This window comes from Vipera berus (genome assembly GCF_964194415.1).
Source record: "Vipera berus genome assembly, chromosome: 3".
NCBI lineage: Eukaryota > Metazoa > Chordata > Lepidosauria > Squamata > Viperidae > Vipera > Vipera berus.
In genome coordinates, this window is record NC_138204.1 from 51490460 (window position 1) to 51562548 (window position 72089).

General features: G+C 40.5%; 2 protein-coding genes across 3 annotated transcripts in view; both read left to right on the plus strand.

Moving 5' to 3' along the window:
• Positions 1 to 4506: 4506 nt before the first annotated feature.
• On the plus strand, positions 4507 to 32419 carry LOC308666084 (bombesin receptor-activated protein C6orf89 homolog). Of its 2 annotated transcripts, none has more exons than XM_081324590.1 (8): positions 4507 to 4557; positions 9094 to 9300; positions 10659 to 10824; positions 22241 to 22392; positions 22491 to 22630; positions 26043 to 26169; positions 27100 to 27223; positions 29021 to 32419. In XM_081324590.1, exons 2-8 carry the CDS (start codon positions 9112 to 9114, stop codon positions 29104 to 29106), a joined length of 984 nt encoding a protein of 327 aa, XP_081180716.1. In that variant the 5' UTR covers positions 4507 to 4557; positions 9094 to 9111; the 3' UTR covers positions 29107 to 32419. The 2 variants fall into 2 exon arrangements, with proteins under 2 accessions (XP_081180716.1, XP_081180717.1); XM_081324591.1 differs by lacking the exon at positions 4507 to 4557 and adding an exon at positions 4567 to 4627.
• Positions 32420 to 48903: 16484 nt separating this feature from the next.
• Positions 48904 to 72089, plus strand: part of PI16 (peptidase inhibitor 16) — a gene marked incomplete at its 5' end in the record, with an annotated part of 25707 nt that continues 2521 nt past the window's right edge. The window contains 5 exons of the mRNA XM_081325463.1: positions 48904 to 49071; positions 62809 to 63027; positions 64329 to 64438; positions 66922 to 67010; positions 70264 to 72089. The exon at positions 70264 to 72089 is cut by the window's right edge and continues 872 nt beyond it. Coding sequence (XP_081181589.1) covers positions 48904 to 49071; positions 62809 to 63027; positions 64329 to 64438; positions 66922 to 67010; positions 70264 to 71423 — 1746 coding nt within the window. The 3' untranslated portion in view covers positions 71424 to 72089. The remainder of the gene's footprint in view (positions 49072 to 62808; positions 63028 to 64328; positions 64439 to 66921; positions 67011 to 70263) is intronic.

Below are 72089 nucleotides of genomic sequence, written 5' to 3' on the forward strand. Positions count from 1 at the left end.
AACATGTTTGTTAAGTAAACCTGGCTTCCCCCTTAACTTTGCTTGTCAGAAGCTGATCTCATGATTCCGGGACACTACAACTGTCATAAATGTGAACCAGTTCTCAAGCATCCATTTTGATCATGTGACCATAGGGATGTTGCAAGGGTTGTAAATGTGGAAAACAGTCATAAGTCACTTTTTTCAGTGACATAACTTCAAAGTCACTAAATGAATTGTTGTAAATTAAGCACTTTTTGATTTTTTGACTTTTTGACTGTCCCTTAGGTTCCAGATTTATTTTGACATTACAACATTCTGTTTTGTTTATTATTAATCTTTTTACTCATAGTTTTAAGACAATCTGAGGCCTATGGGATTGGACTGGCACACACAAAGGGAACAAATAAACTACCCAAAAGGTAGTTTGCCCACATAATGGCCCACTTATTTTGGACAAGACTTGCTCTGTTGACCTCTAGATGTGTTTGGCTACACATCTTTGTGCAAGGCCTTGCTAAAAGGCAAACTGGGGGCTGTTGGCCAAAACATCCCATGGGTAGCTATGGGGAAGTCTGAAGGCAAGATGATGTGATAGATATTGGCAAGTCTCCAATTTCTAGACAAAAAGGGATTTAACATTAATTTGTTTAGATAATATTGAATAGGCATAATTGAATAGAATTATGTTTACTGAGACACAAGCAGAACATTAAACTGTTGTTTTAATTTTGGGTGAGTCATCCATTAGGCAAAGATACCCTTTGCTCATTTCTTTTGTGTTTTCTCTACCATCTGTAAATAATCCTGAATGCATGGAAGAAGGATTTCAAGAAAACTGCCAGTTGTGTACAAAAGTACCTTTCTTACTTCAGATATCAAATCAGTACAACAGAAACACATTTTTATTATCAACCCTGTTTGAAATGTCTCCACCAGATGGCAGCAACACAATTTAAAATTCATCCCTTGTGTTAAGTTTGGGCCAATTTGAATTTGTTCCAGAATTTAAATCTTTACAGTAATTTGAAAATCAACAATAAAATGAGATCCTAATTAAAACAGCTATTTTAAAAGCAAGATGGACTAATAACAAGAAAAATGTATGAATCATCTCACAAATGAGTGAAATGACAGTGACAAAACTCAGATAAGTATGGTAATTGAAACAATAAATTGTTTCTCATACATTGCATTTTGAGTTTCATTTCAAGTGAATCTATGGCCAAGAGTTAAAGTTTCATGCAACCCAGAAAAAAAAAACTTAAGAAAAAATACTGAGTACCAGGTCTCTAAACTATTGTATTACTGATTTATATACATGCTATAGTATCTATATGTTGCAAATTTCCTTCAGAAGATCCAGACAGCATACACGAGGCTGGTTCCAGGCAGTAATAACTGCTTCTTTGAGAGAGGGTACCTTCCCTACCACCTTGAAGGAGGCGGTGGTGAGGCCCCTCCTCAAGAAGCCTGCTCTGGACCCGGCTATTTTGAACAACTATCGTCCGGTCTCCAACCTTCGCTTTTTAGCGAAGGTTGTCGAGAGCGTGGTGGCGCATCAGCTTCCTTTGTGCCTGGAAGAAACTGATTATCTAGACCCGTACCAATCGGGCTTTAGGCCCGGGTACAGCATGGAGATGGCATTGGTCGCGCTGGTGAATGATCTCTGGCGGGCTCGGGACAGGGGTTGTTCCTCTGTCCTAGTCCTGTTAGATCTCTCAGCGGCTTTTGATACCATCGACCATGGTATCCTACTGCGGCGTCTCAGGGGGTTGGGAGTGGGGGGCACTGTTTTACAGTGGTTCTCCTCCTACCTCCTGGGCCGCTCGCAGTCGGTGTTGATGGGAGGGCAGAGATCCACCCCGAGGCCTCTCGTTTGTGGAGTTCCTCAGGGGTCGGTCCTCTCTCCCCTCTTGTTCAACATCTACATGAAGCCGCTGGGTGAGCTCATTCGTGGTTTCGGGGTGGGGTATCATCAGTATGCTGATGATACCCAGCTCTTTCTTTCCATCCCGAACCAACCCAGTGATGCCCTCAACGTGATGTCCCGTTGCCTAGAGGCGGTCCAGGTTTGGATGGGGAAAAACAGGCTTCGACTCAATCCCGCCAAGATTGAGTGGCTGTGCATACCGGCATCTCGGGAGAACCAGCTTTGTCCATCGTTAACTATGGGGGGTGAGGTGTTACCCCCTGTTGATAGGGCTCGCAACTTGGGCGTCCTCCTGGATTCACGGCTCAGTTTGGAAGATCATATAGGAGCCGTGACCAGGGGGGGCTTTTGCCCAGGTTCGCCTGGTGCGCCAGTTGCGGCCCTATCTGGACTGAGATGCCCTACGCACAGTCACTCATGCACTCGTGACCTCCCGGTTAGACTACTGCAACGCTCTCTACATGGGGCTGCCCTTGAAGACCACTCGGAGGCCTCACCTGGTGCAGAATGCAGCCGCGCGAGTTGTGATGGGAGTCTCCCGATACTCCCGTGTAACGCCTCTTCTCCGCGAGCTGCATTGGCTTCCAGTTGCCCTCTGGGTGAGATTCAAGGTGCTGGTGATGAACTATAAAGCCCTAAATGGCATGGGCCTGGATTATCTTAGGGAGCACCTGCTGCCAGCATCAACTTCCCATCGTCCTGTGCGGTCCCATAGGGAGGGCCTCCTTAGGGTGCCACCGGTCAGGGAGTGCCGGCGGGTGATCCCCAGAGGGAGGGCGTTCTCTGTGGGCGTGCCTGCCCTATGGAATGATCTGCCTGTGGAACTCCGGACCGCCCCCCGACCTTCATTCGTTTCGCCGGGACCTGAAAACCTGGTTCTTTGATCTATCTGGCCTGGACTGAGGGGTTTTAAGTTTTTAAACTTTGTTTTAATTTGTTGGGCTATTAATTAATTTAATTCATTTTAATTCTATTTCTATTTCAGCTTTTATATTGTATTTTAAATTTTGCCCGGTAAACTGCCCTGAGTCCTTCGGGAATAGGGCGGTATATAAAACTAAATAAATAAATAAATAAATAAATAATGCTCCCTCGTTTTTTCCTATAACTAGGGTAGGTGGCTGACCCAAAGTGACCTAGTGGGTTTCTGTAGGTAAGGATGAACTTAGGCCTAATTTTGTTGAACGTTTAATTCTTATCCAACCAACCACTTTAACCTGCATGCCATATTGACTTGCTATTCTAGGCTGTTAAGGCTTTCAATGGAAGGTTTACAATGAAGAAATTCAAGACCACCAAACTAGAATGAAAACAAATGAAAGATTAAGGCTTTAAAAGAAGGGGAGGGACAAAACTGGAAAGTGGCTAAATGTAAATATATTATCCATGAAGCAGTGTACAGAATTAGAATAAATTTTAGGATAAAGCAGTTGGTAGCATTGTCATATTGTCTATTAGTATATTTCAATTTATTTATTTTTTTAAAAAATATGCTGGGGAATATTAAAATTATTTGTAAAATGTTCCAAAGAATGGAAAGAAAAATGGTGCATTTTTATATTTTATTTAACCCTATACAGTACAAGAGGGAAGGATTTGGGATCCCTTCAACCTTAACCACCTTGTCCAGCAGATGTTAGAATCTTTCACACAGTCACCACTTATATTCCCCACCCTCTGAAAAGCAGCTAGCAGCTAACACTCATTATTTGGATTTCTTTCAAAATACTGAGAGAGCAAAAGCCACTTAATTCAGCCTTTTCTGATATTGGATGAACAAAGATGCATTACCTTGGCACTACATTAAAAAAAGTCAGGAGATGTGGGAACTATTGTACATACTCCCAAGGCTTCAACTCTATGTCATTTTAAAAAAATATTCATTGGTGTTTGCACTCATGATCTTAAATGAATTTGGCTTTCTTAGCTTTCCTCTGTGCATTGGGAAGCAGTTAAGTTCTGGAATTCTGGATATTTTGAGTTCTGCCACCCAATCTGAAAAAGCATTTGCCTCTCGAAGCTACTTTGCCTTTGATACTTCCACATGCCTTCCATCCTATCACCCTCGCTGGGTACTACGGTAGCAACTTACGCTTAGTTAAGCGGGTGGACACCAATACAAATTGTGTGCACGGAACGCACCGACTTAAGAGTTTACCTAACCCCATTTTCGGGAGACAGGAAGCTAAAATGTCGGTTGGCGTTCAATGGGTGGTGGCAGAAAGAGGCTGCCAGTTTAGAGGCTCATTACTGTAAGGCAGGGGTCTTCAAACTTGGCCCTTTTATGACTTGTGGACTTCAACTCCCAGAATTCCTCAGCCAGCTTTGCTGGCTGAGGAATTCTGGGAGTTGAAGTCCACAAGTCATAAAAGGGCCAAGTTTGAAGACCCCTGCGGTAAGGAATGGATCTCCCCAGAGCGCGGTCTGCGAAACCGGCAAATGAAAAGTCCCAGTGGCGCTTTGAGAAAAAGGGCTGAACGGCAGATTCTTAATCCCGAAGAGGAGCCGCTGCGGCGAATGTGCTGCTACGAATTTGAGGCCAGGCTTCGCCTAGACTCCGGAAGCAGGAAGCCCGGAGTACCGCTGCTGGACTCTCGGGTCCATGTTGGATCCACGCGACTCGACCCGCCCGGGCGGTTCATGGGGTGAGACGGCGTTCGCGCACTCGACAAGCGGGAGTGTCACCGCCAAGCATGGACCGAGGCTGTGGCTGGTGTGGGGAAGGATATTGGCAGACTGTATCTCTTGGGGGATGCAGGGAGGGGACGGGTGGGAGATCCGCGCCGAAGTGTGGGCGGGGGGGGGGCGAGAATCAAGAGTCCAGGAGGGTAGGCGTGTTTGAGAGGGCAGCTCGAATGGCTTTTCGAGGACTCCTGGCTCCTTGCTTTGTGGCCAAGTGAATTATATATAGGGCAGCCTGCAAGGCCGTATGCGCGCTTCCTGGGAATGAGCCCCTCTTTGAGGTTATAGGGATGGACTTCCCAGGAGACATGTTTCAAGATTGGTCTGTTAAGCAAAAGGGAACCAGGTGGAATGGAAAAACACGAGCCCCTTTACCATTGACTGCCGGTAGGGTGACGGTAATTCTCAGAAACGAAGGCTCTAAATTCAGGTCAGAGGCTTCTGACATGGTGTATTCTTTGCTAGAGACCTGAAACGGGCTTTTGAGAGATGAGGATGTTTTTTTGTATTGAGATCTGAACAGTGTCATGTAATTGAGGAAAGTTCTAAATCTAAATTCTGTATCATGTAATTGAGGAAAGTTCTAAAGCCAATCTCAGTGTATACATGGTTGTACTTCGACAATAAAGGTTCATTCAGAAAGTTCTAAAGTTCTAGTGGAAATCGTGCAGTTGGATTTTGCAAGGCTTTCCGCTTAAGTGATGTTACTTAGCGCTAGGCAGGCTGGCTGGCTGGACGGATATGCACAGAGAGTTTTTTTTAATAAAGTACTGCCTTTACTATCTACCATAATTTAAATTCTTGATCCTGATATTCAGTTAGTGCATTCAGACAGTACAGTACCATAGTATGTTCCAGGACTCCAGCAAAGAACGTAACATGGATTTATATGGATTATACCTCAGTGTCATTCTGTCCTATAACGTTTTGTATTCCAGTTGGTCCTTTTGACAGTGTCTTGTAATGTATGAAATAGCATTGAATAACTTGTTGACATTTTGAATATATTTAACATAATCAAAAACTCTTATGAGCATCAATAGCAGCTGGCATCAGAAAAAATTCTGGTAGTGAGAACCCTTTGCTTTCCAATGACACTGGCTTTTAGTTACCATCATTCCTAACTTTGGTAAGGGGTCAATGTAGCCCAAAAATGTCTCTCTCTGTGTTTGTGTTCCCCCCAAAATAAGACTTACCCTGAAAATAAGCCCTAGCTTGATTTTTGGCCATGGGCCTAATATAAGCCCTATCCCAAAAATAAGTTCTAGGCGCACTCCTAAAAATCAAGCTAGGGCAGGGGTGGAGGGGGTGGAGCTGCGCCATGTGCTCACCCATTTATATTTGGACCGCTGCAGCTAGGCCTCCCATGGCCCAATATGTGTCGTGCTGTTACCTGAGTTCTTCTTTGGCCACATGCCATGTGGCGTATCGCACCGCTGCTGCCACTTGCAACACAAGGCTCATCACATCAGTGATGCCGTTGCTGCTGATTGTGCTGCTGCCGCCGTTCACACCACAAGGCTCATTGCGCTGATCACGCCACGAGGCTTGTTGCACTGCGAGGCTCATTGCATTGATCGCGATGCTGCCGCTGCTCATGCAGGAGACTGCGCAGCTTGTCTCACCAATTGTGGTGCGAACAGCAGGATGAACCTTACGCTGCAAGCGGGAGCAGCAGCGGCACAATGCATCACGTGGCATGCGGCTGCAAAAGAACTTGGACAGGGGTTGGCGTGGGAAGCCTGGCTGCAGCAGTCCTAAGGTAAGACATCCCTTGAAAATCAGACCTGGTGCTTCTTTTGCAGGCAAAAAAAAATAAGACCGGGTCTTATTTTCGGGGAAACACTGGGTACCTATTCTGTACTATTTTCCACAAGAAGCAGTCAAGTGCCTGAGTTTTATTGTGAAGTAAACACACAGTGTAATATTAAACACTCTAAGTATGTCTTCTGAGATCTATATCTGTCAGAGGGAGTTGGCATCTAAAACATTTCAGTTCTCACTGCTGAATTTTAGGAACAGTAGACATGTGTGTGGGTGTTTTTGTTTGGTTTGGGCTGGTTTTAGAACACAGGTGAGTGGCCTGGAATTACAAGATGTCAATTCAACAAATAGTGGATAGAATCTAAAACTGCATGCCTTATAGCAGGGCTGAATAACCCACAAACAACCTGAGATGTGCCTGCCATCTCCAGCACTCTGTTTTCAGCTGTAGGATATCTGACTATCGTGACACTGAAATTCAGTTGCACAGTGGCTGATTTTACAGCCATGTAGCTTTCATTCATCTTTGGGTTTTAAGTGTGAGAATAGGAACACAAGCCTCAGTGAGGCAAAGCATTCCCATGCCCTCTGTGGGACCTGTGATAGCTTAGCACACTGAGTTGTATCCCCAGTCCAAAAGAAATTGTCCCCTCCTGCTTCATAGTCTTTTCATTTTTCTATTCTAGCACTTGCTGTGGTGCTCAGAGCTGTTACAGAAGCTGAATAAACTGAAGCTCTTTTTTTTCTTTCATCATTTTTCAATGTTTTAATCAAGGAACATTGCAACAAAAGTCTACTTATTTATTTTATTAATCTCCTATCTTTTCTTCAAAAGCTTAAGATACACATAGTAGCCTCTCCTATTTTCCCCACAACAACCACTCATTGTGCATTTTGCAGAAATGATTGTTATTAACTATTTAGAAAACCATTTTGTTTCATTAGACATTTGCATAGGAAAGAAGGTTAGAGGAAGTATATAGTCTTGTGGACCAATATCATGTGAAGCGGTGTATACGTACACTTATTTTTCATTCCCCTGCCATATCTGAAATCCCTTTCAGAGTTCAAGATAAGCATAAGTGATGGTTCAATATATATCCACATATGTGGATATTCACATATCCTCATTACGTTGCTCCTGACGTAATGTTTTTCCATTAGAGAACAATCCTACTTGCAGAAGTCACATGAGTCATGACCATGTTATTTGATACCCATAAATAGCATATTTCTTAAATGAAGAAAATATTGTATTAATGCATTTTGTAAAAGTAAATATAACTTAACAAAAGCATGTGGAATTTTACTCCTCTGTGCATTTCCCTTTCTTTGGGAATTAATGCTGGTGCTGATTTGTATAAATGCTTAGTGTTTTGTGGGGGTAGATGCCTGTCTCTTATCTTCTCTGCATCATATGAGGAATGGAAAGTTAGAAGATTAAAACAATGAGGAAAACATTATTTTCAAATAACACTGCATATATTAGCATATCGTTCCATCTTGTTGATATCCAGACTATTTTGGTCTTTTTCCATTCATAGAAATAGTGTTATTTTACTCCATTACATGACTGCATGGTGTTATCAGACACCAGGACCTTGAAGATTCATTTAAGAAGGATTCAATGTTCTAAATATTTTCTCTTCTCGGAAAACATGTTATCAGATTTTCTGTTGTGCAAGTATGGGCCGCTCTTGGTATTATATTGCTAAGTGCCATAAATAGAGCAGTATCTCGTGGTAAAAGAAATGACTGAGTTTTAGTAAATAGCACTTTTTTGAAATATTTTATGTATAATATTAAGGAATACTCTTCATTTGCATGGTTTGAGTATTCATTGACTAGAGATAGTGTGGATCATATCTGTGTCTGTTAAGTTGCAAGCATATAAACCTTTGCATTTGCCATAGTGAAATTACTTTGCATTCTGAAGTTCTGACTCCTACGTTTCACTATTTCTTTATTAATTTAATTTAATTTAATTAATTCAATTTATATACCGCCCTTTTCCCGAAGGACTCAGGGCGCTTTACAGGGCAAAATTAAAACAATACAATATAAAAATTACAATAAAATTAAATAGATAGATTAAATAGATAGATAGATAGATAGATAGGTCGGCAGTTTGGCGGGTCGAATCCCAAGTGCTGCGTAACAGAGTGAGCGCCTGTTACTCGTCCCAGCTTCTGCCAACCTAGCAGTTCGAAAGCATGTAAAAATGTAAGTAGAAAAATAGGGACCACTACGGTGGGAAGGTAACAGCGTTCCGTGCGCCTTTGGTGTCTAGTCATGCCGGCCACATGACCACGGAGACGTCCTCGGACAAGCGCTGGCTCTTCGGCTTTGTGTTTGATAAAGTAGAATAACACCATTTTTGTTCTTTGTCAACTATTATTCATAGGCAAGAAATAGCTGCAGTATATCTCCAGAAACTTTAGAGTTACAGTAATTCTTGATCTGCCATTTGTGTTTAGCATAAACAAAAGAGAACACACAATTGTTGCTTGATAGTATCTGTTTGTGGTTTACTGAGATTAATAAAATGGCTTTATTTCAAGAATCTAAATGCTGATGCCTTGATTCCATTAATTACATATTTGAATGAAGTAGACTTGCTACTTGCACAGCCAGATTGGCAGGCTTACTAGAAAGAACGTACTGTCTAATTTTGTCACCTTCCTTGAGGCACTGGAATAGATTCTTTCTTAACTGTGGTAAATTTTCCCTAATAGGATTTTTCATCAGAGGACATGGAGCTTTCGGCCAGTGAACTCAGCATTTATGATAAACTTTCAGAGACTATTGACTTGGTGAGACAGACTGGTTACCAGTGTGGCATGTCTGAAAAGGCCATTGAGAAATTCATCAAACAGCTCTTAGAAAAAAATGAACCACAAAGGGGACCCCCACGCTTTCCTCTATTAATGCTTCTCTATAAGGTAACACAATTTTGGATTCTCCATGTTCTTGTAGAAAGTGTACAGATAGTCCTCGACTTACGACCACAATTGAGCCCAAAATTTATGTTGCTAAGTGAGAAATTTGCTAAGGGAATTTTGTTCCATTTTATGACTTTTGCCATATTTGTTAAGTGAATCACTGCAGTTGTTAACAGTGTTGTTAAGTGAATCTAGCTTCCCCATTGACTTTGCTTGTCAGAAGATTGCAAAAGATGGTCACATGACCCTGGACACTGCAACCGTCATAAATATGAGCCAGTTGCCAAGCATCCAAATGTAAATCACATGACCATGGAGATGCTACAACAGTCATAAATGTAAAAAATGGTCATAAGTCATTTTTTTCGGTAACGAGTGGTCACTAAATGAACTGTTGTAAGTTGAGGATTACCTGTACTGGAATTAGAAATCTACATAGAATGAAATACGTGTGAATATGATTAGATCCATGGTTCTCAGATTTTAGGGTATATTGATGTTAATTTGTGCAACCTCTCTTTTTCCTGTGATAAAAACTAATGATTTCATTCTTGTTAGGATTGGATAGGAAATAAATATTTATTACTTATTTTTATTAGTGACTTGTTAATATATAGTATTATATATTAATATATAGTATTATATATCCCTTGGACTGCAAGGCGATCAAACCAGTCAGTCCTAGAGGAGATCAATCCTGACTGCTCTTTAGAAGGCCAGATCCTGAAACTAAAACTCAGATACTTTGGCCACCTAATGAGAAGGAAGGACTCACTGGAGAAGAGCCTAATGCTGGGAAAGATTGAGGGCAATAGAAGAAGGGGACGACAGAGAATGAGGTGGCTGGATGGAGTCACTGAAGCAGTAGGCGTGAGCTTAAATGGACTCCAGAAGATGGTAGAGGACAGGAAGGCCTGGAGGAACATTGTCCATAGGGTCGCGATGGGTCGGACACGACTTCGCAACTAACAACAACAACAATGTATAGTATCACACAGTATCTCAAAAGTTGCAAAACTACTATGGATTTCACAGGTAAAATGAAGCAAAGTTGTCTTTTGATAGTGCTCCTGCCATTGAAGTTTGCCAGGACAAATCTGGGTGGTAAGCCAAGGTGAGCTTTTGGCAGCGGCCCCTTTTTGCTTGCAAAGCCCCTGATCAGATTTGAAAATATACAAGGGAACAAACCAAACTGACCCCCCCATAATGTCCCCCTAGTGATCCCTGACCCACACTTTGAGACTCTCTCATATAAAAATTTACAATAACAGTCATTTATGCTATCATGTTTATTGTATTGGAGAAATGTTAGACGGAATTAGTAATACTAATGATCTTATTCTTATCTTCTCTTGCAGGGATTGGTTACCCTGGGAGTAGTTTTACTAACAGCATACTTCATGATCCAGCCATATACACTTTCACCATCTGAAAACACACTCACCAAAGCCCATCCATGGGGTTCCCTCTTTCATCATATCCGGTTGCTGCCATTACCCATTACCAAGAAATACATGATGGAGAGTAAGGAAATTATCTAAGCATTTATTTCATCATTAAACTAAAACAGCTGGATGCTTTACATATGATAAATGCAGATGACATAAATAAAAATCACTATTTAGTTCTTTATTTTTAAAATAACACTGCATTCTGCTTTTTGTGAAAAGAAAAAGAATAACTGTTAAAAGTCAAATCTGCTTGCAGTAAACATCTCCTAATTCCACTACACTCTTATTTTTGTAACAAAACTTAGCAAATTAGCTATAATGATTGTGTTCTGATGCTTTATGCACTAAATAGTGTGGCAATCTAATCAGGTATTTTTCCTTAAGCTAAAACTATTTCCTGATTGATCTTAAAAGCCTCATTTTGAAGATTTATACATTTAAGTGCATTGAGTCATTGATCAGTAACTAGATTACTTCAGTTCTGCATTTTTGAAGAGTGAAACTTAACCTATTATCACTGAAATCTTGTATAATAAATTTGTATCTCTCAAAACGTATGCAGAATTACCTATGCCATTTCTAGTCCTGTTTGTACAATATGTTTTAGAAAAGAAATAATTTTAAAAAGATTAAATTTCTAACATTTTGTACTCAGCCTTTATTTATTTATAGACTTGAAAGACTTAATTTGGTAGTTACTTTATTTCCCACTTTTCCTGTAATCTTCTGCTTCTTTCTAGCCTACTTCAAAGTACAATTCCTATTTTTTTTCCTGATGGGTGTCACTATGATTGACAGGCTAGCAATAGCAGCTTTTCCTGAATTGTGTTACTCATTACATTTAAAAAAATTACTTTTGCATGTCTGCTCACAGCTTTCAGGATCAGAAGAAAAATACATTAATTTTTCCAGCAATTTTATGAAGTTTTCATGTTCTGGAAAACTTGGTTTTGTTTATGCATATGGGTAAATTATATGATCACTGTTGTAACTTCATTGTACTACTGTTTATCAACACGTACAAGAAGGCTAATCTTAGAGAGCTGATATGATATTTGCCACTTGGCAAAATTTTGTTTGTACTTGGACTGTGACAACTCAAAGGATCCAGAAAGAGAATGTGTCTAAAAAGCAATTATTTGCCCAGGGGAATAGGTGGTTTGCTTTTCATTAATTGAAATGTAAAAAGAACACACTTTTTTAAAAAATGGGAATAAATTAGTCAACAGTTTTCCTTTCTTACCAGAAAGTCATAACACTGATATAACAAGTAACCAAGGTGTAATACACACGAGTAAAGCTGTCTGAATTGAACATAGTTGAAAAGTCATTACCACTGAAGTGCCTTCTCAATTAGGATAAATAGAAACATCATTTTAGAATAGTGCATTCAAACATAATCAGGGGAAAAAATATTCCTAGGAATATTGGCTACTTAAGTAATGATAAAATGATAAAAAATAAACAGCTAATAAAAAAATAAACAGCTAATTAAAAAATAAACAGAAGATTCTGGCTCTTAGTGATTCATTTAATAGGATTGTTTTCTATGTATTATAGTGGCATTTCTATGGACTGGTGGATGTTCGTAGTAATAAAAAATAAACACCAGATTCTGATTTATATCTTTTGCTTCAGAAAACATCTTAAATGGTTTCATAGTTTCTATTTCTGGAGCCACTCTCTAAAGATATTGAATATGAATGTGTCCAAATCTCCTGTCTTTAAAGGGGAGATTATTTGGTACATGAAAACAAAAGAAGAATTCAGGCTGTACGGTACAGTTCCAGCTGTCTACTTAGAAAGGTAGGTTGTATCTGAAATTTCACAGAAGGAAGCAGCTAAAAGGACAACTGTGCCATATCATGTTTTATTCTGTTTTGTCTGATGTTGATTTGTTGTATTGTGGCCAGTGATTGTAATAAAGAATTGAACTGAAGTAAAAGAGCAATTTTGAAGGGAAAAAGGATAGTTGGAAAAATTGTAAGTTATTTTTCTGCCTCAGGGGACAGGACCTGCCTTTCGCTTTTCATTCAAGCAGCTTATAACACTCAGGTTCTGTTACCCATATTATATGTAACATATGCCATTTAAAATCTAATTATATTTATCATGTCTTGGAAGGAAGTCCTTTTTTGTTCATTGGGACATAACATTAGTAGCATATGAAGAATTGCAGCCCAAATTGACTATTCTTTCAAATTAGAATTAGAAATGATTTCTCCCCCTCATATTGTTACGTGAGGTGAGATCAGGGATGATGTGTAATTCTGCGTATTAAAGACATTTTTCAGTTTGTCTCAAGGGTTAACTCACTCCTTATTGAACAGCATTCTTACCATAGGCGTAAGCAGCTGTTTTTCTTACATGTTATCTGAATAATCTCTTAGAGTGTGATAGAATACATAGTGATACAAATAAATGAAGAGGGTAATAGAGAAAAACCTGTTCCCTCAGCTTTTCATATATGTTTTCTCAGTTACCTGCTACAAATCATTTTATTTATAAAATTTATTGGTCACCCATCTTACCATAGGGTAATTCTGTGCGGCTTGCAGTTACATCTAAGTGAAAAAAAATTTAAATCAAACATTAAAACCAAAGACAAATGGGGGAACGGAATGGGGGGGTGAGGTGGGGTCTGTTATAACTGTACCAATCACCTCCATTGTGCACTCCATTATGGATGCATAATCTTAAACTGACAGGAGGGAAATTCAAAAATAAGAGCATTATTTCACAGAAAGAGTCGTAGAAGCTTGGAACCAACTTCCAGCAGAGATAGTGGGTCAGTCATCAGTAACTGAGTTAAAATATGCTTAGGATAAACACATGTCCATCATCTGTCAAAAATTTTAAAAAATAAAAATAGAAATAATTAAAAACAATAAAGCAAAAAAAAAAACCCTCAAGGGGCAGGCTTGATGTATCACTAGGTCTTTTACTGCCTTCAGTTATCTATGCTGTGAACTGGAGGTTAAATTATTGTTTGCCATTTTCATTCTGTGAGCTCAGAAGAAGCTTTATAAATTAGCATTATGTGGAGATATTGGAACCATCTTTGAAAGAAACAGCATGTGCGAAGTCATTTCACATCTACCGCAAATTGATATTTTCTTGCCATTAGTACTTGGGTTGTGATCAAGCTAGAAAAAAGGCAAGATTGTATAATGCCTGAAATGGGAGCTCCCTTTGCCCTAATTTTAATTTGCTATATTTTCATTATCTTTGAACAACCGTCAAAAGTGTTGAAAGCTTAGTGGTCTGGAATCAAAAATGTATGTCGTCATCCAAAACTGCTTACAAAAAGTGTGGTTGGTCTAATTCATTCAAGGTGTCAGAATCAGGACTACAACTTGCACTTCAGTTCTCTCTTTGTTTATGGGGGAAATGCCCATCCTTCCATCACATTTAAATATATTTCAGTTATATTTAAGTAATGTATATATTAATTTTATAATTTTATAAAAATTTTATAATTTTATACATCCCAAAGAGAAGTAGATTTAATTTAAACTTTAAAATATGAAGACTGACACTGGAGTTGGAACGTGTCCCTTAAGAACATATGTCAGCAATGTCTTTGAATTGCTCTGATACAGCAAATACAACTGAGAATTAATTATGTATTTTGACATGTAGGCACTTACCTCAATGAAATTGTTTGGAAAATGGGGAACAGGAATTGTCAGGTGAAAAATAACTTTGGCTCCTAACAAAAGAGGTTCAGATATTTTTAGAGGTATCTGATTTAAGAGGACGATTTAAGAGGACATGGGAAAGTGCCAATGAAGTATTTAGGCTGGCTCAGGAGCAGAGTTCCTTGTGGGCAGTGAGCTGTAACTGAAATCTAAAGGATTGTGGTTTGAGAGGAGTTAAGAGTGATTTTTGTTTTTGTTTGTTTTTGCTTTTTTTTGTTTTGCATTTCAAAACCTTTAAACAATACTTACAAATCCTAATTTATGAGCAAGGGTGGGGTCAGTATCCATTTAGCTGGAAAAGTTTGCAGCAACAATCCCTTTCTTTGGCAGCTGCCTTTAGCCTTAGGTGTTTGACTCTCAGCCAGTTTCCAGGGCCTTTTCTTAAATCCATTTGGATGATCTCAATTAGGTCTGCTCTAGAGCATGTACAGATTCCCATTGCAAATGAATATGTTCTTTTTAAGACCCACCAAGAAATTGCCCCAAGAGGATGTTGTCTTCTTGCATAACCCAGCTGCAGCATCCTTCCACCACTATAGTGTGAACTATAGCCTGATGCCTCAGAGCTATCACCAGGGTTTAAAATGCTGCCAAGCTTGCTGAATGTTATTGCGAACAGCCCTTATTATTATTATAATCTGGAACCTAATAACAGACACATGTGTTGGGACATAGTTTTTTCATGGACAGCCTGCCCTTTTAAAGATGGGTGGTGCAAGTTCTTTTTAACATATTTTGGCAGTTGGTCAGCAGGAGAATTGTTTGCTTGTAATTTTTTGACAGCAGACACATTATTGTGGGAATCTGGAAAGCTGAAAGCTCTTCTTTTGCATTTAGGATCATTTACTGTTTGTATCAGGTTTATAGATAGCTCTACATGAGTGATTCTTTGGAATATTGTCCGCCTTATTCTAAAATAAGGATTGCTGTGCAGTGTTTAGTTGAGATGAGACTTACTCTAAAATTTGTTGCAGTTTTGCAATCACCATTTGAACGTTTTGTAATAGTTTATTATTAAGCTGTGAAGAACCACTTCACTACATACTAAAGAACTTACTGAAAAACAAACTATACAAGTTTTATTTTGTAGTTGAGATTTGAAAAGATATTTGCTACATTTCTAGATCCCTATGTATTCTTTTCTTTGTTGCCCTTTGCTGACCTACCTGTTCCAGATTAGGGATTAAAATAACTATTCTGACTATAAAAGAAAGAATTTTTTTAGTTATGAATTCATGGAGTGTGGTTGCTAATTTTGGCAGGCTTGCTAGCCTAAGAGGAAGTTTTCCTTCGTTTCATTGCTTCAGAATTGTAAGCATCAAAAGCATATTATAGACATCTGTGTGACAAAAAAATATGCCATTTTGAATCTAGTTTGCAGTGAACCATGACTGCTGTTCTTACCAACTGAGGTGATTTGAGGCTAACAGTACTAAACTTGTGTGACTTTCGAAACTGAGGTTTAAGAATGTTGTGGTTTTAATTAAGTCCTCATGTCTGGCTTTATGTATTGAATTTCTAGCCTTTGTCTAAAATTTTAAGTGTTTAGAGCAAGAATGGAGCCTAAGAGAGTTTGTAGAAATTACTAAACCTAATAATGTATTTTAATTGTGTTATTAAATAACACAAAGGTTAGTCTCTGCTATGGCTACTAAATGACTTTAACACCCTGTTCATCTGAGAGGGCAATGTCAGGAGAATCAGATTCAACTCTTTGTGCTAATATTTTTGTTTACATTCTGCCCTTAACAGTGGCAATGAATATGTTGTTGGAAAACCTGAATAACTGGGTTAGCGATAGATTGTCATTAAGAAAATTTATTGTGGTCACTAAGAGTTGACTAATGCAACTCAAAATTTGCATTAGTTATGTTTAATGAAGGCAAGAACTGTGTTCTACTTTGCAATGAATCTGAATCATTTAATTTTTCTAATTGAAAGATAATTTTTGAACACTCTTCACACCATTTCTTTTGGCAGAATAATTACTCCATTTATTATAATAATGTTTAAATTTTATGACCAAAGTATATCTATTGATATATATTAAATGCAGAGCAATGACTGAATTGAAGACAGCAATTAAAAGCACAGCGTGGCTAATAGAGCTTGTTTGCAAAATTTCTTTGGCACTTTTTGAGCAGTTCAGATTGTTGCAGTCTATATTAATTTTTTCTTGTTAATCTCTGTAGGTTCTGTGCTTATAATCCTTGTAGCATCCAGTAGACCTTGGCTGCTCTCAGAAAGCTAAGCTTGGTAGGTAGGACCTCGCTGCCCAGGAGTTGAGCTTAGCTAGAGAGTCTCTCCTTTTTATACTGTCTTAGTGTATCCTTGTGCTGTATTTGTTCAACAACATGCATGGGGAATATTGGTTCCATTTTCTAGCAGCAAATGTTTCTTCTTTGGAAGTAAGAAAACAATTTGGCATGGAAAGGCCCTCTGCAGCATAACATTTGCACCTAGTCATGCCAAGAAAAAGTGTGGACTGTTACTGGAGCTATGCAGGGTGGAATACATATTACAGTTTCTGCTGCTTGAGTTATTGAACTATGAGCCAATCTTTGGAAAACATGTGTAATCATGGAATTATTGGGCTTACTCAATTCCTAATGTTACAGAAAAATTCTAAAGTTGAGGTTACTTGAGCAAATGTGTAGCAAGATGTAAGCCATATGGAATTATATTGGTTTAGAATGAATTTTATTGCTGTGATGAGAGCATTTGCCTAGGAGTTGTAGAGGATTACCATTCTGGCTTGTTTGTCCAGTATATATGATTCTGAGCAATATTTTTATCTGGTCTAAGGCAGGGGTCTTCAAACTTGGCAACTTTAAGACTTGTGGACTTCTGGACATGCTAGCTGGGAAATTCTGGACTATGAAGTCCACATGTCTTAAAGTTGCCAAGTTTGGAGCCCCCTGGTCTAGGGCAAAACCGGCCACATTTAGACACACCTCAGTCAGTGGCCTGAGTAGTGGGATCTTTCAGTAGTTCCTGTTAAAGTGCAAGTGTCTCACATTATTTTTGAATTTCCCTCAGTTTCGAAAACAATTTTTATTGTGATACAGTAAAATGTGAGAAATGTCAGAACAAAATCCATTGAAGGCGAATATGTTTAATATATAATAAAGTCATACAATTGTAGAATAGGACAGGGCTATTTAAAACAACATCCAACTTCCTGCTTAGTACAGGAATCCAAATTAAAATATCCCTAACAAATGGCTGATTACTACCCACTTGAACACATGCTAGAAGTTTATCACTTCTTTGATACAATAATTAGTTCCATTGTTAAGCTGTTAATATTCAGAAATTTTAGTATTCAGTTGAAAGTTGCATCCTGTAGCTTAAATCTATTCTTTTCTGTCTGACACACTGGATATTTTCTATGTGAACAAAAAGAAGAGAAGCATTAACTACATATATAAAATAAAACAAAATAGAAATTAAAAAGGGTAGAAGAGAAAAATTAAATGGTAAAATGACAAGGTAAAAAATGAAATCGATGAATATGAAACAAAAAGTTCACTTCAGCAGATTAAACCATTTAACATGCGGAGTAGTTTTGATCAAACTTTGCATATTGTTGATTAAAAAACCAGTTCATATATAGAAACACATGAACATATATCTTCAGTCCCAGTTCAAATCTGGTATAGCAGGATCAGGAGAAAAAAAACTTTTTGTTTTTTCAGTCCCAGACCATACAAAATCGAGTTCTTCATTCTTTGATATATTGCATTTATATAATTTAAGAACATATTTACATTTTTACCTCTGAATTCTCCTGGTACCATGTTGGCAATTTTATGTATGGTAAATCAAAGTCCCAAGATAGGAGTCAATATGTCCTTCATAATATTACACTTTGAACATTCAGAATTGAAAGCCAATTTTTCTTAAATATGTTTAGGTAATTGCGCCATAAGATGACAGGATACAAATTTAATATTTAAAATTAATCATCCAATCTTTAAAATGGTATTCCAGTTCATTATGCAATGCACATTGCAAGTTTTCCATTTTCTATTTCTATCTTGTTCATACATTTCCGTTGTCATAAAAAATTAATTGTGACTTTGGAAAACCTCAAATCTTTTCTAAGTATATTGTTAATTTCATGTTAAGAATTTAGAATATTTGCTTGTTGTTAATGTACCAAGTTGACACTGGACGCTTGGGGAAAAAAAAATAAATTTGAAACATTGCCATTCAGCAGTTATTTAAAAAAATCTCAAAAATTCATATGTATTTTTAGATTCCTATTAACTCTCTCTGTTCCTTCACATCCTGGAATCTAAGTGCCTTACATACCTCTTATACTCTCAGATTCTTCAGCAGGAAGCTGTCACCTAATCAGCCATAGGCATATGAGCTTATTACACTTCATGCTGCAGCACACGGTCTCTTGGAACACATTTTTCTGCTCTTTTATCCTTAGTGAACTGCTCTCACAAACTTTTCATTTTTCCCATTTTGCTTCAGATATAATTATATGAAATGTTATTTAATTAATCACTATATGTATACCCTACCTTTCTGCCTTGTTCAGTGAGAGTCCTGTGGTCACACATAAACATGTTTCAAGCAAAATTAATTAAAAAACTTAAATCCCTGTTAGCACAGTCCCTACCGCTACTCCAGTCTCCAATCAACAGGATTAGCTAGAAAGTAATACAGGGGAGTAGAAAATTTTTAATTATTTGTGTCAAATGGAAAATTGAAATAAAACAAGATTTACTAGCATTGAAATATCGTGGAGAAAACCAATAATGTTCTGGAAATTGAGGGTGAAGTTTGGGTATGACGGTAAGCAGTTAGGTATAAATTTTACTTTGGTAAACTTCAGGAGTATATAAAAATGAACTGTATGCTTTGTAGAAATACAGTCAAGGTAATATAGAATAGAGGATTAGAGGATTAATAGAGTATTTAATTTTTAAATATTCTAGAACAAAGGTCCCCAACCCCTGGGCTGCGGCCCACTACCAGGCCTTGAGCCCTTGGGAACTGGGCCACAGAAGTGACGGGCTCATGCGTGCATATCCATTAGTGAAAGCGGTGGGTGCATGTGCCCACCATTTGTGCGGAACCATCCCCTCTCCCTCCCCACTGGTCCGGGAAGGTTGGGGAACTTTGCTATAGTCTAGAGGGTACTTAAACAGCCATGCTGGCGCAGTGGTTAGAATGCAGTATTGCAAACTAATTCTGCTGGCTGCCAGGAGTTCGATTCTGACCAGCTTAAGGTTGACTCTGCCTTCCATCCTTCTGAGGTTGGTAAAATGAAGACCCAGATTTTGGGGGGCAATGTGCTGACTCTGTAAACCACTTAGGACTGTAAAACTCTACGAAGTGGTATATAAGTCTAAGCACTATTGTTATTGTTATTTTATCAGATTTGTATTTTTAATCTAGATGGTTCTCTGAAGGATCAAGCAGGTTTGTTATCCATCCTTTGTAGTGTACATAAACAAGATCAGCTATAACAGAGAGGATAAGGAAGGAAGATGCTTTGGTAATTACAGGTGTTGTACAAGATGAAAAATGCTATGATGACAAATCAAAATTGTACCTTAATCACAAAGAGGGATGCTAAATACTCAAAACACTAGAGTGATGTTAAAGTCAGTAATGTCTAGACTGGAAAAGGGGGAGGGAAGGCTGTCTTTATCTATGCAGAATGTGCTTCTCTCACTTCTTGTCCCTCAAAGTCTAGACAAGGGTGGGGAACCTGTGACCCTCCAGATGTTGCTGAACTGCAACTTTTAGCTTCCCTTCTGTTGGCCAAGTTGACTGAGTCTATTGGAAATTAGACATCTGGAAGCTAAAGATACCCCACCCAGGCAAAGTTTGAGACTCATACACTTAATCTAGAATGGTGGAGAGAAAAGCCACAGTTCTAAAAGCCCTGCCATGATCTTCAGCTCTAATTGCTGGATGGAAAATATATGTATGTGCTGATATTTGTGCAGGTATATGTTACAGAACCAACATTTCAGAATAATGAAAATCCATAGTTAATACAACAATTGAGAATGATTGATCTTTACACAAAGCCATGATTAATAGAATGAGGGAAAAATTCTTCATTGGTGGTCCTTTATCATCCCATGACACTAGCCAAGAATAATTATTTTTTCAACTATACATTTTAATGCTATATTTTAAGTATAGCATGAAGCAGTGTTGGTACTTTTCTAAATAGCTACAAGCTAATCATACATAAAGCATGCTACACTGAAAACTGAAATAACCCTTGAATGTGCCTGGGCAGAGTGATAATCTAAAAGGAATGCTGGAGTGTAATTGGAAAAATAGAAGAATAGTTTTATAAAGGTCCAATTTATTTCCCTTGTGTATTTCTGTAGTTACATTTTCTTTGCCCCGACCATTATTTTTCTGTTACCCCTTCCTCCTCTGTCCAAATTCTAACAAGGCCTTCCCTTTCCACTACACTTTTTGTGAAGTTTGCCACCTCTGAACAATAAAATTCAGACATTTTTTAAAAAATAAATAAATGCCTGTTTAAAATTCTACTTGGCTATTATCCCAATAACAATAACTCTGAATTTATCCAACTGAAATATGTAATTTAAATTATAGCCAAACAAACTGAATAAAAGTTTTGAAACACTTTTGAGAGATTAACAGATCAGAAACAATTTAATGGTCTCTTTTAACATGAATTTCCATTGTTTGGTCCTAGCATGCACTTAGACTATAATAGAAATTGCAGCAGAGACTGAAATTTGTCATAGAAGATAAGTCTTTAGACACTTGCTATCCATAGCTTTGCTAAATAGTTTTCCTAATCTCTCTTTTATTAAAGCTATGTATGATGAATAGGAAAGACACATCTTTTACAGAAAGGCATAATGAAGCTCTTTTAAAAAACACTATCTTTCAGAGAAATGCAAGGTTATGATCAGCTATTCTTTTGAAATAGTTTTAATGTATCTTTTCCAAGCAAATCGTATTATGATTGTTTTAGCATATATCCAGTAATAGTACATCAAGAATTCAGATTAATAAACTGGAAAGAATTAGCTATTGTGATGTTATGATATGTGAGAGGAAATTTCCCCCCAAAGAATAAAATGTCTTTCTTCTCTCTTCTTAAATATCGTTCTGGATATTAGTATATTGTTGCAAAAGGATAACAGATCCATATAGAAAATAATTTTCCTAATATGCAAAGAGCTCTGAACTGAATGAGTTACTTAAGTATTCTGTTATTAACACATTGGACCATTAAAAGATAAAACCTTGTTTATCTTGGGTTGTTGTGCAGTATCACAACAAGGCCCCTTGAGCTAAGCTGCTTTAGTCAAACAAAAGGATTTCCCCAAAGAATTGTTAAGTGGTGTAATTTCATTGTACTGGTGTAATTATTATTGCTCTAATTAAATTGATTAGGAATCACCATAATGCCTAAATGTATTTTGCATGTAGTTAAACTACACCTTCAGTTTTACATTTGGTTATCAAAAATGTAAGTATTTATCTCTCTTAGTCATGGCTCCAACATTATCAGATGTTACCAAATTCCAAGAGTTGCTGGAAAGTAGACTATGAAATATGGCACCTGTGCTATTTCTGATGTGGCCCATATTGAGTTTAAAATTTCTTCCTTCATGGATTAGCCTTGGATGTTTTCACTAATCACTTGATATTCTGCAGCAGGTATAGAATTTTCAGGTTTAGGGTTTGGAATTGGTTGCTCTTTGCTTAAAATTGAAATTTTGAATGACGTTCACACATCTCTTCTGCTCTTTCTTTCCAAAGAATGTCCAGAGTGGTGGGGCTTGGACTGCAGACAGAATATGTCTCTAACTGCTAAGTGCTCTTGCTGCTGCTCCATGAAAACTCTTGTTGCTCCAGTTGACCTCAGGCAGCTATCAGAAAAAATCCTGGAAGGGCAGCCTCTCTTGATCAAGGTAACTTAATAGTATGGGGGGGACCTGGCAGATGTTGGCAAATCTCCTGACATATGAAAAGACTTTTAATAAAAGCAATGTCATCCTTTTCTCATCAGACAGGACAGCATCGTTCTTATGCTGAAATGAAACATTTTCAGTCTCTCTACCCCGAATTGGCAAATTTTGTGATACAAGAGGAGGCAGCTGAGTTATGGAGCAGCCCTTCCAAGCAGCAACCTCCGTTTTCTGTTTTCTGGTGAGTTTGAGCTGTTAGAACCATCTCAATTATTTCTCTAGAATGATCTCAACAGTAGCCCCAGCTGACAATCAGTGAATATAACTTTCAGGAGTCCTGAAGATCAAGGAGTAGGGATGAGGTGCAGCACTAGAAAAGAGGTATTTTCTTTTTTATTCTTTGAATTATCTTTCTTGATTGAAATGGAGAAGTGGTCCTGTCAATATGAGTCCTTCAGGAGAAGGGCGGTATACAAATAAAATTAATAATAATAATAATAATAATAATAATAATAATAATAATAATAATAATAATAATAATAATAATAATCTGATCTTTTAAGAAATGGGAATTGAATCACATACCCTGTTTTCCCGAAAGTAAGGCCTACCACGAAAATAAGCCCTAGTTTTGGGGCGAGGCACACACTTAAAAAATCAAGCTGGGGTGGGGGTGTGGAGCTACTTCACGTGCCCCACACCCACTTACCTTGTAGCCAGGCCTCTCCTCGCCAGCCCACTTCTTCTGCCGCGTCTTCTGCAGCCAGGGCTGCATTTTGCAGTCACAAGGCTTTCTAGAAGGCCCCTGCAGCCAAGAACCAAGCTATGGATTCAATCCATTGAATCTATAGCTCAGTACTCGGCTGCATATGCCTTCTGGAAAGGCCTGACTGCAAAATGCAGGCCAGGATGCAGCTGCAGAATGAAGCTGTTTCTTCAGCCCGGCAGGGCTGTTAATGCTGAAGGTGAGTATAAAAGACATCCCCCGAAAATAAGACCTGGTGACTGTTTTGGAGGCAAAAATAAAATAAAATAAGACCCAGTCTTATTTTGGGGGAAACACGGGTACCAGTACCGTGCTTCCCCCAAAATAAGCTTAGGTCTTATATTTATTTTTGGTCCAAAAGACCCATTAAGGGCTTATTTTCAGGGAATGTTTTAATTTTTTTATCATAAGGCCCAGGCCAGCTGGCGCCCCCCTCTGCAGCTGAAGAGTTTAGCTGAGCTGTGAAGTTGAACGCACGTTGCAAAGCAGTGGTGCGCCCTGAGCGAGGAAGCGTGAGCTTTGAGGGGACGAGTATCTGTATTTCCACGGCTCATGCGCAGAATTTTTTTTATAATTTTTATAATTTTATTTATATACCGCCCTTCTCCCGAAGGACTCATATTGACAGGACCACTTCTCCATTTCAATCAAATGGCGGTGAACAGGGCAAGCATAAAAAATACAAAAATACAAAAGTTAAAAAGGATTAAATATATGCCCGACTAAAAACAGTAATTACAAATATTAAGATAACAATAAGAAAAACCCCACCCATCCCCCGTCAGGCCAGGCCGGCTTGTTCGAATAAGAATGTCTTTAGGTCGCGACGGAAGGAGCGAAGGTCGGGCGCCATCCGGAGCTCAACCGGTAACCGATTCCATAGCTCCGGGGCGCCCACAGAGAAGGACCTCCCCCTGGGGGCCACCAATCGACATTCTCTGATTGGTGGCACCCTGAGGAGGCCCTCTCTGTGGGAGCGCACAGGGCGGAGGGAAGTTGATGCGCCTTCCCATTGGTATTCAAGGAGGCTACTTGTGGTAAATACAGATCATTTTTTTGAAAAATAAAGAGATAGACTACAATATTGATGATGAATACAAATGAAAAGGCAGTTTCCAAAGCCTTCCTCCACCACCGAGGGAAACCTGAGTTGCCTCCCAGAATGGGACATCTCGGGACGCCCAGCTTTCTTTCCCGCCTTTCCGTAGAGGAAGAGAAAGCCGGCAAAACCTGTGGGGCAGTGCAAGACTGCCTCCAGAGGCTGCTTTGGGGTGAGGGTGAAAGAGAGAAGCTGATAGCTGAGGCCCCAGCCAGTCCCCACCCCCACCTGCCCACTGAATTCTCCAGTCCAGGGCAGGGATAGAAAAGGGGCAGTTTCTGCTTCCTCAGGCCCCAGCTCTCTTAACTTCCAGGCCACCTCGCAGCGGCAGCAACAGGAGGAGGCAAGGTGGGGGGGAGGCATGAGATCCGACCTGCCAAAAAACCTATGGTGGGACGGAGTGGGTGGGGTCTTAAGTAGGGCTTATTTTGGGGATAGGGCTTATATTAGGCCCAACCCCCCCAAATCAAGCTAGGTCTTATTTTGGGGGTAGATCTTATTTTCGGGAAACACGGTAGTAGGCTGTGAAACTCAACAAAATGATTGTTTCCTCTTATTCTGGAAAATGTCATACTTTAGAGGCTATAGTAAGCCTACGTGGTCGCTCACCCCCAATTTTTTTGAAAACAACAAAAAACCCCTTGAAAATGGAAAAGGATTTTTCCTTCTCTGAATTTCTATTTCCCCCCCCACCCTAGGTTTTTACATCTTTAATCTCCCCTTGAGTGAATTTATTTTATTGTTTCCACTCTATCAAGTGTCCCTTTATTTAGTTTATTGACCCAAAGCTGGGATTTTCATTTTTTTTCCTGGTTGTGGAAACTCTTAATATTTTTTTTTAAAAAAAGTTGTAGAACCCCAATCAAAAATCAAAGCTCTACTGATAAAAGATTGCATTCAAATGACCTTTTCCCCCTCTTAATTTCTCCTGGAGTCCCATCAAGTTCTTGCAGGATCCTAAGTTCCACTGAACACAGTTGAGGAGCCTTTTGCAAATCTGTTGTTTGTTTGGAAGTTCAGTTCAATGTTAAATTCCTTGTTACCTTGCACACCAGGTTTTTCCCTTCATATTTTGGAGTCTTCCAGTTGACGCGTTCTCTGGCAATGGGTTGGAAGAACGTGATGTTTTGAATAAATATTGCGGGACCGCTGTGGCTGATGCTTTGAGTCATATTTGGGCATTCCCTATTTATGAAATACGGTGTTCCCTATCATCCAGTGCTGTATTTTTAATGAACTTATGATGGACAGTTTGGGTGCATAGTATCTCAGTATGAATCATGACAAGTCTCCACACTGGGATTTCTCATGTTTCCCTGCCCTCCATTTTCCTAGAATGATGAGTAAGTTAGGATTCCCAAAGCCTTTCCCATGTGGCTTTGGTTAATGCTGGAGTAGGTGACGCCTTTCTTTGTTTTACTTGTTCAGCATTTAATTTTATAATAAGCCTCAGGGTTTTCCCCCCCTCAGACAGAAACTTTAAGATTATATCTGATCTTAGATAATACCAATCTCCTGATTCCCTGCCTATATTATTTTCTTGGAGAATATATATTATCTAAAGTTAGCTAAAGAAGGTCCACTTTCTAATCCAAATGCTCCTACCCACACATTGATATCTGATTTGTGTGTGACTTATGTGTGTTTTTTGTGTCATATAAGTTACATTAAGTCAGGTATAGCCATTTAGGATGGCAAACAATGACTGTTTTGAAGTGCTTTAGGGCTCAGTAGCAATGCCATTGTGAGGTACCTGCTTTCTTTCTTATTCTCTGAAATGTCCCATAGGCAAAACCCTCAGAATAAATCTCAGATTCTGCAAGAAATTTTTCCCATCTTTTCTTCGCTGCTGTTTCCAAAGGACATTTCTCTAAAAAGCTGTTTCCTAATCCACCATCCACGGCTTCAAGATAAGGTTGGTGTGTTTAGCGTTAAAATATTTCTGCACTTCTTTTTATGCTTAGTTTCATATAAGGAGCCTTAGGCTGAAAAAGAATGATTTTTTAAAAGCATTTGTATTCTGTATTTATGTTTAAAAGGTTTTTTCCCCAGGTTTTTGCACTGATGATGCTTTACGCAGTAGCAGAACTAGAAGGTCTCATGCCCTCAGATTAATGATCAAAAAAAGATATGAGGTAGAAGGATGAGGAGAGAAAAGGGAGACACGTTCTCAGTGCTAATATTATTCTAAAAGGTTGATGGGGAAGGAAATGGCTTCCCAGAGAGGGGCAGAAGACATTGTCATCTTCAGGGCAGATAGTTCTGTTCTTCTTTCTCACAGAACTGTTATTTATCTTGTCTTCTGTGAGGAGAGAGAAAAAGTCTTTAGTCCAGTTGGTTATAGCAATAGGAAGAAGGAGATTCCAATGCTGGGCTGCTCTTTTTTCTTATAAGGCAAATGGTTAAACCAAACAAATATAAGTGAAACCCAATAAATAGCCAGCTCTTTGAGACAGGTGGAATGTTGCCGACCATTTGTTGCCGCTATTCAGACCTATAAGTAATGGCATGACAAATTTGGTGTGTATTGCCACATGCATATAGAAAAGAGATGGTGCTCTGATTGCAACATTGTGCCTTCCATCTTGCAGATTTTGCTGTGCCAACGTCACTGGATAGCATCAAGCTTTAGATCTGCTTGGTTGACAAGATCCTTGAGAGATGGTTTATGGGGATCTACTTTTTTTTGGCTCTGGTTGATGTTGCAGAGGAGCTCTACAGTAGAAGCCATTATCTATGCCTTCAATTTCTCTGAATTCAATTTTATGTTTTCTTTCTTCCCAGTAAAACTATGAAAGGTTTTGGGAGATAATAAAATGAACAGTCCTTATTTTTTATTTTTCAGACATACAGACTGCAGAACACTTTTGTGGTAGGAAGTGGTCGGCTCAACTTATATGTTATTCCATCTCTCTTGTGCAGAGAACACTGCAAGACATTGATGGTAGAGCTAGAAGCTGGAGATATTGGTGAGAATTGATACAGCAATAGGAGCTTATCCTACAAATGGCAAATTAGCTGTAACTGTTGTAACTGTTACTGCTGGAAAAAAGCAAGCCATGGCTTGTAGCTCATGATATTTTGCCCTGCTAAATGCTTTAAGCTTTATAATGCAGTAACAGAGGAAATATATTCCACACCCTATCTGTTGGGAAAAACAATGAACTCTGTATACACTATGTGGTCTTCTAAATTGGCTTTCTACCCTAGAAAACTGCATTTGGCATTATAGGAAGTTTGTGTTGAGTCTGTTGCAGCAGCCAAAAGTCAAAGTGTTGTTTATGGGAAGGCTTCAGTATAGTAAATAATGTTGCTTCATTGCTGTACAAGGCTGGCCCAGACCAAACTTGATTGATCACTGCAGTTCAAAGAAGAGAATGTAGAAGTGCTTATGTATAAACATTATATTGAAATATAGCAAAAGTCAGGTAGGCAAAGGATGGGCAATCTTTTCAGGCAACGACCATTCTTTTTTAAAAATTACATGAACTTTTATCCTCGAAATCTCATACAAGAATGTTGGGGTCTCACAGGTTTTGGGCCATTTTGGGCTGAGTTGGGGTAAATTCATGCTCTCTAGAGATGTCATGGATGTACTAGTGTTTGTAGAATTTTGAAGTGCACTCTTGAGATTATTAGATTTGTTTTACGGAAGCCACTTAATTAAATTGTTCCTGCAAAAACATATGCTGAAGTAAATTTTTTATACTTACAAAGAAATCTTGCTGAAGCCTTAACAAAGTGATTATCTCTAAGCTGTGTCCTATTGTTAAGACCAGAACATATATATGGATAATTTACTGTTATATAAAATATTGGTGGGCTTAGGACCACTACGCACGGCCAGCTCACCACCACCAAGTCGCCTCCCCCAACTCATTGGTACCAACTCATTGCAGGACAACTCATCACAGCTAATTCGCCATGGGGAGAACTGGCAGGCAGCTGAAGGGAGAGCTGAGTGGGTGGGCGGAGATCAGAGGAGCAGCGGCCAGGGGCTTCTCACCAGAGGGAGAGCTGGGAGGGTAAGTGAGCAGGTGGGCAGAGCGCAGAATGGCAGTGGCAATGGCTGGAGGCTTCCCATTTTCACACCCTCTGCTGCTGCCACAAGTTACGGGCCTTTTAGAGTTTGGGTGTTTTGGCAGTGGCTGCGGTGTTTGGGTCGTTAGTGGTGGTGGGCAGGGTGAGTGGTGGAGATGCGTTGGAGGCCGGGTAATGTCCCATTTTCACATCCCCCACTGCCACTGCTACCAAAGGACCTGTGGCAATGGGGTGTGTGAAAATGGGATGTGCCTGGCCTCCATCTCCTTCCGGCTACCCTCCCACCAAATGGCCTGAACACCGCTGCTGCTGCCAAACACCCCAAACTCTGAATGGTCTGGATCATGACTCAGCGGTAACAGGGTGTGGGTGTAAATGGGAAGCCCCCAGCCATCACTGCTCTGTGGTCTGCCCACCCGCTCACTTGCCCAGCCGCCTGGCTCTCCCTCTAGTCTAGTGGGAAGCTCCCTGCTGTTGCCAGCGATCTCCACTCTGCACAGTCACTTGCTTACCTGCCCAGCTCTCCCTTCAGGTGCCTGCAGCGAGTTGTCCCCACGCTGAACTGGCCATGATGAGTTGTCTCATTCTGGATACTGGCAAGAAAGCTTGTTGAAGTACTTGCATGCCATGGAAATAGAGTGAAGGGATGTTTCAGGGCATCATCACCTCCGATAGCCTACAATAATAAATCATAATAAACTAGTGTTATTGTTTTTCTTCCAAAGGTTTTACAAATGTAGATTATTGGACAACAAGTTTTAACTCCAGAGGATCTGAACCCGTTGTTGTTTGTGATGGATCTGCCAGTTGAAAACTCAGTGTGTAAGACCTCAATATTACAAAAGATATGGGAATGATACCGCTACAGTTTCCAGAGATAAGTTTTCCCTTCTGATCTGCAATGAAGAAAGCTGTGCACTTTTAAAAGAACATTTTATTCAAGGTCACTGGCTTGCCTTTCAGATGTTTTGGTAGAAACTGGAAGACCTCTTTTCTCTAGCTTTTTGTAGAATTATTCTTGAAAGCCAACTGATGGATTTTGTGGGGGGAAAGGTCTGTGAAATACTCTTTGTGAGTATTGTTCTTTTTGACACTGTAGAAGGAAGGAGTCGTCTCAAAATACTTCTTTCCAGACATGCTGGAAGAGGTAATGTCAGAGCTGCTGATGAATCTGTCTCTGGATCATTGCTTTAAAAGAGCAAACTACTGAAATATTGGGTAGGCTGAGAAATTAAAAATGTCTCTTGAGAAAAGCATTTGCTCAGGTTCTTATCCTATGTTATAGTTTGAATGCAGGAATTTGGTCCACAGCTGCATTTTTTTTTCTTTCACTGTATTGTGATGACGCATCTTCAGAATATTCTTTCCAGTAAAAAAAAATCATGTTGTCTTTCCACCTAAGAACACAGCGTGACTTTATGTAGTCATCACCAAAACTGTGTGGCTGAGGTTGGGGTTTGTATACTCGACAGAGAAAAGCATCCTGCAAATATATTTTTCCTTCTCTTTTCATGAATACTTTCCCCTGGACTAAGTCAGTAGAATGCCAAATCCATTCCCCCCCCCCAGAACCAAATTTGTTAGAGCAATGGCTTGGTGAGAATGGTGAGCATCCTCTTCTGAAAATTAAGCCTTTGGAGAGGGTCTGAGTTGGACATTCCAAATTATTCATCATTTTAATTTGTTATCATGGTTGAATTGATCTTGGGAAAGCTCCAGATCTTTTTAAATCGAGGTGGATATTTGTGGGCAGAATTGCAGTGTGCAATGTTTAATGTGTGCCGTGAATATGCTTGCCATTCTCTACAAGCTTTAATTGTATTTTCTCTTTCATTAGCATTGTCAGTGTGTGATTCTTGATTGCCTTCCCAGGTTTTTGCATTTCCTCATGGTTCTTGTGAACTCATCTATCCTAATATCTTTAGAAGGGATTATTTTCCAGCACTGAAATTGTAGAGGTGTTTCCCTTGAGTGAATCTTTAGATTCCTATTGTGCTAAGATAATTTGCAGATGTGTCAGGCTGAAGCCAGGCCAGCAGTGAGGCTAGTGCACATATTTGTACAAGTTTATATGCTTTGGGGGATTCTTTTATTAAAATGTAATAAAAGGAGAAGCAGAATTGCATTAATTTGTAAAGAAAACAGTTTTAAAGAATGGACTGGAATAATATCTTTGTTTTTAAAATATTTTGGTTAATTATTAATTGTTCAGCAGAGTAACAGTTAAAGGAGCCTGTCAGAACCACAATCCTGTTCTCTCATGGCATAATGCAAATAGAGGAATTTTGTTTATTTCCTTCTGTTTCTCACTGGAAACATGCATATCTAATTGAGGTATTGAGGGACTAAATTATGACAATGAAATTAGTCTTATAGATGTTTAAAGGATTTGTGAATAAATAAATGATAGGACTATGACATTTAGAAGGTGGGAACTCAATCTTCATCACTGAAGCTTAACTGCATGCTAAGTGTTTTCACCTTTTTTAAAAACAAATTTCACACATAATGTCACTTTAGGTTTGTATAGAAAAAAGAAACCTTTGTAATCTGGGCTAGGTATTTTAGTAAAGCTGTGTATGTGTGTCTGCACGTGCGTGCGTGTACGCGATGATAGCTAGAGAAGTGGCAAACGTGTTGTTTGGTTTTTCATTAATATTTTCTATATCATTTTATATAAGAAGAAGCCCCATTAAGTTTAGTGGCACTTGCTTCTCAGAAGGCACCTATAGGTTAATAGATGAAAAATCTCACTGTATATAAATATCCTAAGTGGAATTTCTTGTTTGATATCTCTGTACTCTGGGTGGGTATTTTTAATGAAAAAACTAGAAGGCTTCTAAATTCTTTTTCATTCATTCTTTTACCAAGGTTAAACATAGATCCATCTCTCCAGAGAATACTGTTCACTTTGAACTGCATGTTGGTCATATTTTTAATTTTTGTAAAAATAATTTAAAAGAAAAAAAAATCCAAAGCATTTCAGATGACAAAGACCACTTAAATCTACAAAGTTATGGAAAGTTGTTTTTGCTTTGGTAGTGAAATATGTATATTTAAGAGATTTATGTCAGTGATACTCACTGTTTAACAATGTGCTGGAGGGCAGGGAATTAATGTCAGTCTAAGGGTCTCTGGATAACAACTTTTTAAAAGTACAAATATTTCCATAAGATGGTTTGTTTGGTTTTTTTCTTTCTCAAATACAAACTGGGATATTGTTAGCATGTTGGACAGGGAATAATGTATCTATCCTACTTTTGGACTCTGGTTTTCCATGTGCACTTTTGTCTTTGAGTTGGCTTCGAGGTCTGGGTTTAGGAGGTGCTGTGCGTATGTCCAAGTCTTATTCCCTCTGGAGTTTACATCATTTGTTTTCAAACTTCCAGTACATTTTCTCCTCCTTTTCTACAAGCTGCAAGGAATTAAAAGCAGAAGTAATTGCTCAAGAGGAATCCAAGATCCAAGTTCTCTGCTTTTTAGCTGATTAAGAGCATTTACTTCGATAAGACCCTCAGTTGTTTCATTTGGAATGCATACTACTATTGGAAGGCACCAGGCAGGCGAAGACTGTTTCGGAGCATATGGCAATGAATGAATATATATATTCATTGTTGCTATGTTTTCAGCACTTTTGCCACCCTGTTGCATGACATTGATAGGGTTTGTTGTTTTTTTGGCAGAAAATGCTTTAGATTTCCTGTCCGATATTCACTGTATATGTTGGTCAATCTGTTCCTTGCTTGTTTTGGAGAAACAGCTTAGCTGCTCTGTGGTGCTGCAGTGCTTATAAAGCTTACATTACATCCTGTAGGTACAGTCCTAAGCTAGCATTGGTAGTTTGTTTCTCAGGTTCAGTGGCCAAGATGCAGATTTTGTTTGCTAGGTAAATAGCAACGAGTGAAATATTTGTCTTTGGGGCAAACTGAATTGAATTGAGGAACTGAAGTGATATAGTGAGCAGCGTTCATTGAAGCTTGCCCTGTTGTCTAAACCCACTCACATCTGTGGATACTTGGTGTTCAGATCACTGCGGTTTTCCTTCTAGATTTCAGCTTTTAAACTCCAGGATTGAAGTATAATGAATGCAAACAACCTTTGTAAAATTTTGTAAATAATTTCAGGAAAATAATGGATTGCGCATGCCCAAGATGGCAGACGTGCTTGGCTGAGCTCCGCGAGGAGCTCCAGCAATTTTGGTGACCCTGGGAGCCCTACAGGAATGTCATTCTCTCTGTATTGGGGGTCTGGATTAGGGTCGAGGAAAGCTTCTGATGGTTACTCCTGGAGCTGCTGTGCTGCTTGTTTGGCTTGTCGGAGGGCCCCGGCTGTTCGGAGGAGTTTGGGAGAGCCGTGTGGGCCCGGAAGAACTGACTGAGCCCCGTGCTGTGTTTGTCAGCGCCGACCAGCTGACTGTGCTCCGTGGCGCCGACCAGCTGTTTGTCGGCTTTTCGGAGAGCCCCGGCTGCTCGGAGGAAGTTTGGGAGAGCCGTGTGGGCCCGGAAGAACTGACTGAGCCCCGTGCTGTATTTCTCGGCGCCGACCAGCTGACTGTGCCCCGCGGCGCCGACCAGCTGTTTGTCGGCTTTTTTGGAGAGCCCCGACTGCTTTGAGGACTTTGGGAGAGCCGTGCAGGCCCGGAAGACCTGGCTGAGCCCCGTGCTGTGCTTTTCGGCGCCGACCAGCTGATTGTGCTCCGTGGCGCCGACCAGCTGTTTGTTGGCTTTTCGGAGGGCCCCGGCTGCTCGGAGGAAGTTCGGGAGAGCCGGGCAGGCCCGAAGAACTGGCTGAGCCCCGTGCTTCATTTTTCGGCGCCGACCAGCTGACTGTGCTCCGCGGCGCTGATCAGCTGTTTGTCGGCTTTCCGGAGGGCCCCGGCTGTTTGGAGGACTTTGGGAGATCCGTGCAGGCCCGGAAGAACTGGCAGAGCCCCGTGCTGTGCTTTTTTTGGCGCCGACCAGCTGACTGTGCTTCGCGGCGCCGATCAGCTGTTTGTCGGAGCCCGGGACAACTCGATGGAGCCAGTGACCTTGAGGGGAACCTTCCAGTTGCTCAGGAGCCGGATGCTGGTTGAGTTACAACTGCTATTATGAACTACGGTTTGGAGCAGCGTCAGCGTTTTAAGCTGGAGTGGTGGAGACGGCCCTGGTTGGCGTCTGAGACGGTTGGCGGTGAGGGAGTTGGAGCGCCGCGACCGCCTTGGCACGGTGACTATGGCTGGGTGGAGTATGGACTTTTATGCCTGGACATCTGGAGGCATGGACTATTATAGTTCATTGGACCATATCCCTGAGCCCCACTCCGTGACTTTACGGGTTTTTACCCTAATCCATCTCGCTGATTGGTTTCCCCTATTGTCCTCCCTTTTTCCTTTCCCCCTGGGCTGTGGAAGGCGCCGGGTGTATAACCACTGTGAGAGAGTGGTTATGAGTTAAGAGTTTCCATCTGTTCTGTCTTAGAGGTGAGAGCTCTAGGCGGTATCTCTCTCCCTGGCCGTATATCTCAGGCTGCTCCCCGGTTCTTACCGTTGTGAGAGAACGGGGATTGTCCCGGGGTTACCCAGCTCTAGTGGCAGAAGAGCTGGGTTTTCAGTCTGGATACTCTCCTTCCATTTTTAAAGATCCTCCCATTTTATTTATTCGATCTGGGTCTGTTTTTGCTGTTTTACCCAATTTTACTATGGTTTTGAGGTATTCCAGCACGGTTTTACTCGCTCTCAGGGGTGCCCCCCCATCCTGGGAGCGACCCGCCTTACCTTTTAATTTGCCTCTTGATGACGGGTCCGACTGTTGGGACCCTGAGAGATGGCCGGGCAGTAACAGGGGCCTAAGATATAAATTTAATAAGAGGCCCCTGATTACTTTTTTAGCCAAATTTTTTGTAGGGTTAGGGAGGGGGGAGGGTTGTGGTTGGTTGGAGAGGGGGGGTAATCCGCCAACTGCTGTTCAGACCAGGCCTAGGATAGATCGCGTTGAGGGGGAGCCGGGGTCGGTCATCTCTGGAGCTCTGGAGCGGGTCGTGGGATTGCCAATTCCCACGACGATAGGGAATGGCAGCAGGTGTAAGATCAGAGGGCCGTACCGGCCTCCGGGAGGGCCTCTCCGCTACCTACAAGCGGTGAGGCGCTCCGACCCTCTGCCTTCGACCCAAGGTTCTGGGAGCGGGGATGTGCAGCCACCTGAGCTCCGACTGGTGTACTTGAATGCCAGGTCCGTTGCTAATAAGGCTCCCCTCGTCCGGGATTTAGTCGAGGGTGAGCAAGCGGACCTGGCCTGCATCACGGAAACCTGGTTGGGCCCAGAGGGTGGTATCCCCCTGGTTGATCTTTGCCCACCAGGCTTCCGGGTGCTACACCGGTCTCGGACTCAGGGTAGGGGTGGGGGAGTGGCTGTGGTTATGAGGGAGACCTTATGTCCGCAGGAGGCCACCGTTCCTCAGATAGTCGGGTGTGAATCTCTCTTATTGAGGTTTGGTCCCAGGGCGCAGTTGGGCTTGCTGCTCGTGTACCTTTCGCCTAGTCGCGTAGCAGCAGCCCTGCCTGAGCTTCTCGATATCCTCTCAGGGCTGGTGATTGAGTTTCCCAAACTTATGGTTTTGGGAGACTTCAATCTACCATCCCTGGGAGGAGCATCTGAGTTAGCTCGGGAGTTCATGGCTTCCATGACGGCCATGGACCTGACGCAGGTAATTCTTGGACCGACTCATGAGGGAGGTCACACCCTTGACTTGGTTTTCTTATCTGGTCGGTGGTTAGATGATCTTGGTGGGGGCTCCCCAATTGTTATGCCCCTGTCATGGACCGATCATCATCTCCTGCGGCTGGTCTTCCGTTTTGCCACTCCCCACCGTGGGGTTGTTGAGCCAACTAGATGGTTCCGCCCCAGACGCTTAATGGACCCTGACAGGTTTCAGGCAGCGCTGGGGTCCCCACCTGCCTCCTCAGCTCACAGCTCGGCAGATGCCTTAGTGGAAGCCTGGGAAAGGACGGCCACGGAGGCACTTGACCGAGTTGTACCCTTGCGGCCCCTGACCCGGCACAGATCCCAATGGGCTCCATGGTTCTCCGCGGAGCTCCGGGAGATGAAGCGTCGGAGACGGGGCCTAGAGAGCGTTTGGAGGTCCACCCGATCTGAATCCGACCGATTGCGACTAAGAACCCATATTAGGTCTTATCTCGCAGCGATGAGGGTAGCGAGATCTAACTACTTCGCTGCCCTCATCGCGTCCGCAGATAATCGCCCGGCCGCCCTGTTTAGGGTGACCCGCTCCCTCCTTAATCAGGAGGTTAGTGGGGAACCCTTGCAGGGGCGGGCCGAGGAATTTAGTTAACATCTGTCGGACAAAATCGCTCGGATTCGGACCGGTTTGGACTCCGACTGGGCAGTATCGGACGATCAGGACACGAGCGGTCTTGTCAATGTCACCTGGGAGGAGTTCGATCCTGTGACTCCGGAGGAAGTGGACAGGATCATGGGGAGGCTGAGCTCCACCACATGTTTATTGGACCCGTGCCCTTCCTGGCTGGTTTATGCAGCCCGGGAGGGGACACGAGGCTGGTTCCAGGCGGTTATATCTGCTTCTTTGAGTGAGGGTAGTTTTCCCGCCGCCTTGAAAGAGGCGGTGGTGAGACCTTTCCTCAAGAAGCCTGCCTTGGACCCGGCTGTTTTGAATAACTTTCGTCCGGTCTCCAACCTTCGCTTTCTTGCGAAGGTTGTTGAGAGTGTGGTGGCGCATCAGCTCCCTCTGGTCCTGGATGAAGCGGATTATCTAGACCCGTACCAATCGGGCTTCAGACCCGGGTACAGCACGGAGACGGCATTGGTCGCGCTGGTGAATGATCTCTGGAGGGCTCGGGACAGAGGATACTCCTCTGTTCTAGTCCTATTAGACCTCTCAGCGGCTTTCGATACCATCGACCATGGTATCTTGCTGCGGCGTCTCAGGGGATTGGGAGTGGGAGGCACGGTTTTTCAGTGGTTCTCCTCCTATCTCCTGGGACGCTCGCAGTCGGTGTTGGCAGGGGGGCAGAGGTCGACCGCGAGGCCTCTCGCTTGTGGAGTCCCTCAGGGGTCGGTCCTCTTGCCCCTTCTGTTCAACATCTACATGAAACCGCTGGGTGAGATCATTCGTGGTTTTGGAGTTGGGTATCATCAGTATGCTGATGATACCCAACTTTTCATTTCGACCCCAAACCACCCCAGTGATGCCCTCGACGTGATGTCCCGGTGCCTGGAGGCGGTCCGGGTCTGGATGGGGAGGAACAGGCTTCGTCTCAACCCTGACAAGACGGAGTGGCTGTGCGTACCGGCATCTCGGGATATTCAGGATATCCCACCCCTCATTATGGGGGGTGAGTCTTTACCTCCTGTAGATAGGGCTCGCAACTTGGGAGTCCTCCTAGACTCACAACTCTCCTTAGAAGATCATATTGTAGCTGTGACTAGGGGGGCGTTCGCCCAGGTTCGCCTGGTGCGCCAGTTGCGGCCCTATCTAGACCGGGATGCCTTGCGCACGGTCACTCATGCGTTCGTGACCTCTCGTCTTGATTACTGCAACGCTCTCTACATGGGGCTACCCTTGAAGACCACTCGGAGGCTCCAACTGGTACAGAATGCAGCCGCGAGTGTTGTATTGGGAGTCTCCCGATACTCCCGTGTTACACCTTTGCTCCGCGAGCTGCATTGGTTACCAGTTGTCTTCCGGGTGAGGTTCAAGGTGTTGGTAATGACCTACAAAGCCCTCCATGGCATGGGTCCAGAATACCTTGGGGAGCACCTGCAGCCGGCGTCAACTTCCCTCCGCCCAGTACGCTCCCACAGAGAGGGCCTCCTCAGGGTGCCGCTGGTCAAAGAATGCCGACTGGTGGCCCCCAGGGGGAGAGCGTTCTCTGTGGGTGCACCGGATTTATGGAACCATCTTCCGGTTGAGCTCCGGATGGCGCCCGATCTCCGCTCCTTCCGGCGCGACCTTAAAACTTATCTCTTTAAACAAGCTGGCCTGGCCTGATGGGACGGGGTGGGATTTTTATTAATGACTTCAATTTTAAATTTGTATTATCTTTGGGCATTGTTTAATTATGTTTTAATAATTTAATTTTAATTTTTGTATCTAATTTTTATGTATTGCCCTGTTCACCGCCCTGAGTCTCTTGAGAGAAGGGCGGTATATAAATTAAATTAATAAAATAAATAAATAATAATAAATAATAAATAAAAATCGTAAGAAATTTCAGATGGTCCCTAACTCTTGACTAGTCTCTTAGCATGAAATTATGACAGATTCCTCCCTCCCCCAAAGCTATGTACGACCCATTTTTGAAGTCACAATGGCTGCATGCATAGACACACTGCGGTCACATGATTGCCTGTTGAGCACTTGGCAGCTGGGTTACCTTTACAGCCATTTGCAGCATCCCATGGTCATGTGACCACAATTTGCTATGGGGTTGGGGTTTTTTTTGGCTGGTCTTTGGCTTTTATTTCCAGTTTCTGGCAAAAGCCACCTGTTGGGGAAAATTGATTCACTTAACGACTGCTGTGTTTGCTTAATGAGTGCCACAAAAAATGTCAAAAAATTTGTTCCAGTCATGTTCATGCTTTGATTTACGACCTCAATGACTTACATCCATAATTCCAGGCTTAATTATACTCTTTAAGTTGAGGACTATCTGTAATTATTCATATTTATAGGAGAGTTGGGTGTTTGAAAATAATGGCAATTTTTAAATCTATAACTTGGGCAAAGCTTATGGTATAAGCTAGGGGTGCATAGTGGGCCTTTCTGGAGCCACTGTTTGCCTACAAAGAAAATCTTCACTAACAATTCAGCTACCTTTGAATGGAAGGCATTTATATCTCAGAATATTTCTCTGTTTTTCTTTGTTTCATTTATTAGGGAAATGTATAGCTTGACAAAGTCTGGAAGGGATGACTTTTTAAAGAAACAAAATTATCTGCTCTTTTACTGACTAAGGGAAATACTCAAGTTTCTTATTTTAAAGTGTATTTTAATATTACTTGTCCATGCACAGAACAGTGATAATGTGTCTCATTGCGATACAGTATATTATAAAGGCTAAGGGGTGCCTGGGAAGTAGTTAATTGTGTGTGTATATTGAATAACTATATAGTCCAAATTATGGAACTTTTCATATAAATGAATGTAAATATGCAATACATGCAGAGTTTTATGAACAGTTATAGTAATATATTGCAACTTTTGGTAAATATTGGGAAATAGTTGTAAAGAGTGTAAATAAATCAAATTTATATGTTGAAAGTAGAGGTCAATTTTTACCTTTTGCAATTAAATATAATTGTTGATGCACTTTGCCCCATATGGCTTTTTTCCTTTGTTAAATAAATAATGTTCTATCAAAAGCCTCTGTGTATGTACGCTGTATCATGAAGTATTTAAACTGGCATGGGGAAGTATGTTTTAACTATATGCCATCTGCCAAGAAGGGGAAAAAGCAACTTAATTGCCAAAGAAATATGCTTACAGTATACTCCCAGACACTCACAACTTATGTATAGGTTATTTGGTTGCCTAATTTTGACTACAACATGTGTGACTGGGATTTTTGAATAAAGAGGAGGTTAGAAAAAGAATGAAGAGCACCTATTATGGACCCCTGGATGTGAACAATATTTCCTGGAAAAATGTGGTTTCCAAAACATGGGTGTCTTTGGGGAAGATGTTTTGGAAATAGAAGCCAGATACCATTCATCTTGGCATCACTGACATTTTTATGCAAGACTTAGAGATAATGAGAAGAAATAAATGTATATCAACTAAGCCAGGGGTGTCAAACTCAATTTCATTGAGGGTCGCATCAGCATTGCGGTTGCCCTCAAGGGGCCAGGTGGGCGTGGCCAGAGTGCGTATGGCCTACTGGGTGGGCGTGGCCAGCTCTACATCGTTTGCATCAAGGGTGCCTATGGGGGCCTGGGCAGGAGTGGGACAGATCTGAGGGTCTCTGGCAGAAGGAGGGTCTCTGCGCCAGGGCCAAGGCAGTGGGGGCCGTTCCCTCACTGTTTCCAGGATGGCTTCACGGGCCACATGAAACCACTTTGTGGGCCGGATCCGGCCCTCGGGCCTTGTGTTTGACATGTCTGAACTATTTTATTTTGCTCACCTCTTGAAATATACAGTACAAGGTATTAATAGTATTGGACTCCCAGCAAATTTTAAAATATAAAATATAATGTTTTCAGATACTACTGAAAAATGAGGCCGTAATTTTATAAGTCTTTATAAATTTAAAGTCACATTGAACTTTTACCTGAGAAACTATGAGGATTCAATGCAAACTTTGAAACAATAGTGTATCCTTTTGTTGATGTGCCACAAGGCAAGAGAGTACATTATTACATTTAGTTCCAAGTAAGATTTCTAATCATCAAAGTGATAGTGATTATGCTAATCTAAACATAAAAGGTATGCATTATTATCATCACGAGATATGAATTGAGCATACACGAATACTGTACAACCTTCTCCCACATGGAACAAGTGAACTTCATCGTAACCTGAATTTTCAGTACACACGATTAAATTCATGTTATGAAGATGGACTAACATATTTTGTAAGCATCACTAAAATGGGTAAGGCTAAATACGTGGAAACATCGGTGTGCATTCACTTCCTAATCAATGAGGATTAAATTCTGCCCTGCTTCCAAATCTGAAGAAACATCTGTCAGTATGTTTCTGTTGATCTTGTAAAATGTTGATCTTCATTGGAAGTATAGTTCAATATGAAATGTCCTGCTTTCCAAGTTTCAGATAAAATATGTGTAGGACTTGGGGTATGAGAAAATTTCATGGAGAGATAAAGCTAGTATTGTTTACCCTTTCCAGACTTTTCTGGAGACATTCTGTTTTGGTAACCAGAATACTATGAGCCACATGTGCATCAAATTCTATCTCATTTATTTGGAAGCAATCTAATGACAATATTTGGGATATTCCCTCATTGAAAGAGAGATGGGAAGGTTAACTTTCAGATTTTTCTAATGAATAGGGTGTGTAGAACTACGCCTGTATTATATTTCATGCTTCTACATCATGTGTAGAAACACTGCAATTTTGATACTTCAGTAAGATCTGTTTTTATATATGCAGGCAATTTTTATATGGAATAATATTTACAACAGAGTTCAAAGAATATTCATCTTTAGACAAGTGAATAATTTTATCACTTGACCATGTTAATCTAAAACTATACAGACGGGTCAAGTGATAATGTTGGGTAAAGTTGCCATGCGCATGATGAGGCCACAGCTGCCTGTTGTGGTTCTTGGCACTCTTTTAAAATATCTGGCTTGAGTTGTCATTTTCTAGGATATTCTGAAACAATTGCATTACTACTCTGAGCCAGCAGAACATTCATATGTTCCTAATATTTTTTTAATGTATAGGAATAAGAGCTTCATTGAAAGTCTGCCATCTTGGATCTTAGACTGCATTTTGTCAAAACTTAAAGCACATGTGGCTGTTACGTAGATATACTTTCTGCAGATGTAACAAGTGTATTCTAGTCTGTCAGATGGTATGTTCAGGGTTAAAGCATTTAATAATGAGAGACAAATTCTTTATGCATTCATTTTAAGATTTGTTTTCAGGCCTTATAAAGGATAAATTTTCCGGCCTGCAGATAGAAAATTGTCATTCTGTAATTGGTAACTACAAACGATTCTGTGAATGGTATCTCAGAATGAAATAACTACTTCCCCAACCACTTTTTGTTACTGGCCTATTGGTACAGTACAATACATGCACAATGTTAACTTTATCCAAGTCCATATAAATACGCTAAACACAGAACAGTAAAATCAAACTAATTCAGGATCCTGGAGGCTCAGTAGGAAACTTGGTGAAACGAAGGTGCGTCTGGGGAATTTGTTACAGGTATATGATATAAGTATTCCTATGATCAGTAACCTGGAGGATTGTGGTCCAGATTATTAGAAGGTATCTTATTGGTTTCCCTGGTGCACTGTTGATGCATTGATACAGTGTACTGTATACTGATACAGTTGGATGGACAGGACACCAACTTGGTGCCTGAATTAGTATCTTTTAGTTTGACTTAGTAAGTTAGGTAAACCCAGCCATTGACAGTTTTGTAAATCAGGGTTTATGGGTTAGTATGTGAGGTAAATGTAACCAAGGTATGCTGTGTTCAATAAATCATAGCTGAATCAAGGCAATGGTTGAAGAACAAATGAAAATGTCCTGCACTCTGCTGAAAGCAAATGGAAATCTTAATTCACAGTACAATGGCATACCTTCACTACATTTAAATATATGAGATTTTTTTAAAAAATCTATTTTAATAAATCAGGGTGAAATTGGAAGGGGATTGGATTGTTAACACTGTCCCCATGTTAAAACTTTCATAGGAGTCTGGAGAATTGCAAAACAAACATTAGTGAAGGAAAGAAAAATTCAGGATTTTGGCAGGAAGGGGAACATAAAGGGCTTCCCGTATGTTTGTTTAGATGCCTTGATGGACATGGTCTGTGCACGTAAAAAGCTGCTAAGATGTGGCTGATCCAGAAATTCTTTGGGAATACAGAGTAAGGTGGATTCCCTTCCCTGCTATAAGTGATTATTGCTGCTAGGACTATTTTCCTTGAAGTGTCAGTAGTTATCTAATGTATGTATATTCTTATTATTTATATTTTGCCTTTATTTTGCTCACAATGATAAATGTTAAATAGTTGAAAGTTCTGAAAACAGAACTTTAATGATACATCAGAAAATAAGCAAGAGTCAACAAAAGGTACTGTGAGAACATGTTTATTTTCCAAATACTTTCAGGTCCTAAGACATTGTTGGAAAGTCAGAACAAGTAGGAGGCATGATGGCACCCTACTTGAAGAGAATTTGACAACTACAGAGCCAGTAAGGATTATCTAAACTCATTTCAGCTCAGATTCAGGTCTGATATTGGGATGGAAGCCACATTGGTTCTTTTGTGGATAATGTGGTGGGCCCAAGAAAGAAGGGAAGCCATTCCTCTGGTGTTAAGCGGAGATTTGGGTGCCTTCAAGACCATCCATCATGGTATTGTTCTGGGCTATAGAGTTCTTTTTGGAGTTCTGGTCTAGTTAGTATTGCAATGAGTCTTCTTCATGCGTGGTGTTAACTGTCCCATTTGGCACATTCAACAAAAGAAACTCTCAGCTCTTCAGATTGACCAAGATTGTAGCTTTATTGAAAGATCCATCTAGGCACAGCAGAAGCAAAGTCAGTTTTGGGATTTACCTGTGAAAACCCACATAGGTAAAACCCCTTTTGCCCCTCTGGGCCACCTACAGTTCATAGTTCACCAGTTGGGTTCAGTTCTTTTGTTTTGGGAAAAGAGTGTCTGTGCCGCCCAAACACTTCACAACTTGACCTTGGTGGCTAACATCTCGCTGGCAACAGAAGGCACTCTTGCTTTCCCAGAATGTCCCTCCCTCCTTACTTAGGAATTTGCCCACCCCCCTCCCTTGCTCTTTGGCGAACTGTGAGCAGAGCAGATGCAACTATGGAGTTGAGTCAGGTTTGACATGTAGCCAGTTTCAGTCATTTGGAGAGGGAAGAAATATCAAGTTGTTTGTTGGGTGCTCCATCATGATATACTGTATTGGTCCTTCCTTTTATTCTGCCTCTGTGAAGGCATTGGTGGAGGTATCCTCAATATCCTGATGAAAGCCCATTGTTCAGAGTCACCCTGGGCCAGGCAAAAGATGCGGTTGAAATCTTGCCTTTGTTCCTGTCCTATTGTTTGGAGATTAGAGCAGCATATAAATCTAGATCAGGGGTCTCCAACCTTTTTGGATTGGTGGCCCAGTGGGAGATGGAGGGGCAGGCACCTTACATGCATATGCACAAACATGAATGTGGCCACTCGTGGGCATGCATACAAACAGACTGCAAGCATGCGCACCACTCAAATGGGACTGCGAGCATGCACGCAAGGCTCTCAGTGATGGCGGTGCCTGTGTGAGGCTTACAGTGATGCTACCACCAGCATGAGGCTCGCACCATGGCCCGCAGTGATGTCACCCTTGTGCGAGGATCACACTGCCCCCCCCCCGCACAAGGTTCATGGCAATGCCACTGCCTGCAGGATACTAATGGCGCTGCCACTGCCCGCACAACACTCGCGACAATGGCAACACGCGTGCACTGCCCAGCTACTCAGGGCGGCCTGGCGGCCAAGAGGCCACAGCCACCGGGCCCATAGGTTGGGGACCTCTGATCTGGATGAATGAACAAGCCTGTCTACCAAAGATTAGGAATTTGAATTGTGCTTAATAAAAGCAGATTTTCCTATAAAAATATCAAACTTATATAAATCTGTAGTTTGGAGCATATGTAGAGAAAGCAGCTTAACATGCAAGTTACATATAGTGCATTAAATCACAGTTTGACATTGGGACAAGCTTTTCAAGGTTTGAGGTAAGGGATGAAAGAAGGACTTGGTATAAGGATGGTGGAGAGTTTAAACCCATCCTGATGAAGTCTCAAAACTGGTAAGAATTTGTGAGGTTAGATTGTACCAGTGTGGGCAGTTCAAATCACTTCAGTACTGACAAATGTAATTGGTAAAAGGGGTCTCTCAAATAACCTGGCCCCATGCCACAAAAGGCTTTAAAGGACAAAGGCAGCACATTGAAGTAGGTCCGGTAGCAAACTCAAGAGTAGATCACCTTAAAATAATTCAGTTGGGAGATGACTGAGGCATGAGTAATTGTGAACAGACTTCCCAATTAAGGAATGGGATAACTGGCACACAACATGAAGGTATGCAAACGTTCCCTTAGCCATGACAGCCACTTGCTCTTTGGATCCAGAAGGACCCTCAGATTGCACTCTGGGGCTGTCTGGAGCTGAACAACCCAAGATGGCATAATCCTAGAACTGACAGGCCCCCAAACCCAAAGCCACTCCCCATCCAGTCTCTCACAGCCTTCAGGCACCAGGATGTTCATGGCATTGCTTAATTCAACAGTGGCAGAGATGTATAATTGAGTATTATAAATAGTGTGATGATAGCTCATTCCAGCAGCCTCAAGTAGATTTTGAACCCTGTGACACCCCAGGGTGGGATTTCTTCTCCCCAATCACCACTGACTGGAACTGACCCTGGAAAAAAGGAGGTGAACCAGGACAACACAGTGCCACCCTTTCCCAGTCCCTTGAACCAATCCAGAAGGATACTATGGTCAATGGTATTGAAAGCAACAGAGAAGTCAAGTAGGGCAAAGGTGGATGCACAAATGGCATTCCACCCTCATCAGATATTATTTAAAAGCATGACCAATACTGCTTCCGTCCCATCCTGACTGAAAGGGATCTGGGAAATCCACTTCATCCAAGATCCTCTGAAGCTTCTGTGTAACCACCTTCCCCAGAAAGGGTCAGTTAGATAATGGATAAAAAATGTCCAGTATACTGGGATCCACTGATAGGTTCTTCAGCTGGGAGCAAACCAAGGGCTTTTATGGTAAAGAAACAAACCCCTCATTCAGAGAAGAGTTCACCACTGCTAGAACCCATACACTTATCACCACCCCAGGCCAGGCTGACAGATTACAGGGGTTTCAGAGTTTGCGTGGCTCCGTGCTCAGTCCTCCAGACTGGGAGTTGCCGCAGCAGGATCTTTCTGGCCATTCCCCTCTACTTCTTGCTCTTCATATGGGTAAGACAAGCCTCCCTGACTGACCCCTGTGTGACTGCCTTTTCCTTTTGGGATTGTACCTTCTTCACTAGCTCCCCTTCATTTTTATTTTTATTTTTTTGCATTCCCAGATGTTTGCACACACGGTTGCCTTCACACTGCTTTCCCACATTCTCTGATGTTAATATAGATCATTTCTCCCCCCCCCACACCCTTTTATTGTCTCATTGTTGCTCTGATGCCACAAGGATCAAACAAGGAACAGATTGTTCCTTTGTATCTCTTTCCGCTATAGAAATTTTGTGTCAAGTTGAGTTTCACAAATGCAAAAATAGCATTCATTGGAATTGTATAGCTTCATCCCAAAGTGCCTTCCTTCACCGTAACTTAAAACATTTAAATAACAAAATCTGGCAAGGGGAATCTTTGCAGCACTGTTGACGGGGGTGGGTGGCGGGTGGGAATGTAAGAGGAATATGCTTCACCATATCTGGGCAGAAATGGTGCCCACTGGGAGATGTAAGGGTTTAACGGAGCAAGGAGCTCCTAGAGCAGACAGGAAAACTTGTGGCAAAGAAAGTTTATTTATTTAACAGGCCATTGCTGGACCAACTGCAAGATTTAATTAAAAAAAAAGCAGCTGCTGATTAGTGGAGAACATAACCGATCATCAATCCAGGATAAAATTGTTGCAGAGGACAGTGACCAGCCCATAAGAGGAAGGGATGTGCTGGGCATTGTAGCAGCTATAAACCATCAACTTACAAGGTTTAAAATGGTTTAAGATGAAAAACAGCAATTTTGAAGTGGAGCAGGGGAGAATCCACTTGCGGTCAGCCTGGAGTCAGTGGAGTGTGGCCTCCATTCTAGCAGTTGACAAGGGGTGGGTGGCCCATTCTGGGCATGGGACAAGCCAAAAGAGCAGATCTGTCTTTTGTTTGGATAGATAATCCAGGGTGGCCATCAAATACCTTAGTATTGCCCTGGGTCTGATCTGGTTTGCTGGATCGCATAGTTGAGGTTAGAGAACTGAGATAGAGGTTACATCACAGTCCCCAGCTCAGTCCCCTCCCAATGTGTTTTATGACCCTGGCTGTATTCTTATTGGCAGTTCTGCAGACTCTGTGTCTCCTCAGCCACTTATCTGCGTTCTGACTTTTATGCTCACTAGAACTTAATACAAACATAAGCAAGGCCAGAAAGAGAAAAAGAACAACAATCCTGTCTCTCATTACAAAATGCAGCTTCGTGTTTCAGACTTCATCAAAGTCATAAACCAATTCAAAATTATAGCAAAAACACTATATTGGCAAATGCAGGAAAAATACAGAAATTTCTAACAGTACACACATTAACATCTTAACCATCTGGCTGTTTGAAATGTGTTTTGAGGGAGGTGAGTGAATTATAAAGGGGGTTACTCCATTCATATCTACAATATGCTCATGGAGTTAGAGCTGAACCCAAAATAAATTTATTTACTTATATTTATGTATTTTTATCCTGCCCTTATTATTTTTATTAAAGTAACTTAAGATTGCAAAAATACCTAATACCACTTCCTTCTTATTTTCCCCATAGCAACGACCCTGTGAGGTTGATTGGGCTGAGAGAGAATGATTGGCCCAAAGTCATCCAACCAGCTTTCATGCCTGAAAGTGGGACTAGAGCTCACAGTCTCCTGGTTTCTGGCCAGGTGCTTTAACCGCTACATAAAACTTACTGTTGTATAATCTTCAAGAAATCTGGGACTTTCTTTGAGCTATTCTCACATTCATGGCAGTTAATTTGAGGAATGATTAGAATTCCTTAATGTATAAATCTTTGTGTAATTCAAGATATGTCAACAAAGTATGAGCTGTAAGAGTAAATATTGCATGGACTTTTTTTTTGCATGGTAAAGAACTCCCTGTTAAGTTTTATTTCCGCTGTAGGAAATGGCATAGTTGGGCCTCAGATTAGCTCTGTGAATTCATCCACCTTTGCATCTGCCTTTTTGATCCTATGGCCAAAATGTGGCCACTACATTGACTAGTATGTTCAATATATATGATTTCAGTCTTATTGATGAACCAAATTTTAGATATTACAACAAACTTCCCAGTTCCTGATTTATCCAACTAGCTGGTTCTAGCCTAGATTCTAATTTCTTCAGTCTTATATCAAGTGTTGCCTGCAATATTGATAGATCAAGTGAGTTTATATTATAGATGATGGCAAAGGAGACCAAGAAAAGCCTATTTTTAGACAAAGACAAATATACTATGAGGATTTGACTTTCTCCTGAAACGAATGTGTTCTAAAAATTAAATCTATTAAAATAATGCTGCTTTATTTTTTAGGTTGTGATCAAATCGAAATGATTTTCTAATGGAATTATCTTGAATACAATTAGTTAATGACTTTATTCTTAAATAAAAACTTGGAGCTTATTCATCACTCCTAGCACAAATTGCTTTTTTAAAATCATGCATCTGCTAGTTTATTTATTTTTATATGTGTAAGGGGTCTATAAAACAAACTGATATTGTACAAGCAGTTTATGAATAACACTCAAGTCATTGTCACTACATATTATGAGAAGCTGACAAACTTAAAATAGTCTGAACTTTATGGATTTACAACTCAATGATTCAAAAATTTGTAGCTGAGTCTGGCTATACCCAATTGTTTGGTGGATATGCAGAATGCAATTAGAAATGATAATTAGACAGCACTGGTTATGGCAACCTAATTTCAAAATTAGGGCTCCTTCCTCTGTAATTATTTTATTTATCTGTCCTTAACTTAAGCAAGAAAGAACAGTCAATCAATCAACCTTTACTTAAATATACACATACTGTGGTTCTTCCAAGTAATGCTAGGTAGCAGGATTTGTTATTTATGCAGCATTGAAAAGCCTGAAATGGGATCAGTATAAATTTCTTTGTCCAAGGATGGAAATTAGGAAGTCTTTAGAACTGAATCAAACAAACGAGCCATGAGTGAACAAACTATGAACTCTGTCTGGATTCATGTGAGTTACAAAATATCTAGTTCTAGTTGCAATTTATCTATTTTAGATTTTTTAAAAATCATCTGGAAATCTAATATATTAACCATGTTTACCCAATGTAGGATGGGCTAAAGGATGGTGTCTTACTGAATTATTGCAGCAAATTTATCTTTTTTGTTCTCTGTTTCCAGAAAATGTCAGAATAATATACACTACTAGCCACCTTTTTCAGTTCAACCAGGATTGGTGCTGTGAATGCAAAACTCACTAATATTTTTCCACATGTATGGCAAACTGCTACCTATATGTAATTTGGATTCCCTAGGATCCCCATACTTGAAAAGGATTGCTCTGGCTTATCTGTTAGCCTTGCCACATTTCCTGAGCCTGAGATCAGAAGGATCATCAATGGTCTGAAAGGACCACAGGGCTGAGTCAGTTTAACAATGGCTTTGATCCCATTTTATTTTCCTTTAAGAAGTCAGTATTGCTGATTGCATCACTACATGAAATCCTTGTGTCCAAAGAGATTTCTCCAATGAGTCAAGAAATGCTGGTGGGCAGTTTAGTGTTAAATTGTTTGGAGAAGAATGTGCGGAGTGTGTGGAATATGCATGCTCGCTCCAGTGGGCTAAATTTTAGAGCTAATAATGTGTCAAGCAAGGCTAGAGCAGCCTGGTCTGCCAAACAACCTGCCCCTTTACCCATTTGATCAAACAGCCATGATTTCTCTGACTGTCCCTGAAGGGCCATTCATCTTCCATCAGCGATCCTACACGAGATGGGTGTGTTCCCTCTATGGCTCTGAAAGGCATTTCTAGTAAAAAGATAAATATCCTCCTTGCAATTCTTGGGCTTTGGGTGTTCCTTACTCTGGGAAAGGATTTAAAGCTGTCTGCCAGACCCGTGGGCTGTTACAACAAGACAGTGCCACAATGCTGAGCTCAGGCCTGCGGATTCCCCTCCTTCCCCTCCTCCTCCTGCTGCTCTCAGCGATGGAGCTGAGCTGGTCCTTTACAGATGAGGAAAAGCAGCAGATAGTGGACCAGCACAACCTGTATCGTTCCATGGTTTCCCCTTCAGCTGCAAATATGCTGAAAATGGTAAGTTTGTGGTGATGGGCTTTGGTGGAGTTGGGGAATTCAGAGATTTCTATCTCTTATCATGAATATATGGCAACTTTGCTTGAGTGTTATAAAAATGAACTTAAAAAAAAACAACCCTTTGGTGTCCCTGTGTTCAGTTGATGAAGAAAAGAAAGGTGAGAAATTTGAATTCAGCAACCAGTTAAATGACCTTTCTGGACATGCCTTGTGTTTCCTGGTGTATTTTACAAGTTAACTACTTTTTAAAACAACGGTGACCTATTTTTGTGCAAGGGGGAATGTGTTTGTGTGTGGGGAGGAGGAAGGTCTGCTGTTTTTCTGTTCATAAGCCAATCTGCTCACCTGTAATTCACTGAAAACTTCTGGAACTTTTGAATGGAGCAATCCTCTGATTCTTATCAATTTCCTGCTATGAATTAGAGCTGTCATAAAGTATTCTATATGAATCTAAGGTAAGGAAGCCAGTGTGGGCCATTGTTACAGGAGTTCTATACCAAGTTATAATACCAGGGCTATAAAAGAACTAAAAAGGTTTTCAATTTCTGTATGAAGAGCCCATAGCTATTGGATTACAGTTCTATTCAGAAAACATCTTTTGGGCTTTTACAGGTGGTAGTGATGGTCGTCTACGTATGTGTGTTTTTTCCTTTTAGAAAATATGGTTTCAGCACGTGAAACTCATTAGTTGCATGGGATACAAAACAGATTTTTTTTAATATCCCAGCTCTGCTACTGTTCTAGGAAACACAATAATCAAACAGGAATTTGATATCACTGATTATATTATTTCCCCTTCTCCATGTCTGCCTGTCAACCAGCTCCAACTTCATTAAGGTTCTGTCTGTAACAAGTAGGATAATAGCATTGTTACCGATGCCAATGTAAATATATTGACCCACTTCCCACTACACCTGCACATTTTTTTTTTGCATTCTTATAAATGTTACCCTTTTGCTCAGTGGTGGGATTCAGCCGGTTTGCACCACTTCGGCAGAACTGGTAGCTAATTTTTTGTTGCCCAGGCCCAGAATGGACTTCCGGAAGCGGCATCTGCACAGAAAACGGGTTGTTGACATATTTGAATCCCACCACTGCTTTTGCTGTTCAGACTCATTTCTCCCCCTCCTGCTGTTTTTCCGGGGTTGGGGAGGGAACAAGATGCAGATTCAGATTTTTTAAAAAAATAGCGTTAACAAAAAATAATCTCAGGATTTGATTTGCTTGGTAGAAATCAAAGGCTGGACATGTCCCAAAGATATTTGTAAACGAAGGCAAACTGTTCTGCTGAGATTTCCAGTAGCCACTGATTGAAAACCAGCAGCGTATTTTGAGACTATGGCCAGGTTTCCCTGTCACCAGAATGGGATGACAATTGTTTCTGGAGGGCAGTAAGGGATGATGTCACCCTCTATTAATCCCTCACTCACCTCTAAAGCAACTTCAGGAGACATTTTCCTGATTCACTTCCAAAATACACTTTTCTATGTTATGTCACCTTGAGCTCCTGCCCACTTGGGTTAGTATGCTTCAGTTCATTCAAGTTAACTCCAGCATGAATTGGCTCCTGTGATAAAACAGAAACGCTCCTTCCACTGACCCAGTGCCTATTGTGCTATTTCAAAACTTTTAGAGCTGCATTTTACTTTGAATTCAAGGATAGCACAATGACTACAGGTAGTCCTTGACTTATGATCGTAATTGAGTCCAAAATTTCTGTCGCTGAGACATCTATTAAGTGAATTTTGCCCCATTTTATGACCTTCCTTGCCAGAGTTGTTAAGTGAATCACTGAAGTTGATAAGTTAGTAACTCGGTTGTTACGTGAATCTGGCTTCCCCATTGACTTTGTTTGTCAGAAGGTCACAAAAAGTGATCACATGACCCTGGGGCACAGCAGTGGTCATAAATGTGAACCAGTGGCCAAGCATCTGAATTTTGATCCCACGATCATGGAGATGCTGCAAAGGTCACAACTGTGAAAAACAGTCATAAGTCACTTTTTTCAGTGCCCTTGTAACTTTGAATGATCACTAAAATAACTGTTCTAAGTCAGGGATTACCTGTATAATATTTTCTTATTTTAAAAAGGTTGCTGGTTTGAAATGCAGCAGAATTTAAGAAAAAAAAAACTATACCTGAGATAAAAGAATGCACTTCTAGATCCCCAAAAGTCCATAGTTATTTAAATTACATGGATGCTGAAGTGAAAGCTACTTTGAGTAACCCAAAAAAATGATGAAATGATACATCACTAGACATTTCTCTATGACTTAAAAAAAAAGCACAGGGAAAAGTAGCAAGTTCAGAAAAATGAAAATCTTCGCTGTTTCAAATAACCAGCCTTTTATTTGCAAGAATTATAGTCATTGTGCTATTACAGCATTTATAATAAAGGAAGCTCTGAAAGAGACAAAAAAGCAATAGGGCAGTAGGACATGATATTTAAAATAGGTTATGCCTGTTTGCACGTGCTTTCCAGTCTTCACTTTGTGAGTGTATATGTGTGTGTGCATTTTTTTTTAAAAATTGCACACCTGTAAAAAGTGTATATGTCTAGGAAGACAGAAAAGAAGGTGACTGGTCATTGCTTCCCTGGAATAATAATAAAGTTGGTAGAGATCTTAGAGGTCATCTAGACCAACCCCCTGCTCAGGCAAGAAACCCTATACCATTTCAGACAAATGGCTGTCCAGTCTCTTCTTAAAAACTTCCAATGTTGGAGTATTCACCGCTTCTGGAGGCAGGTTGTTCCACTGGTTAATTGTTCTAACTGTCAGGAAGTTTCTCCTTAGTTCTAGGTTGCTTCTCTCGTTGACTAGTTTCCATTCATTGCTTCTTGTCCTGCCGTCAGACGCTTTGGAGAATAGCTTGACTCCCTCTTCTTTGTGGCAGCCCCTGAGATATTGGAACACTGCTATCATGTCACCCCTCACCCTTCTCTTCATTAAACTAGACATACCCAATTCCAGTAACTGTTCCCTATATGTTTTAGCCTCCAGTCCCCTAATCATCTTTGTTGCTCTTCTCTGCACTCTTTCTAGAATCTCAACATCTTTTTTACATCGTGGTGACCAAAACTGGATGCAGTATTCCAATTGTGACCTTATCAAGGCATTGTAAAGTGGTATTAATACTGCACGTGATCTCGATTCTGCCCCTCTGTTAATGCAGCCTAGCACTGTGCTCCACAACAGCAGGAAAAATATCTGATAGGAGAATGTGGTACTCTGCTTTTTGGAAAATGTCTCAGTCTGGGCCCAATTTTCTCAAGCCTTTCTAGAATTAAAGTGGCATGAGCACAGGACCAAAGCAGCTGGTGGAGAGCTGCATCCACAGAGAGCTTTGAGCAGGTATGAGTGAGGTAAGAAAAATATGGAGGGGGAGGCTTGCTAGAGGAGAAATCGGCCCTTTGCCAGAAAATTAATTCAAGTAGAAATGATTTGTATAGGGAATTTGAGTAATAAATTAGGTTGGAGTAAATTGAAAGGGCAATGATTGCTGTTTGCTAATGGCTGTGGCTCAGACCACATCTCTGCCTTGCAGTCTGTGTGGTTTTAGGCAGGTTGTTCCCAGGAGTCCAAGTGAACTTGTAGTGGAATCTTGAGAACTGACTCTTTTTGATGACAAATACAAGTAGAAATGTAGCTGAAGATTAAAGGGCAGTGGCAGATTTTTTGGGGGGGCGGGCCATTGTCTTCTTATTCCTTTTACTAGCCCTGAAAGGACAAAAATATATGAATTTTCTTTAAGGGTTCATCCATGGATTTTTGGTGATAGAAGGCTGCATTTTACTATCTTTGTGATGGAAAGGAAAGATGCAGTAGGGAGATAAATCACATCACAACGTAGGTGGTGCTGGATTTTTTTCCATTTCCTCCCCTCTTGTTTTGGGGAGAAAATTGGAACTTTGCTTTTTCTAAAATAATATATCTGTGAGTTATTATAAGAGAAATAAACTTTTTCAGCATAATGTAAACACCATATGAAGGCAAGGACAGAGAACAGTGCAATAGACAAAATAAAAACGAGGGCCCATCATAGTAAAGGCAATTAATGCAATATAAAATCCAAATTATTACATGGTAAGACACCTTCCCTCCAACCAAAACAAAGTTCTGAGAAATGAAAAATGTGTTGAGACTGTTCTTAATTGTCTGAAACGTATTTTAGGTCTTACACTTCACTGTTGAAAGTCAGCAGTGTAGTCAGATTTGCATGGGTCATAAAAAAAGGGTGTGAAGGCACAAATGCCATATTAGTAGGACAGTATTTTCCCAGATTAGTCCAGGTGTCAATCTGATATTCATATTTTGTGAACATGAGAAAAACTATCACTCTGGATCAATCCTTTTCTCTTATTAGAACTAAATGTGATAAGACAAGGACATTTGCTCACACCTAAAAAGGGGTGGGGCTTTGATGGTGTGGTCCTGCCATCATCTTGAGTTTGTTGACCCCAGGAGCCGCCAGCTCCCTTTTGTTCCTTTTCTGCACTAAAGCATGAGAAAGACCTATAAGGGTGCTGCTTTTTGCTCAAGGGTTTTGTGGATGGGAGGTATACTGCTGTATTGTATTGCATTCAATGCAAAGTTTTGGGACGGCACTTTTTGCTAATGCTGCTTCCCTCAATTCTAAATGTGCTTGTGAGACGATTATCTTGACAATCTGGATCAGAGTTATTTATTTTTTAGGGCTGGCCTTTGGGTCCCATGGTTAATGCCTTTTCCTGTTATGAATTCCTGTCCAAAGTCACGCTTTTTATTTTGCTTGGGTCAGTAAGGGCTGGTTGTCATGGAAATATTTACATACATTGAGCTATGCTTGCCAAGCCATATTTAATGGAATGAGAAATGCAGCTGTTAGAGCCCGCCATTTGGCTGTGAATCACAAAATGGGGATAGCGCACCCAGCCTGAATCTACATCAGCATCTCAGTGATTACATCTATGTTCATATGAGTTTAAAACAGTTTCATTTGCAGTCATCAATATGCCAGTCTGAAATACTGCTAGTCCTTGACTTACAACCCCAGCTGAGCTGGAATTTTGTTTGTAAGTCACTGCGGTCATAAGTTGAGTCACCATGTGATGTTGTTTTTACTATGTTTGTTAAGCAAGTCACCATCATGATTAAGCAAATCACGCAGTTATTCAATGAATTGTGTAGACATAAGTTGAATCCAGCTTATTTAATGGACCCTTTTTGCCATTTTTTGCTGGAAATGCGATCATTTGACCATGGAGTGCTGCAACTGGTCCGACATGCAAGCCAGTTGCCACGTGCTTTGAAATGTGATTACATGACTGCCAGAGTGATGTGGCAGTTGTAACTTTGAAGACAGGTCATAAGTAACTTTTCTGAGTGTGCCATAACTTGGAATGGTTGTTAAATGAATTGACTGTAAGTTGATTACTACTTGCATTGCACATTTTGTGCTAGAATTGGAGCAAGATTATCCAGTAATTGTTTAATCTGTTTGATATGAAAATCTCATTATTTATCCAGTTGATTGGAATAGACAGTAGAGTATAACAGAATACATATAGCCCATAATAATTCTGTTGCCCCAGTCAGGAAACAGGGACTTCAGTGAGGGGAAGGAAGCCAAAAAAATCAAGATCGTAGTCATGATCGCTCAAATAAACTCCTTACCTTTTTTTAACATCTTGCATGCACAAGGCTCATAAAAATGGGTGGCTTCGGTTGCAGCTGCTTCTTTGGACTTTTTTGACCACACCCCAGCCCTGTATGTGCTGCAGGGTAGAGAAGAAACAAAACAAGACATTGATGGAAAGCCAAAAGGGTCTTGGATAAAGACCTTCAACAACCATCTTTGGGAATTGGCAGTGACTCTGTGGATGAACTCTAGTGGAATGATACTGTAAAATATTATTTTTAAAATAAAAAACAACAAACCAGTCAGAACATTTAAGAACAGCGTCACACTATTGTTCTTCATCCTCAATTCTTCTGCTATGTTTTCATTCATTTATATTTGAATGTATATTTAAAAGATTAAATTAGATATGTTTAAAGATGTGAGGATGGCTTTATTGAATTTGGAAATCTTTGAGGTAGTTCACTTATTTTCTGGTTTCTTCCATGATAATTCTGTTTAAATGATAATACATTTTGCTTGGATTCTCATTTCTATGAAAGGATGATTTAGCTGATTACAGATAGTTCTTGACTTACGACCATTTGTTTAGGGACCAAAGTTACAATGGCACTCAAAAAAAAAAAAGAATTACAATTGTTCTTTGCATTTATGACTGTCACAGCATCCACACAATTATGTGACCAAAATTTGGGCAGTTGGCAACCTGCATATATTTATGTTGATTGCAGCATCCTGGAATCATGTGATCGCCCTTTGCGACATTCCCAGTTGACAAGCAAAGTCAGCAGGGAGAAGCCAGATTCACTTAACAATCACATATTTCACTTAACTGCACTTAACAACTATGGCAAAAAGTTTGTAAAATTGTGGTCATAACACAATTACTGCATTACATGCATGACTACCTGCATGTCTTTAGTTGGGACCCAAGACTGCAAATGTTAATATAAGGGTGGATTTTTTTCTGAGAAGTCCCAGTTACAATCCTTCATTCTCGTAATTAAATCTACCAGTTATATCTTGAACCTTTCCTCCCCACTAAGATTCCATTGCAGCTGTTCTTTGGTGCCACTAAAGCAGAAAACAATTCCTGGATCAGAACTTTGCTTAAGAGGTCCATTGGGCATATTATTTCTGCTTATTTAGGGAGATGACATTCAGGGGGAATGCCTTTCTATTGTCATGGAACAATCATACACTTGTTTAATGTGTTTGATAGGTAGGAAATATGAAGATACCTTTTCTGAGTGTTGTGGTGCAGACCACTTTGCAACAACCATGAATGTCTTAAAAAAGAAAAGGGATTCACCTAGGTCTCTAAGCAAGATGAAGGAACTTTTGACAACTCCACGCAAAGACTTAAGCTGCTTGTCTCAGCTATATCTGAAATCAGCATTAAAAACTTCAGTCTGGATTGCACTAGATTGGTAAGTTGGCAACTGGGCTAGACCGATGCTCAGTTTGCATTACAGCACCTGCTGTCCTTGACCGGTGGGTTCCCCTGCTGCTTGCCAGTCTCATCCATGCTGGGAAAGCAAGTCTTACATGCTGGAACCTCTGTGGATGATTTATCAATGCCTATCTTTTCATTTTCAGTATTGTTCCCTCCTTATTAATTCCCATTTTTTCCTTTGCTCTCCCAAATGTTTGCACACTCCTTGGAGGGGAATCTTCCAATTCCTGCCCCCCCCATCCTGGGTCCAGTAAAAGTCTTGCTTAGTCTACACTAGCCAACCTGCTCCTTCCTCAATCTTCTGGGTTTGCTGTCCGTTCCTCAGTATACTGTTTGCTCTTCTCTCTAATCTCCCAAATATCAAGTCTAGGCAGGATGCTCCTCTTCCTCTCAAGATGAACAGGTTGATCAACCTTTTAACTCAGAAACCAAAAGACCAAGGCCAGGACCATCAGAGAAAACACAGGTGCTGCTCCTCCAGCTCTCAACCACAGTAGAGGATTTTGATCTGCAACTGAAAATTAAGCTTTCAGCCCACGGGAATGGCAGAGATAGTGTGGAAAGTATCAGAAGGATTTTGGCCAATTTCAGGGAAAGCAATGAAGGCAGCTGCTTTGCAAGTCTGATCTCATAAATTAGGGTTGTTTACCTTCAACTGAGCATGGGTGGAGAATAAGAGCTTTAGGCATTTAAGGGCTCCCCAGAAAGGAGATATAGTGATAACCTATAACTATGAGTTATGTGTATTCCTCACTCTTGAATTAGTTTGAACAACTCTGATTGACTCCCTCTTGGGAACTAACTGTGGTATTTGACCATGACACTTGGACTGGATATTTTGCATCTCGGACTGACTCAAGCACAGTCTGATCTTTCGTGACTCGGATGAAAAACTAAACCTGATTTATAGCTTTACCAGCATACATCACCATCAATGCATTTCCTAGTTTATGACCGATTCATTTGTTTTCATAACAACAACAACAATAATGAAGTTAGAAGGGACCTTGGAGGTCATCTAGTCCAACCCCCTCATCAGGCAGGAAACCCTATACCATTTCAGACAAATGGCTGTCCAGTCTCTTTTTAAAAACTTCCAGTGTTGGAGCATTCACAGGTTCTGGAGGCAGGTTGTTCCACTGATTAATTATTCTAACTGTCAGGAAATTTCTCCTTAGTTCTAGGTTGCTTCTCTCTTTGGTTAGCTTCCATCCATTGCTTCTTGTCCTGCCTTCAGGAGCTTTGGAGAATAGCTTGACTCCCTCTTCTTTTTGGCAGCCCCTGAGATATTGGAACACTGCTATCATGTCCCCCCTCATCCTTCTCTTCATTAAACTAGACATACCCAATTCCAGCATCTGTTTCTCATACGTTTTAGCCTCCAGACCTCTAATCATATTTGTTGCTCTTTTCTGCACTCTTTGTAGAGTCTCAACATCTTTTTTACATCGTGGTGACCAAAACTGGATGCAGTATTCCAAGTGTGGCCTTATCAAGGCATTGTAAAGTGGTATTAGTACTTCACATGATCTTGATTCTATCCCTCTGTTAATGCAGCCTAACACTGTGTTGGCTTTTTGGGCAGCTGCAGCACACTGCTGGCTCATATCTAAGTGATTGTCCCTCTCACAGTTACTACTATTGAGCAAGGTACCACCTATACTATACTTGTACATTTGGTTTTTCTTGCCTAAATGTAGAACTTTACTTTTTTCACCATTGAATTTCATTTTGTTAAATAGCGCCCAGTGTTCCACTTTGTTCAGATCCTCCTGTATCTTAAGCCTATCTTCTGGAGTGTTGGCTATTCCTGTCAGCTTGGTGTTATCTGCAAATTTGATGAGTTCCCCATTTATCCCCTCGTCCAAATAGTTGATGAAGATGTTGAAGAGCACTGGGCCTAGAACAGAGCCCTGGGGCACCCGACCACAGACTTCCCTCCATGTAGATGCAGTTCCATTGAGGACCACATGCTGAGTACAGCCGGTCAGCCAGCTACGAATCCATCTGGTGGTGATGCTTTCTAACCCACATTTTTCTATTTTATCAAGTAGTAGGTTGTGATATACTTTATCAAATGCCTTACTGAAGTCCAAGTAAATTATATCAAGAGCCTTGGTGGAGCAGTGGGCTAATGCCTCCTTAAGTAACACCAGCTGCCTGCAATTAGTGCAGGTTCGCATCCCACCAGGCTCAAGGTTGACTCAGCCTTCCATCCTTCCGAGGTAGGTAAAATGAGGACCCAGATTGTTGGGGGCAATAAGCTGACTTTGTAATAATGCCACTTGGGGTGTGTGTGAAAGCCCTAATAAGCAGGCATATACATAGAATGAAGGCTACTGCTAAGCTTGTAAGCCGCCCTGAGTGTTCGGAGAAGGGCGGGATATAAATGGAATAAAAAAATTAAAAAATAAATAAATTCCTCTGGTCCACTAATTTTGTCATTTGGTCAAAGAATGCAATAAGATTTGTCTGGCATGATCTCTTTTTGACAAACAAATGTTGGTTTTTAGTAATGACTTTGTTTGCATCTAGGTGTTCGCTGATTTGTTGTTTAATTATCTTTTCCAGAATCTTCCCAGGTCTTGAGGTCAGGCTGATAGGTCTTGAGTCCAGTTTACCAAAAAGGTTAATCTTTTCCTTTTTTATATTTTTAAATAGGCTAGCATGCTGTGTGATCACATACTTTGCTGCACACTGTATATGCCCAAGTAAGCGTTACAAAAATAAGAAAAAAAGATGGACTGGCTATGGATATGTGGCTACTCAGAATAAGTGTTAATGTGCCTCTGTTTCCTACTACTGTTGTTGCTTCCTCAGATAGCTGTGAACTAAACATCTAAGATGATAATATTGTATCTTAGAGCAATTTCTTAGAACAATTAATAAGTGGAATGGCTTGCCTTCAGAAGTTGTTCTCCGTCACTGGAAGTTTTTAAGAAGAGATTGGACAACTGGTACAGGGTCTCCTGCTTGAGCAGGGGGTTGGGCTAGAAGACCCCCAAGGTCCCTTCCAGCTCTGCTGTCCTGTCATTCCATTATCTCATCTCAAGGCCTACAATAGTGGTTTCTATAGGGAATGAGGTAAAAAAAAATTAAAAATAGCAATTACTGGCACTTTTCTCTATGTGTTGCATGTGTGTTGCATGTAAGAAAGGGCCAGGGCTTTAATTGTATGATTATGATTGCCATTTTGGGCTTTTTTGATACCATCCTCATACGTACCCTAGCTTATGTGTAGGAGCAGACTAAGCTTGAAGTGTTCATCTGCTGTGAGTCAATTCTTTATTTGTGGCAGAAAAAGATGCATGACCATGGATACATGTGTATGTACAGGGCTTTGTCACAGAACGCCCAGAACGGAGTTCCAGCACCTTTTTTGGATGGAAACTTGTAGGGCTGGCAAGGCAGCTTGTATGATGTGTGTGAGTTCCAGCACCTTTTATATATATATATATATATATATATATATATATATATATATATATATATATATATATATATATATATATATATATATATATATATATATATATATATATATATATATATATACATACATACATACACAAAAAAGCACTGTATATGTGTGTGTATTTGTGTATAGTCTGTGTAAGCAGAAATAGTTAAATATTTAAAAATGACATTACTTGAGAGCTGTCTGAAGTTGTCAAGATTCTGTCATCTTGTTCTGATGTATATTATAGTACTGGGTTTCTTTCTATAGAGGTTTTAACAATGCAGAATTGTGAACATTCCTTTTTCTCCAGGAATTTGCAACTTCAATAAGATGAATAAAATGGGGGTAAAAATGTGGTTTACTTTAAAGACAAAGTCTTGAAGAAATGGTCTCACTTGCTACTGATTCCAATCTGAAATGTTTGAAATTCTAAATGTGGTTCTAAATGTGATCCAAAGCGCTTTGATAAATGCTTATTTTAACGAGTTACTTTCCTTTCTTATTAAAGCCAGAATAAGCTTGAGGACTACTGGTTTTATACTGTACTAGAGAAGCTTTTCTCTCTCTTAAACATCCACCCCAAAACCAACTTTTTGACTCTGGTATCATGTCTTTTTTCTCTCTCAGCCCTGCCTACGACTTGATGAGTAAACACATTGTCTGTGTTCATTTGCCATATAAAAACAGGATAATTTGAAATAAGAAAAGCTTTCTACTGTACATCTGTTTTGCCCAGTTTGGGTCCCTGCAGGTTTTCTTATAGTATCTCTTGTTCTTGCTCACTGGCAGGATTCATGGGAGCAGTGGAGGGATCCATACTGAAAAAGACTGTTCTAGAGCAGCAGGGACAGTCTTTTCGTGGTGGGGTTGGATAGAACTGCAGTATTCAGCTCTCTCTAATTCTAGAATTGGCTCACATTCATACTTTGAATTGGCTCTACATTGATGGAAAGGAAAGCAGGCCATACATCATAGGTGCTCTATGTTGGAGTAATTTAAAAGGGGAGTTGTATTTTATATAAAGATGTAGCTTATTGTCCCGTATTGCATAGAAATAGCTGCATTTCCTTATTATTGTACTATACCCTTACCTTCCTTTCCTTTTCATTCTTCTATTAAATATTATTAAAAGAGTTGGATTTTTCAGTTGCTTGTTGCCATTTACTGGCGACTTGGATTTATATAGCACAAATATGCTAGTCCTGTGTTTAGGCCAGAGGGAAATTGTGAAAATGACAAGTCAACAGTAGGCTTCTGCAGAGATAGAAGACTCCCCGAAGTATAAGTTCCATTTCTTTTCGTTATTTCTCTTTGGATTTCTTTCCTTTACAAAATTGGTTAAGCATTGGACATTCTGAACTTACCGTATTCATTAAGACTGCGACACAATCCCTTCAAGAAATAGTTCATAGAAATCTAGTACAAACTGGTAAGATTCCACCACTTAACATATGTCTATCTGTTTGACAATTTGAATCTTGCCTAATATATATAACTGTGACCAAGTTCTACAGAATGATATGGTCTGTACGAGAAGCCACATTTATCACAGGGATGCAAATCCTATGTTCAATATCAAATCTTACCCCAGTGCTACATTACATACCGGTACTTGGAAATGAAAACAAATTTCATTCCCTTCTTGACTAAAGTGCTGCGCATTCTGCATTGCAAATGAGTCCTCTCAGGAAGTCTTCTGAGCCCTTCTGCAACTGGATCTAGGCCTTTGCTCGACTAATTTGCATCAGAAGTTAGAGACACTTGGAACTGTATAACAGAACATGGTCCAAAACTGAGTACTAACTTGACTTGTGTACCATAGTATTCCCCAGTCACATTCTCCATACATAAAAGTTCTTCCTGCTTGACAACTGCTTCTAAAGTAGCCCAAGGAGCACAGCTGGATAAGAATGGCCTGTCTATCACTACACTGGAGGGATCAGTTGACAGCTGTTTTAAGTAACAAGTATGCCAGATGTTTACATTGGCTCTAGTCTAACACAGCTGTTCAACAAGGCATGTTGCGGCAGGGAGTGTTTGCATGTTTACTATCCTTTCCTCTTCATGGGAAAAAAAGGATTCATACCAGCTACTGGCCAGAGAATCTTTCTCTATATTATGTCAAACGAGGTGGCCGCCTGTGAGTTTTTGGACTGAAGCCCTTTCTGATGGGTGGGCAAGATTATTGCACTGAGAGAACACTTTTAGATGCACCTCAACCTTATTGCATAAAACCCTAGCTTGGTTTAGTGGCTTAGTTCAGCACAAGAGTTAGCTTCATCCCTTTTCCCTTTCCTTCAACTTTTCCTTTCCTTTCCTTTTTTTGAGTGGGGGAGGGGCAGGAGGGAGGATATGTGCTACTTTACTTCATATGAAGAAGGTGCCATGGAGACTTTAAAAATATTTTCTAGCTATAGTCCAAAATATTACTACCTCATTCAGCAAGTTTTCAGTAAACCCACTTGAAGGCATTATGTACCATACGATGCATGTAAGTTTGCATTATGTACCATAGAACGTAAGGAAAGATACTGAAATATTTTTAAAATGTTGTACGACTGTTATAGTCATGTATTAAATATAGACCTATTTAGATGTCGACACTGACTGTGTTACATGACATGACGTAGAAACAAATATGCTTATCAAGTAAGGAAGTTAAAAACCTGTGGAATTTCTGTACTATAGCTCTCATTGCACATATTTCTATATTATGTCTGAAAACTCATCTTTTCTTTACATCCTCTCAGCTTCCTTATTTCAGCAATAAAATGGAGAAAGAAGCAATTAAGTGATAATTTAATAGTCTTGCATTCTGATGACATACTTACCTTTAGTTGGAATTTGTAAATGTTGCTAGAGGAATTCGGGAACAGCACTCATTGGGTTCAATAGCCAGAAATCATTAAGATTGTAACCTCAAGAAGCTTCAGCTTTCCAAAAGTCTCTGAGCAATCTGGAATGTGGAGTATATGAACTAATCTGGATGGCTGATATTCTGCATATAAAGTGCAAATAATTTCCAGCTGAAATTGGGCACAACTATTTAGATTCTTGACCCCATTTTTCTAGTCCCTCATGCTGGCATTAAGCCTGTCTATTGTTATTGGGTGTCTGGCCATTTTTCTGGGTACTCATTGCTGTACTTTGCCCTTCTGGGAGACGATGATGCTGATGATGTTTTGGATTATTGTGATTTCAGAGCTGGGATTCAGAACTGGAAGCCTTTGCCCAAAATTACTCAACAAAATGCACTTGGGAACATAATAAGGAACGTGACTACCGAGGCGAGAACCTTTTTGCCATGACTGGATACCTGGATCTGGAGAGAGCGATGGAAGACTGGTATATCGAGTACCAGTATTATAATTACAGCACAATGGCATGTAAAGAGGGAGAAATGTGTGGTCATTACACCCAGGTATCTAATTGTATCTTGGTGGAGGCTTAGAGTCAATGCCTAGGAAATGGTGTATCATTGTGCCACCTACTGAAATGAAAAGGCCCCACAGTGATAGAGAGCTCATAAGTGATAGAAAGATAAAAGTTATTCTGTAGAGTGCAGAATAGACAGTGATTGCAATTGAGGGAATTTCTTAACTTCGATCGTCTTAGATTCTGACTTCCATGTTAATTCCCAGCTAAGATTGAAACCAATGGTATACACATTCATGAATAAGGGTCCGGTTGATTTTCAGTGGTGCTGAAATTGATGACATAGTCTGAATTCCGCTGAATAACTCCAACCAGTTGTTGCTGTTGGGGAAAGCTCATTTTCATGTCCCTTTGTGGGATAGCCATGAAATCATCAGCCTGCCTGCCAGCAGATTAGAATCCCCAGTTATGACAGATTATTTTCATTTTATATTGCTCTTACATTTGTTGGGAAGTATTCATTAAAATGCTAATATTTCATAAGAATGTAAGGCTTGCACAAGACTCATGTCATTCTCCTCTATAGTCTATCTTCACAATGTTGTATCAGTAGGCAGCTGAGAAAGGTGACTCAAACCCATCATACTTCAAGGCTGACTGAGTAGTTGAACCCAGAACTCCCCTAATCTAACCATGAGATTGTTGCTCAATGGAAGGGATGCAGTTGCTTCCACACCTTCTTTCAAAAACAATTTATGTACACAGGACACTGCATAATGTCAATTTATATTTTTTAAAGGAAAATAATAATAAACTAGGACGTGAAAATTTCTGATCCTCTAATTCTCTAGGACTCTTAATATCTGTAACCTGGCCTAATGTGAATGAGCAATGAGTATCCCTACCCTTGTAATAAAACAAATTGGATTTAAGTTCAAGGCACATGCACATCTTGTGATGAAAATAATGAACTGAGGATGGAGAGAGAGGAATTCTTGCATGCCAATACACTCATGGAGAGATATTTGATTAAATACCATCTCTAACAAGGTCAGGTCTATGCTTCTAAAGAAGGTGAAACTGATATTAACATACTACTTCACACTAGAAAAAAAACACAGTGTAATTGTAATAGAAGGTCAAGAATGAGCCTTTAGAAAATCTAAGTAAAAATATTGGGCAATGTGTATGAAATGAATGCACAATTTGTAAACCTACCTGAAAGATTCTGAAATAAACATGTGGATGGATGGTTTCATTAGCTAAATAAAGGTTAGGCAGACATCACCCATAGATATCTTTTTGGTCTGATATAAGGAATAAATGGGCTATTGCTTTCTTCTATAGGTAGTTTGGGCCACCAGTGAGCGTGTTGGCTGTGGGACAACATTCTGTGAAACCCTGGAACTGATAAATGATACTGACATGCATTTGTTTGTCTGCAATTATCAACCCCCGTAAGTTTCTTTCTCCCCCAGCTTATTGTGTCATCATTGTTCTGATGGTTTAGAGCAGGGGTGTCAAACTGCCGGCCCACGGGCTGGATGAGTCACAACAAAACTGCGCCCACCCCATTGCCGGCAATGGGGAAAAAGCTTCGATACGTCGCACGACGTCACGTGACGTCACGAGTTTGACACCCCTGGTTTAGAGATTAAAGAAAAAAGAACAGCTTGTTCTTTCATTCTTGAGTTCCACTACAGGTCCATGAAAACTTTGTAGCAGGGAAGAATCAATACTTCTGCTTAAAGAAACAAATAAAAAGAACAGGGAAGTTTTGTAGATAAGGGGTAGGCAGAAAAAGTGCCCACTAGGAAATGTGAGGTTTGAATGGAGTGATGAATTTCTAGAAAGAACAATCATTGAATCATTCAAAGACTGTAAAAAAAAAGCAGATACTGACTCAGGGGAACCTGGAAACCAAGAATAAGATGGCAGCATAGAGCAACAACCAGCCCACTGGAAAGGTGGAGGTAATGGACTATACCTTATTGTAACTGATTAGATATGTTGCTGTCGGTAGATTGGAAGGAAGTAAAGCAAATCATCTGCTTAAAATGACTTAAACTGGAAAAGAACACTCAAGAAATGCTGGGTGACCAGTGTAGATGGAGTGGCCACAGAAAGTATGGATTTACCCTAAAGGTGAATTTAATTCAGTACTGCATCCTTAAGACCAGGCTTCAATTTTGGGTCTTTTGCATAGTAAACACATGTTGGTCCCTCTTATGGATTCAGGAATTCTCCTCCCACTTCCCCTCCACTCTCCCCCACAAGTGAAGACCATTTCTGAACTGCCCACTGCCCAATAAATAATGAAAAACTAATGAACCAGATTCAATGACATATGAAAAACATAAGGTTGATAGTAACTGCAACAACCAGGTGCATGAACCATATTCTTCTAAATCAATAGCACAAACATGATTCTACTGAATGCAACGCAAGAGTTAAAAGACTCCACCAATCCATGAGAATATATTGTTTTGTTGTGCTGACTGAAATTCCTCAGCTGTTGCACTGGCAGCTGCTTCAAACAGTTTTGCAGTGGGGTAAGCCATTCCATAATCAAAGGGATCTGCTAACAAGAAAGAAGGAGACACAGAAAAAGTCAGTATTGCTCCCCATGAAATGTAGACACAAACATTGTGAGTGTACCACAAAACCGCCTCATTTACTATGTGAGAGTACACGACATAGTTGTATAACTGTTGTGTCAGCACTTTGCAAGATTGGATGGTTTGGTTGTTTCCTGGCATTTCTCTCCCTTGTGCGAGAAACCTGTGAAATATGAAGAGGGGTGTATGCAGGATATAGCAAACCCTATCACACATAAAAAATTGGGCAGAACTTCAATCATATAATCATGATCACCTATCCCAATAATACCACTGAATATGAACTAATATAAATAATGAATATACAAATGAATTATCTTACTAAGTGTTAACCTATTTTGAAAGTGAATAGTTAAAATGACTGCACACATTCCATTAAATAGAGTAGCCCTAGCAATATTTCCCTCTTTCAAGGCAAATTAGCCGCAGAAAATATAAATACATTTTATAGAATTAAATATACATAATTACTGCAACTGTTAATCAGATAATGTTACTTTGTACAAAAGAAGCACCAGTCCATTTCTAATTAAAGTGTAACTGACATTTGATCACAGTACAGCATCTGCTATTAATAATTGTCTGGATTTAATTGTGTTTATGTTTCTAGTTCCAGAATGTGTTAAGAGCCCTAGAGATTTCATGTAAACCTACTTCAGGAGTCCATCTTACCTAAATTGCAATTATTCTTGGTATCAATCTTAAAATTAAAGAATAATTGTTCTTAAATCAGTGTCAGCCTAAATTCTGGAATAAAGGATTCACTGGATGATATTTAATTAGTTTTTGGAATGTAAATACTAACATTAATACAATTATATTCCTCTTTTTCACCATTCAAAGCAGGAATATACTAGGGGATAATGTTAGAAAGTAAAGATGTTGACTGTGACCACACAAAAGACATCATGACCCCTTTGAAGTGTGTTGTCAATATGGTACATGTAAAAATGGGGTGGGATTTTTATTAAACAGATGTGGTTGCCATCTTGACTTTATTTAACTTCTCTCCCTCATAGATATCTCTGAATCAAAACATCCAAAGTTCCAAATAAAAACACAAATACTTAAAAATTTTATTACAAACATGTAAATGCCCAGACTACATAAACATGTGGGCAAATGAGCTTTTTATGTAAATTTTTCCAGAATGACATAGCATCTTTTTCTTAGCTCTTTCTCCTTATGGAATTCCTGATATTAAATAATCACTTATGGGTATCAAAGTTGACCATCTTTTAGTGATTGCTAACTTCTGTAGGAGAGGAATAAGCTTCTCTGCTTTGCTCTTTTACATGACATGTTCACTTTTTAATTCCTAGGGGAAATATAAGGGGACGTCAGCCATATATCATGGGAGCTTCATGTTCCATGTGCCCAGAGGGCTACTCCTGCAAGGACAATCTCTGCGGTAAGTCATATTTCCATGTGACTGCAGGTCTGAAAAAAGGCACCTTGTTTATGTCCTAGATTAATTCTTTCCTCCAAGATTATCTACTGAATTTAAATTTAATTCTGCTGCTTGTAGCTACTCTGCAAATATACCACTTTAAAAACTGATGACCAGTAGATGTGTTTGACTTCTACTGTCCCAAGAGGAAAGCTGATTTACTTTTTTATAATTCAGTAACTGCGATTACTGTGATAAAGTGCATGTATAAAATAGATCAAACATTTCAGACTAAGCTTTCTGCCTCATGTGACCACAAATCAAACATATTTCTATGGAGACAGTGACATATTGAATTGAAATCCATCACGAACAAAGTAATGAGGGGATTACTTCATCTTCTCTCATAGCTATGCTATTCTGAATAATGAGGGGATTAAAATATGGACATTTATTGCTGACAAATTACTTAAGAGTTCCAACTGAGGTTTATACTGGGAAAGAACAATTTAAATGACTATTTTTCTTTCATGATGAAGTTCTTTATAGTACAAAATTATCTCCAGGTCTGTTTAGTATCTACATGAAGATGCTAAGGGAGGTCATCCAAAGGCATTGGGTTAGGCCCAGTATCTGATGATACCTAGTTATTTTTCTGAATCCCTATCTGACCAAGAGATGCTATTAAGGTTTTGTCGCCATGCCTGAGGCTGATGGAGATGACTTACGCTCAACCCTGGCAACACAGAGTGGTGCTTGTAAATATCAGAGCCACTCAGTTCCAGAATGTTCCGATTATCAGAATCCTTGCCTACAAACCAACTTCTAGACTCTTGGCTCCTGTTCAAAAAGCAATTGGCAGCTGTGGCTAGGTGAAACTTTGCACAGTTCATTTTGTGTGCTATTTGCATTCATTTTTAGACTGGGGGACTATACTCACAATCATTTATGCCTTAGAGTTTTTTCACTTGGACTATTGCAATGCACTCTCCATGGTGTGGTCCTTGAAGACAACTCAGGAGCTACAGCTGGTAGTAGCAAGAATAGTTATGGGTACACCATAATATTCCCATGTAAACTTCTACTGCATGAGCTGCACTGATTACACTGTAGGATTACTAGCACAATACAAGGTATTGGTGTTTATCTATATAGGATTTGGATATGGCAGAAGATCTGAAGGAAAGTCTGTCTCTAATTATCACTGCCAGTTTTACAAGATCCAATTGGATTGGCATGCTCTGGATTCTATCAAGTAAACAGGCACTCCTTTTTGGTCACAATGCCTGCCTTGTGGAACAGCATCTCTCAAAAGAGATGGCTAACACCAACCCTGCCGTTAAGAAACTTTGGAAAATCTGGATTTTCCCTTAGGCACTAGGCTGGGTGGGCACATAAGAGAAGAGATCAAACATTTCAGACTAAGCTGTCTCATGTAACCACAAATCAAATATTTCTGCTGGAAATGTAAATACATTTGTTGTGCTTACTTCTAGATTTGCTATGTATTTTATGTCTTTATGATTGCTTTTTGTTGCAATGTTTTTTGAACCTTGTTAGTCACCTGGAATTGAGTAGACAGCCATATGCATTTAATTAATTAATTAAAATCATGAGTTGGCTTCTTGATGACACCTGATTACTATGATAGATGTCTAGTTCATGGTGGTTTGCAAATATAACATCCCCAGTCAGATATCATAGGTGTGGTCCAAGCCCTTTTCCTTAAACATTGTCATCTTATGGGACCTCACTATAGCACCCTGTCCTTTAGAATAGCTTTCCTTCTAAGATTTGCCCTCCTTCCCTTTAGCCTTCCAGAAGGTTGTGAAATATTGTCTCTTCCCCCCAAAATTGGGCTAGGTTTTTTTTAAAATCCCATTTATATCCCGCCCTTCTCCGAAGACTCAGGGCGGCTTACAATTTAAAGCACAAATCAATGTGCTTAGCAATAGCCTTCATTCTATCTATATGCCTGCTTATTAGGGCTTTCACCCCCCCCCCCACCAAGCAGCATTATTACAAAGTCAGCTTATTGCCCTCAACAATCTGGGTCCTCATTTTACCTACCTCGGAAGGATGGAAGGCTGAGTCAACCTTGAGCCTGGTGGGACTCGAACCTGCACTAATTGCAGGCAGCTGGTGTTACTTAAGGAGGCATTAGCCCACTGCTCCACCAAGGCTCTAAAGGTTAGATTTTCTAAAGGCTCATTCTTGACCTTCTATTACAATTATACTGTGTGTTTTTTTTCTAGTGTGAAGTAGTATGTTAATATCAGTTTCACCTTCTTTAGAAGGTTGAGGTTGGATCAGAAGATAAATGTTCTGGGAATAGCAATAGCACTTAGACTTATATAATGCTCTATAGTGATTTACAGGACTCTCTGTTTGGTTTACAAACAACAGCACATTGCCCCCAACAATCTGGGTCCCCATTTTACTGACTTTAGAAAGATGGAAGGTTGAGTCAACCTTGAGCCCCATCAGGATCGAACTTCAGTCTGTGGGTAGAATTAGCCTGCAATAAGCATTGTAAGTACTATGCCACCAAGGCTCTGGTGGGTATGCAGAGGGTAGGAAAGGATATGCTCTATTGTTATGTTGTTTTTATGGGTTGTTGTGAGCTGCCTAGGATCATTTTATGAGATAAGCAGCCAAATAAATTATGTATGAGCTATGAGGTAACCAATGCTAATGGATATGTGTACACATGCTTAATCCCTTCACAGTAATTTATGTCAATCTGTGCTAAATAAGAGAATAAATCTGTTGCCTGAGATAGAAAATCCCAGTGGTATCCTCTTCTTGATATTGTTTAAAAATATAAGAATTAAATAATCTTTTCCTAATCTGGTACCTAGGTTGGTGAAGGCCAAACTAAATAATTATCTTTTGTTGCATCCTAATCGAGTCCCATTTAAATGATGCTCTAAATGGTTGCAGTGCCTCTGGGAGGCACAAATGCTTATTTCATCTTTTATGAAATAAATGTTTGGACTCGGAATTCCTTATAATGGATTGCAATGGAGCTTTCCAGGGCCCAACTAAACAGCACTGGCATCTGTTAAAATCCAGATGACATCTATATTTAATTTAAAAGCAAATGTCTATGTGCAGCATTTTAAAGGCATCCCAAAACTTCAAGCTGGGGTAGCCACCACAGACTCATAACACAGTAAACCTTTCCAGCAGTATAAAAATGTGTGTCAAAGTGCAATTTTCCTGCCCCGTAAATTATTGCTGACTTGCTGTCAATCTATGCATTTTCAACCAGATTCCACTGCTGATGTAGAAGAAACCACTGCATCACCCACAACCCCTGAGTTGAAATCAGCTACAAGCCCAGATTTGCAGTCCTTCATAACAGTTTCAGCAACCCATATACCAGAAAGTCCCCAAACTGGCACCGAAACAGGATCAGAACCTCCCGTTACAGAAGATCAAGACACCATTTCAACTGCAAGCTCAGATCTGCAGTCCACCACAATAGTTTCAGTAGCACACACACCTGAAGGCTCCCAAAGTGGCACAGAAGCACAATCTGAACCCAATGTGACAGAAGAGCCAGATGTGGATCTTAATGTAACTGACTTACACTCAGGCACAGACGGGATTGATGAATCCTTGATGACCACAACCAGTGCTACATCTTTTGCAGATTTAACCCCATCTCTTTCTTCTATTTCTCCTGAAACAGGAACTAAAAAAACTACTGGCACAGAGCATCCGTCTTCTGCTGGTGTCTTAATCACAACCCAAACATCCTTAGTCAAAACTCAGCGACCTGTAACAATTCTCACAACTACCACAAAGACCCTCTCCACTCCCAAACAGCCATCTGTGCCAAAGCCCCCCTCTGTGCCCCCCTCTGTGCCCAAGACCCCCCCTGTGCCCAAGACCCCCCCTGTGCCCAAGACCCCCCCTGTGCCCAAGACCCCCTCTGTGCCTCAGACCCCCCCTGTGCCCAAGACCCCCCCTGTGCCCACGCCCCCCCCTGTGCCCAAGCCTCCCCCTGTGCCCAAGCCCCCCCTTGTGCCCAAGCCCCCCTCTGTGCCCAAGCCCCCTCGTATTGATAAGCCTCAGTTTTTTCCTAAGCCACCCCCCATCCTTATAAAACCTCCCATCTCTAAAAAACCAGCACGCCATCGTTTGATGGCCTATTCCAAAGCCATACAGAGCAGCAGCAATTCTTTTCAGTCTTCTGCAGGTAAAGCAGCCTCAATGTCTGTCTGCCTGCCATGCCTTGGGTGTAAACAGATCAGCCAACCTGAGGACATAAAGACTGCCCTTGAGCAGCTGACCTTCAGATATCCCTATGCACCTTGCTTTGGCTCTCTTCCCCGATGGCAAAGACACAGCAAGTGCAGCTGGTGTGGGCACACTCGAAGCAATGCTCTTAGAAACACCAGGCCTTACTGGCTCCACACTTCATAGTAATACATAATCTGACATATTTACAGGTAGTCCTCGACTTACAGCAGTTGAACAGTAACCATTCAAAGTTACAACAGCATTGGAAAAAAGTGACTTATGACCATTTTTCACATTTATGACTGTTAGAGCATCCCCAGGGTCACATGTTCAAAATTTGGATGCTTGCCAACGGACTCATAATTATGATGGTTGCAGGGTCCCGGGGTCATGTGATCCCCTTTTGCAAATTTCTGACAAGCAAAGTCAATGGGAAAACCAGATTCACTAAACAACTGTGTTACTAATTTAACAACTTGCGTGATTCACTTAACAACTATGGCAAGAAAGGTCGTAAAATGGGGAAAAATTCACTTAACAAGTGTTTCGTTTAGCGACAGAAATTTAGGGCTCAACTGAGGTTGTAAGTCGAAGACTACTTTAATATGTAAACTCCTCCCTTTTTTTCCTTTGTGCATGCGTGTATTTGGGTGTCCATGTGCATACCTGCACCTTTTTCTCTTTTCCTATAGCTTTTCCCATTCCATTGAATGGGGCTCGAATTGGTCCAAAGAACAGAATTTTCAGCAATGCTAGGAGTTTGTTGGGAATTGTTCTCTGTTTCTACTACTTCTACATTTTCCTCACTCCAGCTGTGATTTTGCCCTGAGTCACAGTCCAGTAATAACA

What these genes read in the sequence shown, in the direction of transcription:
- LOC308666084 (XM_081324590.1), top strand. Translation starts at nt 9,112, where the DNA reads ATGGAGCTTTCGGCCAGTGAACTCAGCATTTATGATAAACTTTCAGAG. An exon ending in TATTAATGCTTCTCTATAAG is followed by an intron (nt 9,301 to 10,658) that starts GTAACACAATTT and finishes CTTCTCTTGCAG; the next exon opens with GGATTGGTTACCCTGGGAGT. An exon ending in ATCCACGGCTTCAAGATAAG is followed by an intron (nt 26,170 to 27,099) that starts GTTGGTGTGTTT and finishes TTTATTTTTCAG; the next exon opens with ACATACAGACTGCAGAACAC.